This window comes from Schistocerca americana, chromosome 3 (genome assembly GCF_021461395.2).
Source record: "Schistocerca americana isolate TAMUIC-IGC-003095 chromosome 3, iqSchAmer2.1, whole genome shotgun sequence".
NCBI lineage: Eukaryota > Metazoa > Arthropoda > Insecta > Orthoptera > Acrididae > Schistocerca > Schistocerca americana.
Genome location: NC_060121.1, coordinates 497,664,070 through 497,736,158, shown reverse-complemented (window position 1 = coordinate 497,736,158; position 72,089 = coordinate 497,664,070). Strand labels below are relative to the sequence as shown.

The 72,089-nt window shown below is 42.6% G+C and overlaps 1 pseudogene; it reads left to right on the top strand.

Moving 5' to 3' along the window:
* Positions 1–40,410: 40,410 nt before the first annotated feature.
* On the top strand, positions 40,411–40,528 carry LOC124608417 (annotated as a pseudogene).
* The last annotated feature ends 31,561 nt before the right edge of the window (positions 40,529–72,089 follow it).

Here is a 72,089-nt window from a genome sequence, read left to right as displayed (position 1 = left end):
GGAAATTAGTACGAGGTCCATTCAACAAATAACAGGAAAAAATTGTTAGAAAAACACAAAATTCCAGCGAAGTTCCGTTTTTTTCAGTATTGTCCTAGAACTTGTAACGCCGGAAATGCATATCCTCCTATTTCCATCTATTGTACTATAACTTTTTTTCTTTATTTTGTTACCTGAAGATACGACATTTCTGTGTCTTTATATATTGTAATTGTTTTACTATTTGTATATATATATATATGTTGGTTTGTTTCGTAAATACTATTTGTATTTTTACGCTGGGTCTTGCCTAGGGAAAACTATGCTATCGAACGAATACATCCATAGGTCGTGTGGAGAACTAAAGTGTTTAGGATCTTTGGTAGTGTGAACTCGGCCGCGTGGAGCGCGGGCAGAGCAGAGTCTGGCTGGAGTAGTGCAGTGGAGCACGTGTGTTGTGCGACGCTCCTGCGAGCTGCCGCGCTTTCGGGGTTTGGCAGCATGTAATTGCACTCGAATTGCTACGATAGTTTCTGACACGATGTCGCGGACGGGAAGCATTAGCTGGCGCACATCAAGAGCCCGTTTCGCCTGGTGACCGTGTCGAGAAGAAGGCGCGCCAACATCCAGCTTCTGCAACAGCGACGGCCGACAACTAGTGACTGTCGCCACCTCCTCGATCGACGACTTCAAACCTTCAATCAACCAGCAAAGAAGACTGGTAGCACGTAAAGTTTTGGAACTATATGGCAGACCTCAACTTTTCAAACTGTTAAATTTTTCTCACTAAATTACAGCTACGTACCATGAACCTTTGTTGCTCATTGTCCCAATTGCATTACCAAGCGGGGTCCGTTCCTTTTCCGGAATGAACCCGAGTGTCGTTGAAATTCAAACGCCAGCATTAAAGTAATATCATTCGATTTCACTGCTTTAATTTCAAAGTTCAGTTAAGGTATTCATAGCTGGCTACAATATTTAGATTACACAAGCACAAATTAAGATTGCGAGTTTTGTTACCATATTTTAGCTTACCTGTGACTGCAGCTCAGCTTGGTACGTACTAAATTTTACTATTGTTAATTGTTCAGAATAATTTAATTCAAGTTCAAAGTTAAATCTCTTATTTCTAAATTGCGTAGATTGAAGTAGCTTTTGAAATGATTGTTGAGGTAGCCCAAGACTAACCGTATTTTACTGAATGTCGATGTGCTTCAGAAACAAAGCTCACTATTAATTTCAGTCACTAAATTAACTTTCAATTTTCCGGTTTTATTAGTTCTTTTGCTAAATTAAGTCAGAGTGTAGCGAAATTTATTACATCTGACAAACTTTCAGTTTTTGCACTACACGTGTCAACTTTCAGTTGCCACGCTTCTAGTGCTAATTATATGTGCAATAACCTTTCTTTTTCAGTTACTATAGTAATTGTCCATAGGACTGGCGACCATAATTTTCCCCAAATCTCCAATATCTAATTACCGCTAGTTAATTGTTAACGTAACGGCCGCAAATTTACTTTCTTTATTAACTTTACCCCTTTTCAAAATTTATTTCCATCAGTTTCATTTGCATTTTTCCTTTCATTTCGATGTAACCCTTTCCTCCCTCTTTACCGACAGATTAACTTCGGTGACGATTGCTTTTCCCAAATTTCCATTAGGTACACGCGGTTTAATTTTTCACTGTCATTAAGGTCGATAAGTGAGGGAGAGGTTACAAACTAACCTCCACGAAAAAAAGAGAGAAAACGGCGAACCACGAAGGAATTGTCTGAATGGAAACGAAAGCGGTAGATCTGATGCACATGTACAGACAAACGAATGATTACAATTTTAGAAGAAGTTGGATGATGTGTGCAAGAGGGATAACTTCAAAAATTGAGCAAGTCAAAGATGCGTTCGTCCACCTCTGGCCTCTATGCAAGCATTTATTCGGATTGTCATTGATTGTCAAAAATGTTAGATGTCCTCTTGAGCGACATTGTGCCAAATTCTGGCCAGTTGGCATCAATCGTCAAAAACACAAGCTGGATGGCGGGTCCTACCCATAATACTTAAAATGATCTCAATCTGGGAGAAATCCGACGACCTTGCTGTCCAAGGTAGGATCTGGCTTGCACGAGGACGAGCAGTAGAAACTCTCGCCGTATGCCGGCACTCATTATCTTGCTAAAATATATGCAGAGGATGGCTTGCTATGAAGGTCAACAAAACGGGGCGCAGAATATCGTCAACGTACCGCTGTGCCGGAAGAGTACTGCGGATAACAACAAAAACTGTCTAGGCATAAAAAGAAATGACACCTCAGACCATCATTCCTTGTTGCGATCCGTAGTGCGGGCGACAGTCAGGTTAGTATCCCACAGCTATACGGGGTGTTTACAGACATGTCTTTGTCCTGGAATCTTATTGATTGGAGTAGAATTATCATGAGTCCCGCGTCGAATTGATCCTCGATGACTAGCGAAGACGTTTCTGCAAGGGTCCTCAATGTCGCGTCGCTTTTTTTTTTATCTTGGAATCTACGAGTATTATCAGATGGGGATGGCTACGCCTGGCTTGCGAATGGTACGGGAATCAGTGAAACAAGATGGCAGCAATCACCAACATGAAGCAGCTGAGTGTCATTAGATTTCTGTTAGCTTAAGGGTCGGAACCAATCGAAATTCAGTGTCGGATGATAGTGCAATATGGTGAAAGTTGTTTGAGTCGAACGAAAATGTATGCGAGTGGTCAGAGAAGTTCAGACGGGATGTAACAAGTGTTAAAGACTCGCCACGCTCAGGATGTCTGTCTGTGCAATCACGGAGATCAACTTTGCGAGAGTTGACGAGTTAATACTTGTAAATAGTGGTATTGCGATGAGTAGTATTGCAGCAACGATGAACTTTAGTTTCGGATCAACCCGGCATGTTTTTCAGGACGTGTTGATGTTCAAAATAGTGTGTGTGAGGCAGGTTTCAAAATATTTGATATCATAAATGAAAGAAAGGAGCATGGATGTGTGCAGGGAGACCAGAAGTTCGTCTGCTTGCCCCAGTCCCGTATTAGCCGGATCTAGCACCGGATTATCACATTCATCCCGCCCCCCACCCTGAAAGACGCTCATAGTGACTCAAGATTCGCTGATGATAAGGAAATCTGGACAGTAGTGCAGCTACGTACACGCCCTGCAAGAATTCTTGCACGTGGAATTGAGAAGCTTGTCCAGCGATAGTATAAATACAAAGAACTTGATGGGATTATATGTACACTACCGGCATTGCTACACCAAGAAGAAATGCAGATGATAAACGGGTATTCATTCCTTCGGTTCACACACCATCAAATTATTTGACTTGTCGCTCTAATGAAGTAGGCGAGTGTCAGCAATATGTCTCGTGGTCTTATTGTGGCGTGTTTATCTTCTGCCGTTAGGTCAGACGATAGAAATGCCACTTGCCCGCTTAGAGTAGCAGATTGACGGTGACGAACTTTAAACAGAAATTGATTAATTTTCACAAACATTTATTAAAATAATAAAAAGCATAGATATTACTTAACTTGATTCTGGATGCTGTTTACAATTGACAATCTGAAGTTCCTTTGGTCTTGGTACGTTAATCTTATTCTCACATATCTCTGATACTTGACAAAGTGTCTATACATTTCTCTTCATGCTATGTACAGGAATATGATAATCATATTAGGCGCAGACTGAAACTTGATTACAGATTAATGCAGACTAATGCAGACTGATTAATCGGGGGTATGTACATTCTTTGTTATAATACCTCGAGCGTTCAGGTATCACTGCGCCAGTGTGATCCGCGAGGAGAAAAGGTTCTATATTAGCAGCAATCTCATTGGCTGCGTTACATATTAATACGCGGATCGGCGGTAGCAGAGTTTGGTCCGTCTCTAAGACAGGGCCATCTCGTAGTGGACGGACAAGCGCTGCGCCTGCGCTGTTGTGCTTAGCAGGGCGCGCTCTATTGGGAAAGTTGTGTACGCGCTGAATACGCGGAACTATGTACACAACAATTGGACAAATATATTATACTAGAACTGACATGTGATTACATTTTCGCGCAATTTGGGTGCGTAGATCCTGAGAAATCAGTACACAGAACAACCACCTCTGGCCGTAATAACGGTCTTGATGCGCCTCGGCATTGACTCAGAGCTTGGATGGCGTGTACAGGTACAGCTGCCCATGCAGCTTCAACACGATACCACAGTTCATCAAGAGTAGCGACTGGCGTATTGAGACGAGCCAGCTGCTCGGCCACCATTGACCAGGCGTTTTCAGTTGGTGAGAGATCTGGAGAATGTGCTGCCCAGGGCAGCAGTCGAACTTTTTCTGTATCCAAAAGGTCAGTACAGGACCTGTAACATGCGGCCGGCCTTAGTGGCCGAGCGGTTCTAGGCACTACAGTCTGGAACCGCGCGACCGCTGCGGTTGCAGGTTCGAATCCTGCCTCGGGCATGGATGTTTGTGATGTCCTTAGGTTAGTTAGGTTTAAGTAGTTCTAAGTTCTAGGGGACTGATGATCTCAGAAGTTATGTCCCATAGTGCTCAGAGCCATTTTTTTTTGTAACATATGATCGTGCATTATCCTGCTGAAATGTAGGGTTTCGCAGGGACCGAATGAAGGGTAGAGCCACGGGTCGTAACGCATCTGAAATGTAACGTCCACTGTTCAAAGTGCCGTCAAAGCGAACAAGAGGTGACCGAGACGTGTAACCAATGGCACCCCATACCATCACGCTGGGTGATACACCAGTATGGCGATGACGAACACACGCTTCCAATGTGCGTTCAGCGCGATGTCACCAAACACGGATGCGACCATTATGATGCTGTAAACAGAACCTGGATTCATCCGAAAAAATGACGTTTTGCCATTCGTGCACCCAGGTTCGTCGTTGAGTACACCTTCGCAGGCGCTCCTCACTGTGATGTAGCGTCAAGGGTAACCGCAGCCATTGTCTCCGAGCTGATAGTGCATGCTGCTGCAAACGTCGTCGAACTGTTCGTGCATATGGTTGTTGTCTTGTAGACGTCCCCATCTGTTGACTCAGGGATCGAAACGTGGCTGCACGATTGGTTACAGCCATGCGGATAAGATGCCTGCTAGTGATCCGAGGCCGTTGGGATCCAGCACGGCGTTCCGTATTACCCTCCTGAACCCATCGATTCCACATTCTGCTAACATTGGATCTCGACCAACGCGAGCAGCAATGTCGCGATACGACAAACCACAATCGCGATAGGCTACAATCCGGCGTTTATCAAAGTCGGAAATGTGATGGTACGCATTTCTCCTCCTTACACGAGGTATCACAACAACGTTTCACCAGGCAACGCCGGGAAGTGCTGTTTGTGTATGAGAAATCGGTTGGAAACTTTCCTCATGTCAGCACGTTATAGGTGTCGCCACCGGCGCCAACCTGGTATGAATCCTCTGAAAAGCTAATCATTTGCATATCACAGCATCTTCTTCCTGTCGGTTAAGCTTCACGTCTGTAGCACGTCATCTTCGTGGTGTAGCAATTTTAATGGCCAGTAGTGTAAATTGAAGGTGAAGAGGGGATGAAAGGAAAGGAAAGTGAAGGGATTACTGCCGTTAACTGTATCGGCGGCAACGAGTGGAAATGTGTTCTGCACAGGGATTCAAACCCGAGATTTCCTGCTTCCTTTGCAGGTGCGATAACCACTACCTCATCCGCAACTGCACTATCTCGACTCGCCTCAAGGCCGATCCACACTCCCATCGAGCGCCACCTATCCGCAGCCCCTGTCCATTCCCTCCATATTCACTCTTCCGAGATTCCCATAGGAGTTCGGACGTATTTGTGCATTCGCACTGAAGAAGGTGGATTCATTTGCCAGCTGGGCCTGTCGAGTTAATGTGCGGTGTCCGTTCTTTCTTCGGACATGTCCCAAAGAACAGACACCACATATTCTTAGAACTGTAGGGGAATTACGTTGAAAAATATGGAAGCATTGTATGCTTCGCGTACCATATTTTTTTAAATCTATTTTTTTTTTATTGAGTGACCCTTGTAGATAAAAGATGACACCACTTTAATGTCTTCTGCATTTAGTGCTGTTAACAACATATAGATATACTAAATTGTTGCTGAAAATATGCTTGGAAATTGTTCCAATTTTTATTGGAAGCTACTGTTTGTGAAAAGTGCAACACTCAGAAGGAAACATATCTGTAGAAAAGTGAAACCAGGATACGTCATTAAGATTGCAGAGAGATGGTGCGCATGCAGTCCCAGAAGCGCCATCTCTAGCATGATCTGACAGGTCGATGTTACGCCACTCTCAGTAGGTGCAGAGCCAGCAGACGAAGTGGAAACATGCAAGGAAGCGCCATTATGCCTCGTCGATGTGAAAGGGTGCATTATCAGCTTGTCAGTTAGCTCGCACAGGGCAGTTGGACTGGTGTCAGGGAAACTGTTTTGTCGTACCGTTACACTGCTGCTCATACATGGCACGCTGCTACGACAGTGGTGTGTATATGGGACCGACGGTTGGAATAGGATCGTATACAGCGACTAGCAGGTACTGGAAGTCGCGCTGTGGCCATAGTGAACACATCTTGTCCATACAGTCGTAACCCGGAGAACAGCTTCGTTTACTCTGTTGGCTTGACACTGGAGCTACCAAAACCTCAGATGGCAGTGTTCACGTGAACGCCGTCACTGGCACGCTGAATGGCAAAGTGCAGTATTTTCGAACGAGTCCCGCTTCTTTCTGTCCTACAACGTAGGCCCTGTCAGTGTTAGACACTCCCTTGATATGTGCAATCGAGCAGACTGCATTGTTGAGTGGCATAGCGGTCGAACTTCTAGTGTAATTTTTTGGGGTGCCACATGCTGTAACATGCCGTCTCGTGTCCTACTTGTTAAGGATAATGCAAACAACAACTACTACATCAGAGATGTTTTAGAGCCTGAGGCGCTGTCGCTTCTTCACACAGCTCCACATGTCACGTTTCAGCTGGACGCCCCATGCGGCGAGGAACGTGCAAGCCTTCTCTGAAGAACGGTGGCTACCGCTCCTTCGCTACAGATGATTTTAATATGAAAACTGGGGCAGTCACAGCTACAGTAATTATAAATATTTGAATGACCGTTCGTTCAGCATAACACAGGTGCTTACATACAGGTGTTAAAACGTAAAATAAACTGATGAAAAGTCCAACTGCGCGCAACAAGTTTATTTATTGAAGTTGATTAGAGACTGACACAACAGGTTTCGCAACTTTTAAGTTGCATCTTCTGGTGTATATCTGCACAGAAAATTTTATAAAGTAATACTTTGATAAAGGGGAAATGAAGTTACCTGAGACATTTTAAAAGTACTGAGTGAATCGATTTAAATAAGGAAGAAAATATTATATATCTGTTAGGAAACTAGGTACGAATCACATACGTCCCACAAAGGGAAGGCTTATTCGTATATAATAAATAAGATTTATTACTGGATACTTACAATGCTATGTCATATGGTATAGAGGAAAAAAAATGAAATGATCGCGTGGCACTGATGGCCGGGATGCCCCATCCGGGGAAGTTCGGCCGCAGAGTTGCCAGTCGTATTTCAGTTGGCGCCATACGGGGTGACTTGCATGCTGGTGATGTCGAGGACAACACAACACCCAGTCCACCAGCGAATAAAATCGCGGGCCCGTACCATGGTAGGCAAACACGTTACCACTCAGCGAAGCAGGCGGACATGGTACAAGGGAGCTATTATAGACGAACCTCTCAGCCTTCTTCAATTGGTAAAATCACCGTAAGTGATGAATGTCCGGTCTATAAACGCGAAGGGTCGTCAGTTTTTTTACTGGTCTGATGCTCCCTGCCACAAATTCCGCCCTGTGGCAAACTTATCATCTCACAGTAGCACTTGCAACTTACGTCCTCAGTAATTTGCTAGAAAAATTCCAATCTCTGTCTTCTTCTTCATTTTGTGCCCTCCACAGGTCCCTCGAGCACCACGAAAGTTATTCTGCGATGTCATAACGGAATTCCTACCAAACTGTCCCTTCTTCTTGTCAGTGTTTCCCATTTATGCCTTTCCTCGACATTTTGCAGAGAACCTCCTCATTCTTTATCTTAGCAGTTCACCTAATTTTCAGCACTCTTCTTTAGCACCAAATCTCAAAAGCTTCTGTTCTGGTTTTCCCACACTCCGTGTCTCGTTAGCATAAAATCTTGTGCTCTAAACTTATAACATCAGAAATGTGTTTCTCACATTAAGACCTATGTTTGATGCTAGTAGAGTTCTCCTGAACCTTTGTCTGCTTTTTATGTTCTCCTTAGTTCGTCTTTCATATGTTATTTTGCTGCCTGACTAGTAGAATTCCTTTACTTCATCTACTTTGTATTCAACATTTCTGATGTTACATTTCCCGCTGTTCTCATTTCTGCTACTTCTCGTTACTTTCGTCTTTCTTCATTTTACTCTCACAATATAATCTTTACTCATTAGACGCTTCCTTCCACTCAACACATCCTGTAATTCTTGGGCCTTCACTGAGGATTGCAATGTCATCAGCGAATCTTATTACTGATATCCTTTCACCTTGAATTTTAATCCGACTCCTGACCATATCTTTAATTTCCACCATTGATTCTTCGATGTACAGATTGAACAGCAGGGGAAAAGACTACATCTAACTCTGACAACCTTTTGAATTCGAGCAGTTCGTTCTTGGTTGTCCACTCTTATTGCCCCTTCTTGTTTCTTGTACATATTGTATACTACCGATCTTTCCCTGTAGCTTATCATATACTTCTTAGAACTTCGAACACCTTCACCATTTGATACTGCCGAATGCTTTTTCTAGGTCGACAAATTCTATGAACGTATCTTACTTTTTCTTCAGTCTCGCTTCCATTTTTGTTGTTGTTATGGCCTTCAGCCCGAAGACTGGTTTGATGCAGCTCTTCATGCTACTCAATCCTGTGCAAGCCTTTTAATCTCAGAATAACTACTGGAACCTACATCCTTTAGAATCTGCTTACTGTATTCATTCCTCTACAATTTCTACTCCCCAAACATCCCTCCAGTACTAAATTGGTGATCCAGTGATGTCTCAGAATGTGTCCTATCAACCGATCCCTTCCTCTAGTCACGTTGTGTCACACATTTCTTTTTTCCCTAGTTCTATTCAGTACCTCATCATTACTTATGTGATCTACCCATCTGACCTTCAGTATTCTTCTGCAGCTCCACACTTCAAAGACTTCTGTTTTCTTCTTGTGCAAACTGTTTATCGACCGTCTTTCACTTCCATACATTGGTACAATCCATACAAATTCTATCGTAAAAGACCTCCACAGGCTTAATTCTGTATTCGGTGCTAACAAACTTCTCTTCTTCAGAAAAACTTCCCTGGCCATTGCCAGTCTATAATTTATGTCCTCTCTACTCCCGCCATTATCAGTTACTTTGCTGACCAAATAGCCAAATTCATCTACTGCTTTTTCTCGTTTCCCAGTTTAATTCCCCTTGCGTCCCCTGATTTGTCTCGACCAGATTACACTACTCTTGTTTTGCTTTTACTGGTGTCACGTTCTCCTTTCACGACCCTGTCCATTTCCTTCAACTGCTCTTACAAGTCCTTTGCTGTCTCTGACAGCAGGCTGGCCGGGGTGGCCGAGCGGTTCTAGGCGCTTCAGTCTGGAACCGCGTGACCGCTACGGTCGCAGGTTCGAATCCTGGCTCGGGCATGGATGTGTGTGATGTCTTTAGGTTAGTTAGGTTTAAGTAGTTCTAAGTTCTAGGTCCCATAGTGCTCAGAGCCATTTGAGCCATCTCTGACAGAAATACATATCATCGACAAACCTCAAAGTTTTTGTTTCTTCTCCTTCGACTTTAATTCCTGCTCCAGATTTTTCTTTCGTTTCCTTTGCTGCTGGCTCAAAGTACGGACTGAATAACAAAATGGTTCAAATGGATCTGAGCACTATGGGACTTAACATCTGTGGTCATCAGTCCCCTAGAACTTAGAACTACTTAAACCTAACTAACCTAAGGACATCACACACATCCATGCCCGCGGCAGGATTCGAACTTGCGACCTTAGCGGTCACGCGGTTCCAGACTGAAGCGCCTAGAACCGCTCGGCCACACCGGCCGACGACTGAATAACATCGGGCACAGGGCACAGCCCTGTCTCATTCCCCTATCACTACTTCTCTTACACGCCCCTGGATTCTAAAAGTCGTAAATAATCTTTTACTCCTGTATTTTACCCCTGCTACCCTCACAATTTCAAGGAGAATATTCCAGTCAACATTGTCAAAAGGGTTCTGTGAGTCTACAAATGTTGTAAACGTAGTATTACTTCGCTTCCATTATCATTCCCATTATCAGCCCCATACCACTGAAAAATCCAGTGCTGCCAAGTTACTGAATGCCGTCAGAGGTTAGTTTAAACGCTCGATTCCTTCCGTGCCAGTAGCACGCGCGGTATTCGATCAGGTGAGACCCAGCTGCCGACCCTGAGTTCAGATAGCGGTGCCGTGAGCAGCGGCGTGGGCGCGGCCGACTCACACTCGTCGACGTGCCTCGGCGAGTCCAGGGAAAGTTCAGCGGCGGCGGCGGCGGCGGCGGCGACCGTGGCGACGGCAGACAGGTGGCGCTGATTTATGCGCCGCGGACGCGGACTGCGCCGCCGCCGCCGCCGTCGCCTCCAGGGTCAAGGAGGTGTCTTCTGCCGGCAGCGTTAACAATGCCAGTCCGCCCTGACAGATTAGCATTCTATGCAAATCCATTTACGGCCGCCTCGCCGCATCCACGTTTGGAGTCGATACGTTCCTGATTAAAGGGAGAGGGAGTGAGGCCACAGAGGGTTCAAGTACGGTCTCGAGTTGACGGCCGGGCAGTCAACGCAGAATGAGCTGATATGCGTAACGGGATGCGGGCGACCGGCATTAGCATAACTACTTCAGTTTCCCTCGGGCGCTGTGAATACCCGTAGAACCTCCCACTTGCTCAGCTATTCCATTTGTTTGTTTGCTGTATACCAAACGGTGCTGAACCTTGACCTCGCGTCGAAAGTTGTCACGCTGGCGATGCATTTATGGGATACTGACACAGTGTGAACATACGAGTGTCACTTTCCTAAGGTATTGAAAACGGACTGCGGTCTGTCATGACAATGAGATAGAAGGCAATTTAAAGCGAGGAATTTGTTCCCACTACTGAGATTGCTCGATTTCTTTCAGCTTTTTCATCGTGTTATGATCAGCGTCTCCGGAAATCATTGACTGACGGGCATCAATACTGCTGATTTGCTGCTGTTTAGGAACATAGGGATTATAAGTTCCGTTGTATGTTTACGTTGCTCATGTAGACGGTTTGCAGTACTCGGTGGCTCCACCAAACAATGTCACGTCTAAACTATAATGAAGTCCAAATCCTAGAGCGGAGTCTTCATGATAGTCCAACAGCTATAACTGAAAGCATTTTTATTACTGACACAAACGTAGAGCCAGAACAGAACTTATCTCCTGGACATAGAGGCAGGTATCCCAGAAGACATAAACATTACAAACATAATAAATTTCAAAAATCTTCCCTAATGATAACAAATAATTGCTGCTGGTCGGGCTTGAAACACTGATCCAGTGGCGTTAATCGATAGAAATGTGTCGTGTATACCGAACGAGATTCTCAATGTGACGTTCCATGCGAAAAAAAAAAGAAAAATTCTTAGCGCGAATTTTAGCGACTTGCTGAAACGAGAACACTCGCAAATAGAACAAGAGACTGGGGTAGACCTCGCACAGTTCATGAGCCGGACATCATGGTGTGAGTTTTACGAAGAATAGAAGACCATGCTGAAACATGTGCGTGCAACCATGCTCTCGAGTGTTCAGTTGTGTGAGAACAGTTGTCGGGCAACAATACCATCATGCTGGGTTACTGTTCTGCTAATGAATTCTGAAATAGAGGTTTGAACATCCGAATCTCAAGCTTAGTTTAATTTATGGATGAGGCGGGATTCACACAAAGGGAGACAGTTCAATATCACAGTAACGAAGTGTGGACAGACGCAAACCCTGGAATATAGAAGCCTGACATCAAGACAGCCTTAATATCAGACAATGGGTGGATAGGAGTTAGACTCATAGCTGCACACACTTTACTGGATATACGACCACATGCTATTTACCCGCGAGAAATAGCTTCGCAGCTCTGTGCGAAAGATTACTTTTGCTGTTAGAGAACATCACCATTTTGAAAGACAACGGATATGATTCATCCACGGTGTGGTATAACACCATTTTCTCTGTATCGTACGACAGTACCAAGCACAAAGTTTAATGGTAAGTGAATTGGTGTAGAAGGTTCAGTGGTATTCCCTACCCGTTCATCTGGCCTTAATCCCGTAGGTTTCTGGCTATGGGAAATTTGAAGGTATTGGCGTAGTCCACACCCCTTGGCTAAGCGTGCGCGTTACAAGAGAGTGTACCCCATGCATGTGACGAAAGCCGAGGATAGAAGTATGTTCGCACAAGTTTTCGACCTGTTCAGAAGGACTCAAGGGCATCTAAGAACGAGTGGTAACTACAATAAGCACCTTCTGCAATGTTAACAGGCAGATGGCTATCGTAACACAGAATTTCCGAAAAGTAAAGTATTAATTTCGGGACATTTGTCCACAGAGCGTTTTTCTAGGTGCGACTGATATTCTAATATTACCTGCTGTAATGAAGTGGGGCAAGCGAGGCGATATGTTAAAGAAAGGTAAACCTACGTTTGTTGCATTTGGGGCTTGGGGAAAGCATTAGACCGTGATGACTGGAGTGCAGCCTTAAAATTCTGATGGTAGGAGCAGTAAAATCTAGGGCGCAAAAGACTCCAATACAACCTTAAAATTCTGATGGTAGGAGCAGTAAAATGTAGGGCGCAAAGATTATTTACTACTTGTACAGAAACAAGACTGCAGTTATAAGAGTCGACGGATATGAAAGGGTATCAGTAACTAAAATGGCGGTGAGACAGAAGACATGTTATTCAATCTGTAAACTGAGAAGACAAGAAAGGAAACAAAGAAGGACTGTGGAAAACAATTGAAAGGTCTGTGAGAAAAAATATAATTTTAAGTTTCGCCGAGGACTTTTTAATACTGTCAGAGACGGCAGAAATCTTGGAAGAGCAGTTTAGCGGAACGTACAGTGTCTTGAAAAGAGATTTTATTATGAACATCGATAAAGGTAAAGAAGGGTAATGGAATGTAGTCGAATGAAGTCTGGAGATGCTGATGAATTTAGAATAGGAAACGAGTCACTTAAACTTGTAAATGAAGTTTGTTATTTGGGCAGCGTAGTAACTGATGAAGGACGAAATAGAGGGGATGAAAAATATAGAATAGAAATTACAAGAAAAGCGTATCTGAAGAAGAGAATTTTGTGAACATCGAATATAAATTTAAAAGTTAGTAAGTATTTTCTGATGGTACTTGTCTGGAGTGCAGGGAACTGAAACGTGGACAATAAAAAGTTCAAACAACAAGAGAATAGAAGTTTTTGAAATGTGGTGATACAGGAGAATATTAGATTAGAAGGGTATATAACACAAACAGTGAGGAGGTACTGAATCGAACAGGGAAGTAACGAAATTTGTGGCACAGTTTAACTAAAAAAGGGATCGATTAATAGGACATATTCTGAGACAGCAAGAAATCATCAGTTTAGTGTCAGAGGGAAGCGTTTGGAGTAAAAATTGTGGAGAGAGATCAAGAGATGAATACAGTAAGGAGGTCCTAATGGATGTGGGTTGCAATAGTTATTCGGAGATGAAGAAGCTTGCACAGGAGAGCTGTATCAAACAAGTCTTCGGAATGAAGACCGCAACGACAACAAAAACCAGGTGCGGTCATGAAACATGCTCATTGGTGTCAGTCCTTCTCTACAAATTCTCACTTTACTCATTTTTCACAAAGATGAATGACTCGACGAAACCCCTTAGTTGTAGAATTTGGCTGCTCAGAAAACGTTCTACCTCGAAAATCACCTAACAGTCTGTCTGAATTCTTGACACTCTAGCATTACTTATCCGCGTAAAGAGGAAGGAGTCAGTGGCCACTATGTAAAGAGAATAGGGGAGGAAGAAAAGTCAAGATTTGAACGCCCATAGAGACAGCATGAGAGATATGCCGGTGTTCGAGCATCATACCCTCCTCTGGCGATTCCCTGTTTTTTTCACAGACAGATGTTCCGTGACTTTCGTTCTTCATCGTTCAGATTTGTTTCAGCACCCGTTAACCGTCTGTTCAACCAGTCTGTTTTGTCATATAATAATGAGCGCCCGTAGAAATTTATCCAGGAGGCACCAGAACTGCAAAATTGCCGTTTTGATAGAGATGAATCGCTGAATTTTAGATCGTGTACATCAGAACTAAATTTGGCAGGAAGTACGAAAACGTATTACATGTCAAATACTGATAGTTCCAACTCATTGTTTTTTTTTTTTTTGATAGTTAGATCGTTAACATGCAGAATGATATAATTAAACTTTCGCTACTTGAGGCAGTGTAGACGGAAGACTATTTACCCTACGTGTACCCAACTTTGTAGGAATGATATTCAGACTATGCGCTGCGGGATTCACGTTAATAGTCGTGGTAGTGTCCTGATTCGCAGTTAGGTGCCGATACTGGTATAGCTAAAAGGAAGGAAGAAGCAAGGTTGGGTTCTACGTCCTGTTCGCATCGAGGTCATTAGAAACGGAGCATAAGCTCGGAGTGTATCAGGGATGGGGAAGGAAGTCTGGCATGTCCTTTCGAAGGAACCATCCAGGCATTTGTCGGAGCGATTTTAGGAAAATCGCGAAAAATCTAAATCTGGATGGTCGGACTTGGGATGGAACCGTGGTCCTCCCGAATGCGAGTCTGGTACGGCGACGTCGGTTTAAAACACAATAATAACTATGCATTACAGTACCAGGCAGTCAACATGGCTCTGAACAACTTGAGCAGAGCTTTACTCGTAAAGCTATTTTATCAAAACAACAGCAATAATGCAGGTGCTCTTCGCAACTATCCACGCATTAAAGGAATATGGAGAGGTGCGCTTTCAGCACCGGAGCTGGAGAACGTGATTCGAAGTAACTCATGGGAGAGCCCAACGGCCAACTGTGCCACAAATAGTTGAAGTTACTGTTGTCATGGCTGAGAATTGTGGACGCAATGCGCTCGAGCTGCGTCACGACAGCAGAACATTTCACGTCCACCATTCTAAAAGGGCTGCGAACATTTGCGGAACTGTATCTTTAGTGTGGATCCAGGCTGTCGTGGATGCAGATGGTCGTCACAGTGAGTAACTTCCGAGACCTTGAACGTGTACGCATATAACAAATGTTACCCTGTCATGTGGGAATTAAAATGTGTTTTATTTTTTCCCAATGATTTATTCGTTATTTCTCTTGCGCAAGTCCTTACAAAACGTTTCCATACATGCATTGTCCTGCAGTCACTCGTTTTTTACGGGGTCTTGTCAAGTATCGAAAATTATAACCACCCTTCACTTCTTTAATAGGTGCAAAGTATGTCTCTTTCCATTATCAACATAAATGTAGAGTCCACGTTTTCGACTTAACAGTACGAAATTACATCCCACATATGATCAAATCCTGCGTATTCAACACGTTAGAGAATAAAGCTAGAAATATTCATAAAAGATTTTTTACGGTACAATACGTATTGCAGTGCCTGTGTTATTCCGAATTGCGACGCAAGGTGACTACAGCCGGTAATGAAATGTATTCGCAGTTGCGAACATGGACGAGCATCAGCCGTGTGATAGAGTGACGACAATTAAAATCTGTGGCAAACGGGGGCTCGAACCAGGATTTACCGCTTATCGCAAGCAGTCGTCTTACCCTTTTTTTTTTTTTTTTTGCATTTTGCTCTTTGTATGTGGTCGTAGCCGGAGTCACATATATCCGTTGAAGTTCGTTGTTGATCCCTTCACTCAGTTTTTTTACTATAGAGACCAGTCACCTCTCTGACCCAACACGCTGAGCTACCGATCCGGCGCCACTTGGCTACCAGAGCACGACTCACGGTGACTTCCAAACTTTCATGCGTTGTCAACTATGTGTTTGGGTCTGGCGTGAAACGCACTCAGACAGCCTAATGGTAAGGCGACGGCTCGCGATAAGCGGGAAATCAGTGTTCGAGTCCCGATCCGACTCAAATTTTCACTTTTGTCATTCCATCATACTGCTGGTGGTTGTCCATGTTAGCAACCGCGAATACATTTCGTAATATTTTTCGCCACATACTAATGTTAGTTTGACCCTGAAAATCAAATATCTTAAATACAAAAACCTCTGAAAATTGAAAAAATCCTGCTGCTTATTAACAAAAACTACCAGCAGATATCTCATGAACTGATACTCTGCTAAGTAGAAAAAGAAAGAAACAAGCTTTATAAACGATTAATCATCTCTACTTTCAAAACTTCAGAACGCATCATCTTATTGGATTTATTGAGCTATTGTCCTGCTTTCTATTTTTCACAGTTTATTGACATAATTAAAGTTTAACGAAGTCTGCTTTCAAAAGCACTTTTTTTTAGTGAAACGTAGCTCGTGCCATCATTCGAAAAAATAAATGAAGGCCTTCACGACCGGATGACATATCTGCTGGTAAACCTTTCGGGATGTGAGGTCGTGGTCCAAGAAACTCATCTATAACGGATCAGATCGTTAAGATTTTACAGAAACATGACATCAGACCGGTCCTTAGACCAAAAAAGAAAATAAGTCAAGAACTCCGATCTGTGAAGGATAAACGCCCTTCTCTGTTGACATGTGGTGTATACAAAATTCCGTCTACGTATGGTAATTTTATATCCACGACTACGTAGAGAAGCCATTGAAATTTATAAACATCAGAATAATTTTAATAAGAAAGTGGAGGTAATGAAACTTAGCGACATATGGATAGAAGCTCTGCAGAATCGCTAACAATTTTATCGTTGACAAGACGTCAATCTATAGTTAAGTTTTATCTGTGACAAAGATTATTTCTGCTCATCACGTGTTACTTCGACCACTCCCGCTTTCCTGCAGTATATATGTCTCTCACGGACGTCCGACTGGTCAGTCGGCTAGACTCAGCGGAGGAGCGCCTCTGAGGATGACCAGCGCAATCCTAGACGAAACGTTAGGAACAGAAGAGTTTTTTGGACCACGATCTCACATCCCGAATGGTTTACCAGCAGCTATTCGAAGAAATGGCTCCGGGAAACCTCACAAAACAAACTCTAATTGTCTGGTGAAATCGATTCTAACCAGCGTACCACTGAACTCAGATAGTCCTCCATTTTTGACACATTACTCGGCAGCCGTGAACACTGGACTAATAAAATCGTAATTCCATAAATCTTGAGCTGCGTTGCACCCCGCTGGGTTTGAGAAGATCCATGCTCAAGGAGTAGAGATATTTTCTACCTTGCAGTTTCTCATATTTGTCTTCCCTTCTACTGCAGAATGTGGTATTTTGTTTAGACTGATGCAAATGGATCCGCAGATGAAGTATAGATGAACAGACTTTGTGTGTTTCAAAAGCATGCTTTCCAAAGTCCACCGCAATCGCTCTGCGATTGTATAACAGAAAGAGTATCAGCAAGCCGTGACAGGGCTTTCTCGAACATAGGGATACTTTAAAACACTGTTGTGGTTACATAGTGAAGCTGCAATAGGGGGCGTCGTTGTGCAAGTGGGGGCCGGATGTTTGGCAGCTATGTTTATCTTATGCTGGGAATAGGCGCCGGATTCCGCTCGTCAGCATGCTGGAGTGGTCCCCTTCAGCACCACTATAAGGACTGCAGGAGGAACTGTAGAGTATTCACTGAGGACCGTCTTGGCAATGTTCAGTCAGTCTTCACATCCGCGACGACTGCAGGTGTACTATTTTTGTCCCATTTGAACCGCCCGTTATTGTATTGTGAATCTGATTACTAATGTCACGCAATGCGCGAAGTGTGCCCAAAACATATTATTTGATTTATATGCACTGACTATGGCAGCGAGATCGCTAGGTGCTCTTTGGATTGCGTCGGTATTAAGCCATGAATTTGTGACTTCATCAAGAGGAAATGCATGAGTTCTCTCTCTTGTTCTAGGAGTCGATGAGAACGGTTGTGTGTACTTATATGTAATAACGAGCACTGTTGTAGTTGCGGTATTGTATTGTGAATTTGATTAGTAATGTTACGAAATGCCTGAAGTGCGCCCAAAACATATTATTTGATTTATATGCACTGACTATGGCAGCGAGAGCGCTAGGTGCTCTTTGGATTGCGTCGTTATTAATCCATGAATTTGTGACTTCATCAAGAGGAAATGCATGAGTTCTCTCTCTTGTTCTAGGAGTCGATGAGAACGGTTGTGTGTACTTATATGTAATAACGAGCACTGTTGTAGTTGCGGTATTGTATTGTGAATTTGATTAGTAATGTTACGAAATGCCTGAAGTGCGCCCAAAACATATTATTTGATTTATATGCACTGACTATGGCAGCGAGAGCGCTAGGTGCTCTTTGGATTGCGTCGTTATTAATCCATGAATTTGTGACTTCATCAAGAGGAAATGCATGAGTTCTCTCTCTTGTTCTAGGAGTCGATGAGAACGGTTGTGTGTACTTATATGTAATAACGAGCACTGTTGTAGTTGCGGTATTGTATTGTGAATTTGATTAGTAATGTTACGAAATGCCTGAAGTGCGCCCAAAACATATTATTTGATTTATATGCACTGACTATGGCAGCGAGAGCGCTAGGTGCTCTTTGGATTGCGTCGTTATTAATCCATGAATTTGTGACTTCATCAAGAGGAAATGCATGAGTTCTCTCTCTTGTTCTAGGAGTCGATGAGAACGGTTGTGTGTACTTTTATGTAATAACGAGCACTGTTGTAGTTGCGGTATTGTATTGTGAATTTGATTAGTAATGTTACGAAATGCCTGAAGTGCGCCCAAAATATATTATTTGATTTATATGCACTGACTATGGCAGCGAGAGCGCTAGGTGCTCTTTGGATTGCGTCGGTATTAATCCATGAATATTTGACTTCAGCAATAGGAAATGAATGAGTTCTTGGAGTCGATGAGAACGGTACGTGTACCTTTATGTAATAACGGGGACTGTTGTAGTCGCCATTAAGGAAACTAATTTAAGTTTAAAAGTTACGCTCGTAGTGTGGACGAGAATTAAATTTCTATTGACATAATGAGATAGGTAAAGGTATAATGATTATTGGAGAATATAAATATTTTGTCAAGGTAAGTTGTCACTCTTTTAATAGTTTTATTTCATTTATGCCATTGTGTGTTACTATCGGCAGTTTGAGGACCGAGGGGACAGGTGTAGGATGAATGTGTAGTACGAACGTTCGTCAAGGTCATTGCCCTGCTTAGGGAATTTATTATTTCATTGAATTTCAATTTCTATACAGTACGACAGCCACCTTTTACCCTCATTTTAAAGGGTTAAACTACCCCACTTGTAGACTCCCTGCTGCCCATAAATGTGAGCACGGTTCCTCGAACGAATTTTTTAGTTCTGCGTAGTAACGTCGTGAATCTTAATCCTTTCAGGCACTTAGTCGAAATAAAGATGGAGCTACGTAACACATATGCAAATAAGAGATATGAAATGTTACCCTCTTACGTAAAGATATACTCCTGGTAATTCGTTTTATGCAAATACTGTAAATTAGAATATCAGAACGCCTTAAATAAAATTAGAGTGCTATTCGACACAGGACTGCACGGAAACCATTTCCGCGCAAAGGAAAAGGCAAAATTTTTCTTGACTACCCTGACATCCAAAGAAATCCAAATGACGATGTTCAGTTATAATTCCACGTACACTGCTAAGTTTGATTGTTTTATTCTTGCAGCAGCCCTATTTCGGTTGAATTACCATCATCAGGTTTTCTGTAAGTAATGCTATATAATTTTCGTACATTATTTCTAATTTTATAGGTAATTATTAAATAGATTTCATTATTGCTAGTTTTTACATACGTCTGATGGTTCTGACATCAATGTGATATCGGCCGTTCTGTCTTTATCTGTTTTGCTTGTGAATTTCGTTCTTTTGGTGTTGTTGGTGTAATAATGGTTGGTTATCATCTTATCTGATTTATTACTTTATATACTTGTCAGATTGTATTGTTCATATCAGTATTTTCGTGACAGCTTACTTGGCACATAATCCAGCGATATTGTAACAGGCAGTTCTGTTTGTCATTGCTGTTATGTAGTTTTGAATATATTGGTGATTTGGTTTTACCTATTACAATTTGTGATCACTAATATATTCAAGCAAGAAAGAAATGTTTAATTCCTTCTGTAATTGAATACAAACGAAGATATGGGACAAAAGGCAGACTATACCGAAGTTCCTTTACGAAATGAGATCAGAATGACAATACCAAGCCGTATCATATGGACACGCAGATAGTAAGTAAAATAAGTAATAACTAAGATAATAGACTACCAAAAATTGTAAATAATACCAAAAGCTAAAAAGTACCTAGACTTTTAAAAGGAAAAATGTATAGATACAGATATAACGCAGAGGAAAAGAAAAGTAGAACAGTAGAAAAGATCAACACCTACGTAACTGCAATGATAAATAGAATTCCAGAAGGAGATTTTCACTCTGCAGCGGAGTATGCGCTGATATGAAACTTCCTGGCAGATTAAAACTGTGTTCGCGACCGAGACTCGAACTCGGGACCTTTGCCTTTCGCGGGCAAGTGCTCTACCATCTGAGCTACCGAAGCACGACTCACCGCCGGTCCTCACAGCTGTACTTCTGCCAGTATCTCGTCTCCGAAAATCTCGTTCTGGAAACATCCCCCAGGCTGTGGCTGAGCCATGTCTCCGCAGTATCCTTTCTTTCAAGAGTGCTAGTTCTGCCAGGTTCGCAGGAGAGCTTCTGTAAAGTTTGGAAGGTAGGAGACGAGATACTGGCAGAAGTAAAGCTGTGAGGACCGGGCATGAGTCGTGCTTCGGTAGCTCAGATTGTAGAGCACTTGCCCGCGAAGGGCAAAGGTCCCGAGTTCGAGTCTCGGTCGGGCACACAGTTTTAATCTGGCAGGAAGTTTCATAAATAGAATTGCCTGTAACCATATAATACCGCTGGAGTATCTGTCAAGTAAGCTGTCACGAAAATACTGATATGCATAATACGATCTGACAACTACAAAAATTAATGAGTCAGATAAGGCGACAAACGACCATTAATACTAGAGTAACACCAACGGAGCGTATTAAAAGGGAAATAGACAATGACAAAACCATTGATATCACGTGGATGTCAAATCATCAGTCGTCCGTGAAGACGAATAATAATGGGATCTGTTTAGGAACTAACCAAACAATTCTAATACTAAAATTATGTACGATTACTTACGGATAACCTGATGATGACAGTTCAGCCGGAATAGGCCTATTGCAAAAATAAAACAATGAGGTTTAGCAGAATACTTAGAATTATAACTATCCAATGTCCTTAAGAGACATATAGTACGCAGCGGGCTCAAAGGACTATAAAAATCCAAGTGACGTATTTCATTGCTGAAGCCGCAATATTTTTCCTCTCCTTGGGAAAAGCTAGTTCCACGGTACAATCGGAAATTACGTCTGTAAATGTAGAAGGATTCTGTTCCTTAGATTCCAGGAGGTGGGAAATGCGTCCGCAGCTCGTGGTCGTGCGGTAGCGTTCTCGCTTCCCACGCCCGGGTTCCCGGGTTCGATTCCCGGCGGGGTCAGGGATTTTTCCTGCCTCGTGATGTCTGGGTGTTGTGTGCTGTCCTTAGGTTAGTTAGGTTTAAGTAGTTCTAAGTTCTAGGGGGCTGATGACCATAGATGTTAAGTCCCATAGTGCTCAGAGCCATTTGAACCACTTTTGGTGGGAAATGCCCCCTCTAGCCTACAGGATTGTTGCAACGTTGTTCCTCTTCAAACATAGAAAACGATTTACCACTCGGTGCACTAGTTTATCAGTGGTTTGCGCCACCTTATTTTGGCTAGCGGTGTGCGCGATCAAAAAATTACCTACGTATCCCTTATTCCTTCGAAGTAAAAAGTTAAAACTTCATGACTGTGGCAGACACGAGCACCTCTGAGGGTTGCAATGGGCAGCATATCATTGTGGAGGGAGTCCACCTGTGGCCCATGGCGGGAGACCCAGTTGGGAGGCCCGGCTTGCGCCACGCGGAGGAAGCGGCTCCGTGTTATCGCGGGGGCGGCGCGGGGGGCGGGCGCCTCCGCCTTGCACAACGCCGCCTGCCAGCAGCCACCCACACTGGCCTTGACACGTTCTGCCCGCTCGGCCGGCGATGTTCTCACAAGATTGCACGAATACCCCACTTCCTGCAGCTCGGAGGGCCGGCGCGTGCACAACACAACTGCGACCGGTTTCGCAACGAGGCGCTCCCGTCCGGCACGGGCCCTCATAAGCGGCGCGCCGGCAGAGCAACACGTCTGTCTCCGGCGCGAAACCAGCTTCCTGAGGAAACCGACTCAGTGCTCGAAAGTTCCGCGAGGATGTACAAAAGAAGCTTCGCGGAGTCGTATCGTTACAAAATTTAAGCGAAATGCAGGAAAACCCCTCCCGCCGGAGGATCGAGTTGTCCGTCGGGCATGGCTGTCTCTGTTGTTCTTACCATATGTTTGTTTAAGTAGTGTGTAAGTCTAGGGAACGATGACCTCAGCAGTTTGGTACCTGAGGAATTCACACGCATTTGAACATTTTTTTGTAGCAAAAACCTACAGAATACGCCACCTGCCCTAAAAGCTTAGAGACTGATTCTGTTCCCCGTGAAACACCAGCGCGTTGATTACGGTGGTAACTTGCACTGACAACAGTAAACACAGTAAACAACGGATGTGAATTCAACCAGATGCTCAACAAGCTCCAGTGGTAGACGCTACACATCAGGCGTTGTGCATCGCGGAGAGGTTTATTGTTGAACTTTCGGGAGCACACTTTCCTGGAGGAAACGCACAACATATTATTGGACAGCATATTACTTCCCCCGTATACATCTCGCGAAATGAGCACGATCAGAAAATCTGAGAAATGAGAGCTAATACATAGGCTTACCGACAATCATTCTTCCCATTCGTTATTCGCGAGTGGAACAGGAAACGGGGGATCAGTTACTGTTACCAGAAGTACCATCCGCCACACTCCGTCAGGTGGCATGTGGAGTACAGACGTAGACGTAAACTATTCAGTTGTGTGCGGGCAACAGCGCTCGTGCCCGCTTGCAAGAGGCGGGGGAGAAGGACGACGGTTTCTTGCTCTCAGGAAAAGGAAAATATGTAATAAAATGGAGCACTAGAGCCGTCCGTGCTGTGTTATTTATTATGTAGCTACCAGTTTGGGTGCTTCAGTACACCATCTTCACACCTTAACTAACGCTGTGGGGGTTACTCCAGTCGTATACATGATACCTCAGTGGCCAACATCTATGAACTGGTTTTCCCAGACTACCTCTAATAATGATGTTTTGTCTCTAACCGTCAACTACCAACTGACCAGCAGTTGTTGGCCACTGGTGAACTGCGTATACTATTCCAGTTACCCCCTCAGCGTCAGTTAAGGCCTGAATGTGGAGTACTGAGGCACCGAAATTGATAGTCAAATAACATTTTAAGGAATGCCGTAGATGTTTATTTATCATTGTGCGAGACATATTTCAGGATATATGATGTCAAAATACTGAGACAGAAACTACGCCATCATGTATGACGTTTTAATCTATTACCTCTCTACAAATTCGCACAAATTTCACTGACAGTTTTTTGTTCAGAATCACTAATGCTATCACCTGCCAAAACACGTATCTTCCCTCCTGACTCACCCTGTATACACATGTATTCGTACATCCATTTTTATAATATATATATATATATATATATATATATATATATTATTATTGGTGTTTTGCCCTTAAAGAGCGCATTTGGACTAAACTACATGGCCAGTTCCTTTTGCTGCCTTCCTTGCTGCCCAAACTTCCCTCATTCGCTCGCTGTGTTTCTGTTCCCGGTCCTCTGTCCATGCTTCTTGTCGGCTTTGTGTCTTCGGCTTCATCTTGTTTGCCTTTTTGGTTGCCCATATTTCTTTCATCTTCTGGCTGTGATTTTGCTTGCGTTCTTCGGTCCATTTTATGCCTGTTCGTTTGTCGCATTGTATCTCATGTAGTTTACTTTTCTTAATGATGTTTCTGAACTTTATTCTGTCGTTTATTGTGTCTGCTGTTATGTTGAGCTGGTTCAGGTCGTTTTCTACCTCTGCCACCCATTTGTTGTTTCTAGTGGTTACCCAGTCAAAGATCTGTTTGGTCAGCCTGTGTGATGGCATTCTGTATAGGTGTCCATAGAATTGTAGTCTGCGTTTTCTAATCTTTTCTGTGATTGTCTCCGTATGTTTGTACAGTTCCTCTGTAGGTTTCTTGATCCATATTCCATTGTTGTTAGTTGCGCCAAATATTTTCCTAAGTATTTTCCGTTCTACTTTTTCTAATTGTCCGATACGTGTATGCCCTAGGATTAGTGTGGTCTCTGCTGCATATAGTGCCTCGGGGAGCACCACCGTGTCGTAATGGCGTAATTTGGCTTTTTGTGAGATAGACTTCTTGTTGTAATGATTCCACACTACTTTGTATGCCTTGTCCAGTTTAGTCTTTCTTTCTTCGTTTGAGTCTCTGTTATGTCCACTCATTTGTAGTGTTTCACCGAGGTATTTGAAGTTTGCCGTTTTGTAAATCGTGCCATACTTTGTGTTCAGAGATGAGAGTTTCTTTGTGCTCATAAACTGTGTCTTTTCGTAAGAGATCTGTAGTCCAGTTTTGGAAGCGATTTCGTGCAGTTTTTCAATAGCGTCTTTTGTTTCCTTTATACCTTTCGTGACAATCGCCAAATCGTCTGCAAAAGCCAGGCATTTAATCTGTAGGTTTCCTAAGGTTATCCCCTGTTGTGATGTTTCCCATTCTTTTATGACCTTATCTAACACCAGATTGAAAAGGAGAGGTGAGAGGCCATCGCCATGTCGGAGACCTGTGCGAATTTCAAAGGGCTCTGATAGTTCCCCACAGAACTTTACTTTGGAGGTCGTGTTGGTTAAAGTTTGCTCTATGATAGCCCGTGTTTTGTTGTCTACTTTGTATTCTGCTAGAATTTTGAAGAGAGTTTTCCGGTCGATAGAGTCGTACGCCCTTTTGAAGTCAACAAAGGTAATGATCAGGTTCTGTTTCTGTTGTAAAATCATTTTCAGGTTCCAAATTTGTTCCGCACAAGACCGCCCTTTACGGAAGCCTGCTTGGTATTCCCCAATCAAGTGGTCGGTTTGGCATTCTAGTCTGTTCAGTAAATCTTTAGAGAGGATCTTGTATGTGGCCGGTAGTAGGGATATTCCTCTGTAGTTGTTAGGGTCAGTCTTGTCACCTTTTTTGTGTAGTGGGTGTATCAGGGCAGTTTTCCAGTCGCCAGGAATTTTCATGGTCTTCCAGATGTCTTCCAAGATCCTGTGGATGTCTTTGGTGAGTTCTGGGTCTTGTAACTTCCAGATTTCCGCGATATATATATATGTATTCAGTGTAATATTTAATCATATAATGTGTTATGTTTATCGCTTCAGTCTGGAACCACGCGACCGCTACGGTCGCAGGTTCGGATCCTGCCTCGGACATGGATGTGTGTGATGTCCTTAGGTTAGTTAGGTTTAAGTAGTTCTTAGTTCTAGGGGGCTGATGACCCAAGATGCTAAGTCCCATTGTGCTCAGAGCCATTTGAACAATTTGTTATGATTATCAATGCAATAAGGGTTGCCTTGTGACTTGCGAAAATACTTTTGAGACAAATTCTGATAACGTCATTCATTTTATAGCTGAAATTAGTTATGTCATATTTGATACAGGAACACAAATCTGACAATTCTCAAGTAAGCAATGTTATAGGAAAGTACGTATTTATGTCACTCTGTAGCAGCTTTCGGTAATTACTTCTGTGGCCTCTGTTAATTTAATCGAAAAAGTAATGACAGAAGTAAAGCTCTTGTCGGTATTACGGAAGCAGGCTGTAGGTGTCACTCCGTAGAAAATCAGGAAGGTCACCTGCCATCATCTTTAGCCTTATTCGGTTGTAAACAACGTATGTGCCTTCTTCAGTATCGAGGGGTATGGCTGGTAGAGTTTGCAGCTCGTGGTCTGCGTGGTGTCTAGCGTTCCTGCCGCTGGATCGTATGGTCCAGTGTTCGAGTCCAACCGATTTGGGGATTTTGTCTGCCCCAGAACTGGGTGTTTGTATTGTCTTCATCATTTCGTCATCATCATCATTCGTGACAGTTAATAGATCGGATTCTGTAAAAAAAAATTGGACTATGTAAAACTTTGGACGTGCGCTGACGACCGCCCAGTTGGGCGCTTCATAAAACAATCATCATCATCGTCACTATGATGATGATGATGACGTTGATATATGGTTTATGGGACGCTCAACTCCGCGGTCATCAGCACCCGTACAAAGTCATCTTCATGGCTGATGTCTTCCCTGACTATACTGCCGATTTTCAGTAGTATAGCAGTCTGTGCCTCAGACCCAGAACTGTGCTACAGTGGTTTAAGGAATATTATAGTGAACTCACGTTGAAGTCTCGGCAACCAAGTTCGCTTGATGTAAATCCTATGGATCAAACTAGGTCGCTATCACCGCGTACGAAAATCAGCGGCCTGTTATTTACGCTAATTACGTGACCTGTGAGTAGACACCTCCACACCTCCGTAAACCTACCAACAAACTGTTGGATCCCTCAAATGTTGAATCAGTGATGTATTTTGTTCCAAAGACGGACAAACAAGCTATTAAGTAGGTGGTAACAATGTTTTGGCTTCTCAGTGTACATCCACATATTTTGCAAACCTCTGTGAAGTGCATGAGCGAGGGTGCGTAGTTGCTGCTAATACTGATTAAGGGCTTGAAGAAACAAAACATCTAACAGCATCAGTTTCTTATTCACCTAGCGAGGAAGAAATCTGTGTACCCCGTCTGTTTGCGCCTACAGTTAACCACAGGTGCAAATTTGTGAATGTATTTTAAATTGCGTAGCGCGTAACTGAGGCGGATTGTGGGTACTGGCATCGTATTCCGACTTGTGGACTGTGAGAAACCGCCCAAAAACCTCATACAAGATGGCCGACCCACCGGAAATCGACATTAATCCGAGAGGTGGATTCGAATAGGGTCAGGCTCGCCTTCCGGAGTCCTAGGAGAGGGTATTTAGTTTGCCCCCACACGTTATGGTCTGTTACCGTTCCGCCTGTCTACGTAGCGCGAGAAGAATGACTTATTAAATGCTGCAAGCTAAACTTGTCTTCTGGGTCCCAGCTTGAACGATAGGTAGGTGACTCAAAGTATATGGGGTGTTTATAAATTAGTTACACAAAAATAACCTTTAATTGTGAAATGAGTAAATAACTTACAGAAATATTTAACACTGCACAGAAAGCAGTATATCTTCAGTTTTACTCCCGCCCAACCAACACTGTTGGTTACCGACGTTTCCACTAGTTGGCACGTGGAATCGTATAACGGTGTAGAGGGTGCACAGTACTGTTTATGACTTCTTGAATCCAAATCCTCTAGTACGGTTCAGGACAACTCACATCTAAATATCGCAAGCAATCACCTCAGTAGGAAACTTTTATTAATATTGGTGCAATCTTTCAACAGAAAGTGGCAGTGTATCGCATAGGACGCTGGATTAGGTTCGGCCAGCAATCTCTGACGCAGCAATTGAACAAGTTCGGAAGTCTTATTATCCAGATATATCAAAGAGACGTGCCAAATAAGGACTAAATGTGCCTAGTGTTGCAGCGTGGAAGGCATTACGGAAACGCCTGTCATTCAAACCCTACAAATTGGTACTCTTGCAGACCATAAGAGAAAGCGACAAATAAAAACCAGCTGAGTTTTGTGTAGAAATGTTTAACTAAATGTAGGCAGTTCTTAATAAAGTTTTGTTCTGTTACGAAGGCACCTTCCATACCTGAGGCAAAGTGAATCGGAATAATGTTAGGATATGGGGTGAGCAGAAAGAACGTCACACAATGGAACAAATACGGAACCCGCCTAAGGTTGCTCTTTTTTTGCGTTGCAAAGAGTAAAAAATTCGCGATGATTTCTTTCTTGGTGAGTCAACTGCAACTAGCCTATCATACCTAGGCGAGCTTGAACATTATCTAATGCCTCAATTACAATAGGATATGGGCATGGAATTTGTTTTCCAGCAAGACGGCGCGCCACAACATTATCGTGGTGAAGTTGTCGCTTATCTCCGTAGCGATACGCCGGCTTGGATCGGACGTCGTGGAACAGTATCCTGGTCACCACGATCACCTGATTTAAAATCAATGGACTTTTGTAGATGGGGTCAAAAGAGAATATTCGCCGGCCGAAGAGGCAGAGCGGTTCTAGGCGCTTCAGTCTGGAACCGCGCGACCGCTAAGATCACAGGTTCGAATGCTGCCTCGGGCATGGATGTGTGTGATGTCCTTAGGTTAGTTAGGTTTAAGTAGTTCTAAGTTATAGGGGACTGATGACCTCAGATGTTAAGTCCCATAGTTCTCAGAGCCATTTGAACCATTTTTGAATGAATATTTGTTCCTCCGCTTCGGGGAAACGCCGAAGAGCTGCGACAACTGATATGAAAAGCAGTTGCCACTAAACATCAAGACTTGTTACATAGGATTTGGTTCTCAAACGTCAATAAACAGCAGAACAAAGCATAAAAAAGTAACTTTCGTATAAATTATCATTTCCAAGTAAGATATCTCGATGAAATTTGGAACATAAATACAAGGAACTTCTACTGCATAGTACAGACGGTAACTAAAATAAATACGCAATGAGGCAAATATAAACGACACTTTTATTCAAAGACAATAAAGTATCATTGCTAAGTAACATATGTCGATGAAACTTGGACCATAAATACAAGGAACTTTTACTGCACAGTACAGACGGTAACTAAAATAAATACGCAATGAGGCGAATATAACGACACTTTTATTCAAAGACAATAATTACTAGCAGAATGAAGTCCTGCGATTCATGGTGGTCCCCTGGACGTTACAACTTCGGGAACGGTTCTTAATAGAATGTGTGATCACTACGAACGCCAAGGCACGTACTGCCATATGCTCCCTTTCTGGCCAAGACTAGTGAGGAAATCTAGTTGTAGGGGTATGCATTCCTCAAGATATTTTGTGGCAGGGTGAGCCTACCCTCAACCAGTGCGGTTGACAACTGCTGGACAGTCATTGGAACAGGTGGACGTTGTGCAGTACGTCTCCAAAACGCATCACACACATGCTTGCTGGGATTAACGTAGGTAGTACGGGCAGAGTGGTCAGGGCCGAACACACCCCTGAAACGATGCACGTGGTGAAGGAGTATGTTGTCATAGTAAAGTTGACCAGTGAGTGTTCATAGTTTCGGAGACTAGTAAGCCAATGCACACTATAACCTTGAACACCAAAACTATCATGCTGGATGTACCCTCATGTGGCGACTGCTTGGAACACACAATGCACGCAGGAATATTGTCAACCATGATCCTTTTGGTGGGCCGGGTGCTGTGCTGTGGGGGGGGGGGGGGGGGGGGCATAGCTTTGCACGGGTGTACTAACCTCCGTGGAACACTTCACGGCCAATATTTTTATGAAACCGTACTCCTTCCCCATTTACGTCTTTTCAGGGGCGCATTTGGCCATGACTTCTTTCTTATGGATGGCAGTGCGCGACCACATCGAAGAACTTAGGTGAAGGAGCTCTGGGAACGAGAGGATATTTAGCGAATTGACTGGCCTGCCCGTTTCCACGACATAAATCCCATTGAGCATCTGCGGTATGCATTGGGGAGACGCCTTTTCGAATGTGCAGGGGATCATAATGAATCGCGGTGACTACGATGTAATTAATTTCTTTGAATAAAAGTATCTTTGCTATTCGTCTCATTGCGTACTGTGCTGCAGCTAGTTCTACGTATGATTAAAGTTTCATCGAGTTGCGTTACTTGGCATGACGTATCATTGAAAAACTACTTCCGACTGCACTCCAGTGTATATTATATGTGAATGTCCACCGGAAACGCTTTAATGCTCGCGGAAACCTGTAGTTTAATTTATCTATGTAGAAAATTAACCAAAATCGTCTTACCGAACTTCCGTGAGTCTTCGATCCTGTGCAAGCTGATTAAAGGACGGGTATGAAAAAATTCAAACACAAAACCCTGATACTCGATGCGAATTTAGTTACTTGCTACTCAAATTTACGTCTCAGAAAGATTCTATGTAAAGACCAAGTCGGTGAAAACGGAAGCACAGAACGTGGCGTACAAACCCATGCTCTCCACGCACTATCTGAGAAATGAAATGAAAGGTGAGAAGTATGACCATGTGCAGCCTATACGAGTTGAAACGCGCCGTAAGATGCCTTTCAGAGTACAAATTGTTGATGTAGATGTAAAAGTAGATTTAAGTCCCAAAGCCGCGAGGACAGAAAATATACAGAAATTTTATTCACGGAAATATGGTACTCGGTGTTGGATTACGTGACTCAGTAAATGAATTATCGAAACGGAACTGGAAAGAGGAGAAACGTATGTCTTGACGAGAAATACTAACAGATGTCAGCTCTCAGTCTTCTGCGCTCTCTGAATATTGCCGTATCATAAGTATGGCACAGTTGTGAAGTTAGATTTACCGATTTAAACAATCTCTAATACCCTGATGTTGAAGAGCCGTTGAGTCTTAACCATAATTCCTCAAATGGTCCAAATGGCTCTGAGCACTATGGGACTTAACTTCTGAGGTCATCAGTCTCCTAGAACTTAGAACTACTTAAACCTAACTAACCTAAGGACATCACACACATCCATGCGCGAGGCAGGATTCGAACCGGCGACCGCAGCGGTTGTGTGGTTTCAGACGGTAGTGCCTAGAACCGCTCGGCCACCACGGCTGGCCATAATTATTCCGAACAGTCACTGATTTATTGTTAAATGACGCAAAGACTGTCACATACCTGCCTGATAAAACAATCTTGTGAATATATCAGTGACCTATGTGACATTCGCAAGGTAATCTTTAAATGCTGCATGCTTGACACTAAGTTCTCGTATTGTAGGCAATCATTCAACCACAAGCTTGCAAAGAATAGAGCGTACAGAGTAAGAGTATTCCGTAGCAGAAACATTGTTGATTTCCCGTGAAACGAAGGAAGCGCACACGATAAATTACATTTTATAAAGTCATCCAAAGACTTGTTTGGATTTGTGGTGGCAAAGAAAACAATAGTCCAGAATGAGATTTTCACTCTGCAGCGGAGTGTGCGCTGATATGAAACTTCCTGGCAGATTAAAACTGTGTGCCCGACCGAGACTCGAACTCGGGACCTTTGCCTTTCGCGGTCAAGTGCTCTACCATCTGAGCTACCGAAGCACGACTCACGACCGGTCCTCACAGCTTTACTACTGCCAGTATCTCGTCTCCTACCTTCCAAACTTTACAGAAGCTCTCCTGCGAACCTTGCGGAACTAGCACTACTGAAAGAAAGGATACTGCGGAGACATGGCTTAGCCACAGCCTGGGGGATGTTTCCAGAATGAGATTTTCACTCTGCAGCGGAGTGTGCGCCGATATGAAACTTCCTGGCAGATTAAAACTGTGTGCCCGACTGAGACTCGAACTCGGGACCTTTGCCGTACGCGGGCCAGTGCTCTGCCATCTGAGCTACCGAAGCACGACTCACGCCCGGTCCCGAGTTCGAGTCTCAGTCGGGCACACAGTTTTAATCTGCCAGGAAGTTTCAAAACAATAGTACTAGCTAGATTGCAATAGGGAAAAGTTCAGAAATATGAATATTTCTGACATTGTACTCGGTGAAGTATAAGATTAGTTTTATTTGTGTTCCACTATACAGTAAGATGCAATTTCTAGAAACTGTACTCTCTGATTTCCCGTTTGCATGTGAATTTTGTACATGTATCGTATTTTACAACTGGGTTAATCGGAACACAAGCATGTCTTACGTCAGGCGGACAATTAGAACAGACGAGGAAAATTTTATAGAATATCAGGGACACACGCTACTAAAACAACCAAAAAGACATGCTTTCGCTAAACACCGTTTCCAAAACAGTCATACAATGAAGTATGACAAGAACAGTGTCATGCAAACATCTAGTCCCTGGACAGCGTAATTAAGGAGTCTACGGAAATAAAGATGTCGAATAGTCAATTTAGACAAGGCTTGGGATACAGCACTCAGTTTATTAAGACCTCGTCCGGCATTTCATCTACCGGAGTTGGACAAGGATGTAGTCATGAGCGTTTCACAAAGTAACACTGTGTACTCTGACAAAAAAACGAGCATCAAAGGGCATAGCGGTCGCCAGGAATCGAAATCAGCTATAAATAGCGGCTCAAGCCCAACAATATTTCAGAATGTCGTTGGATTCCAGTCAGCAAGGAGGCATAGCTACTCAGTTCGCAACACCTAAAGAAAACGATTGGATCGGCCGTCTAAATGATGTTTGTAAAATTGGGATCAACAGGTCGGCTGAACGTTCGAAGGAATATCACGCCGAGAAAACCTAAAAATTCAGTATTTTGTTTACATTCATTTTTCCTCCAGTATCCAAATCGAATATCAGTAGCTTCGATTAGGAAAGTCAACCCTATGTCCTAGTATGTTGAGAAACATGTTGGCACAGAGATGACGTTCAAAATATTGTGCCGCTTGCCTTCGATTGGCGTAGCAAAGGGCAAAATCTCCTCGACGCATTTTCCAATTGCTAAAGCCCCTTCAAAATGGTTCAAATGGCTCTGAGCACTATGCGACTTAACTTCTGAGGTCATCAGTCGCCTAGAACTTAGAACTAATTAAACCTAACTAACCTAAAGACATCACACACATCCATGCCCGAGGCAGGATTCGAACCTGCGACCGTAGCGGTCTTGCGGTTCCAGACTGCAGCGCCTTTAACCGCACGGCCACTTCGGCCGGCGCTAAAGCCCCTTTTTTACTGTATACTTTGTTATTTGAAGTAGGTGTACTGCAGCGTCTATGGCGTTTGATTCATGTTCTGAGTCTCGTCTGTTTCGAGTGGTGATTTTCGTTTAGACGTCAGCGCAAAAATTACACGTATTGTGAGACCTGTACTCTGCAGTTTGGCACATGAACACCGAAAGTGAGGTTATGAGAGCTTATCCTTTTCACGAAAAAAAAAACTTAATACCATACGTAACAAATGTAGAAGAAAGCATGATAATAGTGTTTATTAATGATTAAGCAAATTTCATAATGGATGTTCTTTTCGAAAGTCTCTCCTGATTACTAATAGAATAGGAAAAGTGACGTTTAAATATTTCAAAACATATACTTTTATTTGTTCGAGGAAACGTATACTTCTAAACACATCAAACAATGTGTAGAACGCAGATAAGAGCTCCTCTTTACTTTATCCTTTGTAGCTTGTTTTCTTGGTAAGTGATAAATAACACTGTAAATTATTTTTGCGGTAAAACGTAAACACCTTTCTGGTTACAGCTATTTCGTCTCTCTTGCAGGAGAACACGATTAGGAAAAATATCAGTCCGTCACGGAAACTAAACAAACGACATAATAAAGATCGAGAAGACACGAAGGCCCAAAACCCACTCGCATAATAGGAGTGAGCTCGACCAGACGAATATGTTATCTTGCCATGTTAGCAGGTGACGCCACAGGCTTTGTTTCTGCGCATTCGCAGTTTTCAGCGCACTCGGAAATTTAAAAGTACACATTTGGCACAATCTATATATCACTGACGTTATAGACACAGTCGCTGCGTGCGTATCTGCTGATTCACACGAAGGCACGAGACGCGCATGCACTTCGAGTAAATTTGGACCAGAAAGTAGCTCGTGTAAAACGGGCTTGAAAGAACGCTCGCCGAGCATCCACTCTGCAAGAACCTGCGGCCTGGCCGCTGCAGCAGGTGCGCAGGGCAATGAATCACGTGGCCGCGGCGCCTGCCATCACAAGCAGCGGAACCCAGAAGGCGCCGCGTCCCTGGCAAGTACAGTACGAGTATGTGCTTCCATTCAGCCCGTGCAGATCGTTTGCTGCCCTACAGTACGCCTGGTTCTCCACGTGTGGCCACACTACTGTACAGATTTCCTGGAACAGCAGAAATTGATTCATCGGCTTGTTCATGAAGTATCTTGATTTGTGTATGTACGCTTCATGACGCGACTGAGACAGCAGGCTTCATTGTTCCACTCGTAAAGAGACGCTTCCTTATTCTACAACTGACTGCCTCAACAGAAAAGTTTTGTGGTCTACGTTGCGTACTACATCTACAAATTATGTAACATTATTGTGGTACCACGTATCACTAGCACCACACGGGTGTCTTTAGGTTGATAAAGGAATGGCAAGTTTCTCTCTAGCGTTCATATACGTCTTGCGGTATGTGGTGGACCAAATGGGGCACACCCACTGAGCCATACATCCAGTGGCTCTCGAATACGAGCGCCCTCTGCCGTCGCGATAGAGGACGGCCGGCGGCTGCTCCTCACCCCACTTGCACTTGGAGTCACTATACGGCACCTTCGATCGTTGCTTTCTCCTGGTGATATTGTGATAGGTGGACTCTGTTTCTGGCTGCATTATTTGTAGTGAGTCTTCGTTCTCTTGGAGAAATACAAGTTAAGTAAACCTTCTGTTTGCTGTGTTAACTTGTTCGCTAATCATTCCTGATCCTGTACAGCTTTCCTATGATGACAGTTTCCAAAACACTCTGTTGCCCACCTCTCCTTACCATTCTGTATGACCAGTGAAAAATTGTACACACCACTCACACTGTGATAAATATCAATTTGACTAAGGTCACTGTAGCCATAAACTGTGTTACACTAAGGGCACTAGACTAAAATAATTAAATCAATCAAATCATGAAACTTTTTGCACTTTTCCATTTCCATTCTGAACGATAGTGTGCAATGTTTGAGAAATGGCTCATCGTAACGTCAATATTGTGAAGAGGAAAGCTAATGTGGAAAAGGAATTCCTCGTTAACGATACCTAGGAGGGAATCAGCGGTTCGAGATCTTAACTCGCCAGCAAAGGAAACCTCTGCAACACCTTAGTCAGAACCAGAGGATTGGAACTGTTGTTTTCCATGGAGTAGTATGTCCTAATCTTAGGGGATAAATTGAGGAAAGGTAAACCCTCGTTTATAACATTTATACATTTAAAGAAAGCCTATCACATAGTTGACTGATGTACGTCCTTCGAAATTCTAGAGACAGCAGGAATAAAATACAGTGAGTGAAAGGTTGTCTACAACTTATGCAGAAACGTACCTGCAGTCACAGGTGTTGATGGATACTAACAGGATGCAGTAGTTGAGAACATAGTGAGAAACGTTTTGTAACCTATCCCTGAGGTTATCCAATCTGTACAGTCAGCAAGCAGTATAGTAAGCAAAAGTGAAATTTTGAAAGGGAATTAAATTTCAAGGAGAAGAAATATATGCCGGTTACACTGTAATCCATCTGGATAAGACAGAGTGTTGAAAAAGATATTGTAAATCAATCTCAAGTAAAACAATTGTAATGAAATTTAGTAGAATTAAATTAGTCGATAGTGAGAGTATGAACGAATGAGCCAATAGTAGTCATAGACGAATTTTGCTATTTGGGAATCAAAATAAAAACTACTGATGCCCAAAATAAATAAAATATAAATACCGAAAAAAGAGGAATTTGATAATATAGAATAAAAATTTAAGTGTTACTCCGACACAGGAGAGACTAGAGTGGAGAGCTATCTCAAAGCAGTGATGGGGCTGAAGGGCACAGCAAGAGCCTACTCAGCGTGGTGCAGAATAAGCAGCCGGACCTGCCACCGTCACCTAGACAAAAGTCTTTTCAAACTGAACTCGAATAAAGTACCAGCAAACAGACAGACATATCGGTAAAGTATCGGTTTGATGAAATCCGCAACACGTAATGGACATTCAGCACCAGAAACTGTAATCAGACTTGTCTGACTTAACTGTTAACAGTATTTCATCACCCAATGCGAAACTAGCGTAAGATCCCACGACCTGCGCCTGCCTCCCTCAAAACTTAGATCCTGGGAACACTGTCTACAACTTTTGCACTGCCATTCTGATTTGATATTAATTGTACGATTCGTATACGACGGTGTGTTTTTCACTGCATTTCCGCTCCAACTTAGCTCCAAATGGTGCGATGACCATGAACACCTATGGAACGTCGTGGCCAGCCTTTAGTAGTTTTTCTCCTGCTGATCGCTCTACAAGTTTCCTGTTCTGCTTGACAGATGGACGATACATAAGTTGTGTGGGACTATGTTTCTCAAATCTGATGCGGCATGAGGAAGGGAAGTAACGGGTTTCCTGAACATAGTGGTGTTAGTGTGTGGCAGAATACTGAATAGAAAAAGGGCACCGATGTACACAGTTAACGCTAAAGAAGTTTTCTAAACACAGGTAAAGCGTTGGTAACATTTTTCTTCGAGTCAGGGCGCTACTGTGTCGCTTTCATGATACAGGACGAATCTATCGCGTTCTCTCTATGCTCTTTCATCAAAATCAATAGACTCACAAATTTGAATGAAGGGCATATTTCGTAGTTAAACAATGACCTACGCAATATGCCAGAAACTGAGGAGCAATCAGAAAATAAAAACTGCATGAATAATTTTCTGCCATTGAATTTAGCGAAGTTCTAGAGAACATGACTCAGTGTAAACATAATATGATAAGAAAGTTTATTACGTATACTTCATATTCGAATTTAGAACTTCATTTGGAAGTAAAAGCTACATTACTCCCCAAAAATTTCCAAAGTAACATCAATATGGAGTGCGATTGCTTGGAGGAAAAACGAAAACAAAATTGTGGGTGGCAGAGAGACCCAAGATTTCCTCCATGAAATGCCACAATTGGGAAGATGCCCCCCTCGTGAAGAATGTCTGACGGGTACTAAACGGACGTAGGGAGTGTTTAATGAAAGGTATTATGTTCCTATTCGACGGAGAACATATATTTAAGATGCTCCAGGACCTGTCACAGTGATGCATCACGTCAAAATACAGCAAAATATGACATTTATCAACGGAAACAATTCCTTTTTCATAACTGAAAAATAAATTGACGTCTTATCCTGGTAATTGCCGTAAGTATGTTTAAGTCCAGATTGGATGGATTCGCGCTCATTTGTAACGCTTGTAACACTTGTGGCTATTGTGTATCCTCGTTTACTCAAGGCATTTTTCTCCAAACATGAAATTCTGGAAATGAAGCTGTAACCAGCCGGAACCAATCAACTTCTGAACGAGAGGTAAAACCAACGTTACAGCCCTGCCTCACAAACCTCCTACCTGTCATAGAAATCCGTGGACGATGCCAACGCATGAGTGACCCCATACTTTAGCAGCTGAAGAAATGCGGTGATACACGCTGTTGGCACATTCTCTGATGATTCGGGTCTTAGGCCGTATCGATTCAGTAGTTCCGTTGATATGGACTGAGGATTAATACCAGAGTTGATCGACACTGACGTACTATCCAAAGCGCGTGCAGGCAATGCCTGTTATTGTTCCTGTTTCATTGTTCAGTGGAATTAGTTCAGCTGCTGCTGCTGCTTATGGCCACAAGTTCACAACCGTCAATACGGGGTAATGATTACTACCGGAGTCCAGTAGCACTAACGTCCTTTGCAGAGGACGTGCTGACGGCACATATCACTGCCACTCCTGCGCCGTTTCTTCCTCCGCTACAGTCTATGGCCCGAACCATGAATCAACTCTGATTACTGATGATTATAGATTATTCCTGTTCAAATTCACTGGCGTCATTGCTTTTGGGGCCTATCTTAATATAAATAAATTGTGTTTAATTCTGAAAGTAAATCGTAAGTGATTCCAACTCCCTTGCAGCGCCATCATTGATCTTTGGTGAGAGTGTTTTTGATTTTTCGATTATGCACACGAAGTGCTCAGTAGTGCTACATATGTGCTTGTGTCCGAGTGTGCCCTTCCTGTAGCCATACGGATTGATGACGCAAATAGCCGTTAAGTGGCACTGACTTTATTCGCAGAAAGTATTAGTGTATTATGTATTAGTTTATTTTACCGACGATCTCAGAATAACCTCGTTGTCGACGGGACGTTAAACACTGATCTCCTCCTTTATTTTACTAACTGGACGAGAGAAGTTGAACACGGTTTAGGATAACACGATCACAAGGGAAACGACCACGAATTTTTATTGACCTTGTTTAAATTTTTTCTTTATCGCTTTCACCGTTATATCTTCATCTACATCTATAATCCGCAAGCTACCTTTCGGTGTATGGCGAAGAATGCTTTGTGCTCGAGTGTCACTTCGCCCCTTCCCTGTTCCAGTCGCCAATAGTTCGCGGGAAGAGCAATTGGCGATAAGCCTCCGTGAGGACTCCAATGTTCCTAATATTACCTTCCTGATCTTTACGCGAAATAGACGTACGAGGGTGCAATTACAGGGTAGTGAGAACTAGTCTGACACGATTAGAACAGTGTTGATGGATAGGTTGTGCTGGGAAATTATTGTTGGGAAAAAAATCGATACGTTTCGCCCCTCCGGAGTTTATTAGCATTGGAGTCAGCCAATCAAGTCATTGTGCGAGGAAATACAAGCGGCCTGCAGATAAAATTAGTGTCAATTGTTCTCATGGCGTAGATGGTAATGCACGAGACAGCTCAGCCTTGGGCTCTGGTTCGATCCTTACTACCGTCCCATGTTCGATATTTGTATTGCTCTCCTGTTCGGTTTTAGGAAACCAAACAAAGGACGCGTTTGGCGACACTGTTTGGCCGCTTGAATTTGCGCATGCAACGGGTTGACTGACTAATTTGAATGCTAATTAACTTGGGAACGGCGCAACGTACCGAACTTCTTTCTGAAGAATTATTTCTCAACATAACCTATCCTGGAATACCCTTTCAAGATTTTCGCACTGTTTCTTTCCGTCCTAGATTGGTTGACTCTTCTAGGAACGTACGTTCACGGAACTTTAACAATAAACCATAACGTGATGCAGAACGCCTCTCATGGGAGCGGTCACCATTGGTGTTCGTTGATCATCCCTGTGACACTTTCGGCTTACAAAATTAATTTATAACGAAACTCGCTGCCCTTCTTTGCTTCGTTTCTATTTCCTCCATCAGTCTTATCACGAACCGTTCCGATACTGACGATAGATATTCAAGTGTTGGTCGATGGAGTGTTTTGTAAATTTTTATAACATTTTTGTAGCATAATTTTTCATTGGGGAGGGTTGTTGAACCTACATTTTAACACTAATTTTAACAAGTGCGGCCTCGTATCCATCACGGGTAAAATGAAACCAATTTATATTCGTTTCTCCTTGCGAGAAAAAAAACTCCTTATAAATCAGATTTGTGGTATTACATATCGATACCGCCCTACTAACGTCATAAAGTGGGGAATGGAAATGAAATTTTGCGTCAGATGCCGATAGCAGTCGCGCGGACTCTTAATGGGGCGCACAGGTTAAGCCATGCCTCCAGCAGCTCCTAGAGAGCCTATATAGAGGGAGAGAGTGGACAATGGTGATAGCGTCGCTGATTGGCTGAGAGACGAAGACGCCATGTTTTTACCAAACAGACGCTGATTTGGTACGAGTATAAATAGATACTATGTGGGATTCTGTACTATTGGTTCTGTTCAACGGTTCGAACGCCAATATCGTTGTACAATTGTGTACAGGTTGTAATACGGTAGGTATTGAAGGACTTTTGCATGTTCTCTGTCGGTTCTATTTACGTAAATTATCTTACAGTCACTCTGTTGGTCGTATCTATGACGATGCTTTTAGAACTTCACAGCAATTTTAGAGGCAAAATTTTTATTTAAAGTGATTTACTGAATGTCACTAATAATATGAATTACAAAATGATTAAGGACAGTCAAGAGGAATGCCTCGTTGCTCCGTTGTTGGGTGCAAAAACGAAGTGAAGATGGATTTATGATGCTCGTTGTAATCCGAAGGTCGTGAGTTGGAATCCTCCTCAATCCAGGTTTTCTTTAAAAGTTATTTTCTAGACTTTTAATGGCTCTTGAGTGACACGATTGTTTTAACGTGCACACGGAGCCCTAAGTCTACGTACCTCCGACTAGCGATTCGCACTTGGCGCTGTAGTCTTGGCTATTCACATTCCTGTAAATTATAATTATCGTTCGGATATTCAGTTACCTATTTTAACTACTTTCTGCTGTTTCAGTAGAGTACCCAAGTATTTATGAGGCAACGGCCTTGCCTCAGTGGCTGCACCGGTTCCCGTGAGATCACCGAAGTTAAGCGCTGTCGGTCGTGATCGGCACTTGGATGGGTGACCATCCAGGCCGCCATGGGCTGTTGCCATTTTTCGGGCTGCACTCAGCCTCATGATGCCAACTGAGGAGCTGCTCGACCGACTAGTAGCGGCTTCGGTCAAGAATACCATCCTAACGACCGGGAGAGCGGTGTGCTGACCCCACGCCCCTCCTATACGCATCCTCCACTGAGGATGACACGGCGGTCGGATGGTCCCGGTAGGCCACTCGTGGCCTGAAGACGGAGTACCTAAGTATTTATATTTTTCCGATTTCTGTGGTACAGAGTTCTTGAAAGCGTGTACAGAATGACGTGTTTTGCCAGCATAAGAAAATGTTATAAGATCGACACACACTTAAAATGCATTATGTTGGGACGGAAAGACACAGGAGTTCAGCAATTTCAGCGATGAATATCCGCAAGGAAAAATCTGAAATAGCATCATGTACTCTGAGATACATTAAATGTAACTTCTTTTTCTTATTAATCAGTTGTCAATGTTTATATAGCATCATAAAATACAGCTGTTGAAATTCGGCAGATATACGCATTGCTTCACGACACTTCCATTAGCTCACAAATTTTTTAGGCCTATATAAACATAGACGAATGGCATTTGTTTTAATCATGTACCGAGTATTAAGCTAGAGAATCGGCTTTGGTCTGATGCGTCAAACACATGCCTTAATTTACTCGTAAAGTGGCTAGCTTTCTGCTTGCGTTGCTGCCTAATTATACGTCCCGCGCGCAATCTGGTAAAAACATGGCGGCCACGGGCCGATTGGGCACTCTCTCCCTATATAGGCTCTCTAGCAGCTGCGTACCTCGAGCGTCCTCTTCCGCGGCAATACAAGACGGCCAGCGGCAGCCAAACATCCGCTCGCACTTGGAGCCTCTTCACCACGTGACGCTACACAGATGTCAACTATTCACGTCTGCGACGTCATCGTCAGTGCTTTAGTTCAGAGAACCTTATCCTTGTTGCTGTCACAAGAGTTGGACTATTTCTTGCTGCATTACTTGTAGTCAGTCATAATAAGCTTGTAGAATTACAAGTTAAGTAAATCTTCTGTATACTGAGTTAACTTGTTCGCTAGTAATTTCCGCTCCTGTCCAGCTTTTCTGCAACAACAGTTGCCGCACCACTATGTAGTCTGTTGCTGTTGTGTAGGAAGTGATGCACAACAAAATTATTACCCTCTTTCCTTGTTTCCAGTTTGGATCTCTTGCGTCTGAGTTCTGTGAACGGGTTTCTCGTCATTCGGACCATAATCATCCCACGAGCAGACAACGACGGCATGCAGTTGCTCCACAACTGTTTCGTCATGTGGCTTGCTGGCCGCCGCGTCACAACTTTACGACTTCACTGTCGTGCTAACACGCCGTTCGGATCCTTCTGCCCCAAACTCATTCAACAGGCAAGACCTGCAGAGAATACCTAACGGCTTGTATCTGGTCTCTGAGGCAAAGGCCACCCGGTGGCCGCTGCCGTGCCTCGCGGCATCGCAGCTCCTATCGGCTCCGCGTAGGCAGCCGGCTGGCAGTGCCATCCCACCAGGAGCGGAGCCCGGACCTCCGAGGGGCAGGCGTGCTGCCTCTGCTTCACTGTGGCTGCCGCCGCCGCCTCTCGCCCACGGAAGGCGCGTCCAGAGTCCGGGCTGCGGGTCACGTCGCAGCCTCAGGCTGTGCCACGCTTCTCTCACAAACGGAACCTCCTCCCCGCTCATAAACTCTTAGAAACACGGTCTCTAAATGTTATAGTTCCCTTCTTTAAATTTCAAATCATTCAGTTCAGCTTTCAAATCCGCTTAGAGCAACCATTCATACCAGCCGTTACTGCCAACAGCTAATAATGTTCAGACCCTTAAAAAGAGGGAGAGACATAACATTTAGAATCGAATGCTCGCCGGTAATTTTCGCCAAAATGTTGCATGTTCTGTTTCATCTCTGTCTGTTTTCAGTGATCCGTATTCTCCGAGCCAAAGAAATTTGGTGGAGTTTCTTATATACATATGTTCTGGCTGAGGCTGACACGGCGGCCGGTCGGTACCGTTGGGACTTCATAGCCTGTTCGGGAGGAGTTTAGTTTTTTTAATGTATATATGCTCTGATTTCTCTCACCTTATTTTTGTGGTCGTTACGCGAAATGTATGTTGGCGGTATCAGGATCGTTCTGCAGTCAGCTTCAGATGCCAGTTCTCTAAATTATCTCAATAGCGTTTTTAGGCAAGAATTTCGCCTTCCCTCCAAGGATTACCATTTGAGTTCCCGAAGTATCTCCGTAACCCTTGCTTGTCCTTCGATCCTGTAGGTAACAAATCCAGTAGCCCGCCTCTGAAATGCTTCGATGCCTTCCTTTAATCCAACCCGTTAGGGATCTTAAACAGTCGAGCAGTACTCAAGAACAGGTCTTCTTCACAGATGAACACAATATCCATAAAATTTCCCCAGTAAAAATAGGTCGACCATTCGCCTTCCCCTCCTTATCCTCACATGCTCGTTCCATTTCATGTCGCTTTGCAGAACAGGCCCAGAGATTTTTTAAGCACTTGGGCTGTGTCAAGTAGCAGGAACGTGGATGTCTGATCCCTGAGGAAAACAATGCATGTGAAGGTTTGGATGAGGCATTAAGCCACGAGTGGATGTCGAACATCTTTCAGTGATCTACATCTGGTATGCTTTTCGTACCCATGTGGTGAGCCCGTGTCTGGAAATGTTCCGTTTGGCTGTAAAATAAGTTTGTAGATGGAATCACTGTAGAATCTCCCACTTCGCACACAGCAGAGACAATGAGCTCTGACGTGTGTGTTCTAGAGGAGTCCATGGCATGGACTGTGTTTCGAATACTCGTCGAGCTCTCCTGATGACGGAGGACGTCCTACCTCAAAGTCGAGAGTGCGACGAGTCCGTGGAGCACTACATTCAACCGTCCTAGCTTCGAATGCACCCGTTGTTGTACTCGGACGAAAATGGTATGTCGTGTCATAATTACAACAAGAACTGACGATGGCGGTATATTCTCAGTTTGTGTGCAGACCGTAAAGCGGGAGGTTTGAAAGTGAACTGATCTTCAAACTTATTTTACATCCAAGCGGTACATCTCCGGATATGGATTCCAGATAAAAAAAAATGTATACACTAAATCCCTTCGACAATTCCTAGTAGCCTGTAACAGGGAATTTGTAATACCTCGTATAGTGATTTGAAAAGTAAATTTATAGTCAGTCGTCAGTCAGATGTGTGGATTAGCTTTCGATAAGAATAACATTCAAAATTAAGGGTAGTTTAGCGAGGTACGGAGAGACCTATGTTGCGAAACAGAAGTGGAGGCAGGAAAACGAATAAATTAGGGAACAAGTTGTAATGAATGTGGAACTGCGGGACGCCTACATGGGACAACAGATCGACGAAGGAATTTCTTTCTTGACTTCCAAGATGCAAAACATAAAGAAGTAAATAAGTAAATAAATAAATAAAAAAGACGGAGGCGACCACAAATTTCATAGATAACATTAGACGCAGCAGGAACGTGGGTGCTGGGTGCCTAATCCCTGAGGATGACGATGTAAACGTCTGGATGATGCTTCAAACCAACAGTGGATGTCGAACGACTCTTAGCTATCTAATTAGCGTCCAACAAAATAGTGTTTTTCATTAGGTATGCAACTTCTTCACTGACCTATAAATTAACCCGTTTTCTTTTTATCGCTCGGAAATTTTCATAGCATCTCTCAGCGGCTGAGTAGTCCTTGGTCGACAAGCACTTACAATATAGTGACACAGAAGAGTTAATCACACCTCTCGAAAACACACAAAAAAGATCACAAAAGAGAGTTGTCTAATAGTGAAAGTTTCCTTTAATTTTTTTTTAGTTTGATTTTGAACTCAACGGGCTTGGCTGGCTGGCTGTAACTTTGCTGTTATTTAGTTTGGGTGATTTTGTGGGTTTCCAACTGTTAGAGAAACCAAATATAGCTGGCTGCAAGAATACAACATGAATTTGGCCTTGTTTTACAATCTTTCTAAAGAGTGTGCAAACTGATTGAATCCTGAACTTTACTATTAACCCCTTTAATTAAACAAAGTGGTCCCTGTGTGTTAATGATATGGCTAATATTGTTGTTCATGAAATGGTCGCTGGGCGTTGACAACATTCGTTGGAAACTAGTCCTTAAATGAAATTTTTTTACCACGTAATGTAATTGCTTCGAAACGCGGTGCATGCTGCTCTGTGCGCCAGCTGCAGATTTGTAACTACAGTTGCTGAGAGCTTAGTGCGATGTTCCTGACAACAAGTAAACTATTTTACATGCATCACTGAGTGAGAAAATTTTTACATAAAAACGATATGATCGCCGATCTGGACAATGCTATCATGTGAAATATTTCTTTACAGACAGTTTTTAAATTTTGTGTAATATTATTACTTGCATGAGATACATGTTATACCACTCATTAACATGGACAAAGGGCAACATTGATATCAAAGTCTTACTCTCATCAATCCTAGACAAATAAATAATAAACTGAAAAGTACGTTATAGTGAAAATTACTGAGTCTTTAATGAAAAATCCAAAGTTTTCTGATGTAGGTGTCCCGTTCTACATCGGTTCCAAACTATGTGCGACTGCAATGCAACTAAATAAAAAAATGTTATCTTCATTCCTCTTCGTATGCTTTTCTAATCTTATTTCATTCTAAATCACTACTCGAATCTTTCTCCTCTGTTTCACAATATTCAAACACAAATCATTTTACTGAAACACAGGTGCACTTAACTTTACGTCTCCATTGCCACGAGCCCTGTGCTCGGCGTCTGTCTCATTACTCGTCGACCTATAGACCTCCTGCCCTCAACCAGCGATGTCAAAACAAATACATCTTCCGGCGACACAGCTACTCTGAACGAAGACTACGTCGGAATAATGACCAATTCAGAATTGCCCCTTAGTGTTTGAGACTTCCAAAGTACGTACGAATTCCATAAGTGCAAGTAACAACCTCCCCCACAGACCTGTCTCAATAGATACCGCACAAGTTCTCGACAGATCAGACACAATACTTTTTGTTGTACCATACCTTAAATTGTGTCGGTACTTCGGTAATGAGAAGCTATAATTTTCGTAAGTAAGTAAAATCTCAACTAGAACGTAAACTGTTTACTTCGTCATGTACTTCTCAGTTCAGTGAGTGAAAGTATTAAACAGTCTTTTGGAATATAAAGACCTCTATGTCCCGTGTAGCTGTTATTGCCTACCGTAGTAATTTTCTCGTACAAGTTCATTCAACTGAAGATGATAACACTAATCGAAACAAAATTGGCTTTAATACATGACACATCTCATGCAAGCAACGGCTCTGCAAATTTGAGACAGAAACACTTGTCCACTTCCGAACAACGCATAACTCACACGGATAAAGTATAAGTTAATATTAATTATATTCGAGAATGGATTCCGTGTTTTTGTGACATTATTCAGGAGAACTAGTCCCCGACGGTAGCCATCGGATGGTACAGACAACCTGCTACAGATCGAACCCCTTTCATTCAGATCTACGCTTGGTAAGGATGAACACGGACAATACAAATAAAATTTACTCGTAGTCGGACCACAAATATGCAGATTCTCTTGCATGACATTTCAGATTTTGAAACCCTAAGTTATTCATCTCGGAAAGAAGATCACTAAGTTTGGAAATATTACTTGGTATTATGTGGACTAAAACAGCGTAGCTTAATTAAAAGAAAAATTGTTCAAATGGCTCTGAGCACTATGGGACTTAACATCTCTGGTCATCAGTCCCCTAGAACTTAGAACTACTTAAACCTAACTAACCTAAGGACATCACACACATCCATGCCCGAGGCAGGATTCGAACCTGCGACCGTAGCAGACCCGCGGTTCCGGACTGAGCGCCTAGAAACGCTAGACCACCGCGGCCGGCAGCTCAATTAAAACACATATTTGTGTACAGGTAAGAAACTTAAACAGTTCGGCATTATGTACAATTTTGTTGAAAATGTACACTGAAGCACCAAAGAAACTGGTAGAGGCATGCGTATTCAAATACAGAGATATGCAAAAAAGCAGAACACGGCACCGCGGTCGGCAACGCCTATGTAAGATAAAAGTCTCAGGAATAGTTGTTAGATCGGTTACTGCTGCAACAATGGTAGTTTATCAAGTTTTGAGTGAGATTGAACGTGGTGTTATAATCGGTGCACGAGCGGTGGGACACAGCATCTCCGGGGTAGCGATGAAGCGGGAATTTTTCCGTACGACCATTTCACGAGTGTACCGTGAATATCAAGAGTCCGGTAAAACATCAAATCTCCGACATCGCTGCGTCCGGAAAAATATCCTACAAGAACGGAACTAACGACGATATGAAGAGAATCGTTCAACGTGACAGAAGTGCAACCCTTCTGCAAATTGCTGCAGATATCAGTGCTGTGCCATCAACAAGTGTCAGCGTGCGAACCATTCAACGAAACTCTATCGACATGGGCTTTCGAAGCCGAAGGCCCATTCGTGTACACTTGATGACTACACAACAGCCGGCCGTTGTGGCCGAGTGGCTCTAGGTGCTTCAGTCCGGAACCGCACTGTGCTACGGTCACAGGTTCGACTCCTGTCTCAGGCATTGCTGTGTGTGATGTCCTTAGGTTAGTTAGGTTTAAGTAGTTCTACGTCTAGGGAACTAGATGTTAAGTCCCATAGTAGTTCTTAGAGCCATTTGAACCATTTGAAATACACAATACAAAGCTGTACGCCTCGCCAGGGCCCGTCATCACCGACATTGGACTGTTGATGACTGGAAACTTGTTGCATGAAGTCTCGTTTCACGATGTATCGAGCGCATGGACGCGTACGGGTATAGTACCAACCTCACGAATGCATGGACCCTGCATGTCTGCAGAGGATTGTTCAAGTTGGTGGAGGCTCTGTAATGGTGTGGGATGCGTGCTGTTGGAGTGATATGGAATCCCTGATACGACTCTGGCAGATACACGTACGTAAACAACCTGTCTGATTACCTGCATCCATTCATGTCCATTATGCATTCCGACGCACTTGGGCAATTCCAGAAGGACAATGCGACACCCCACACGTCCAGAATTGCTGCAGAGTGGCTCCAGGAACACTCTTCTGGGTTTAAACGCTCCCCAGACATTACCATTACCGAATATTTCTGGTACGCCTTGTAACGTGCTATTCAGAAGACATCTCCACCCCCTGGTACTCTTATGACTTTATGGATGTGTGGACAGCCCTGACACCATGAACCCTGCATCGTGACAGTTCCCTCCAGCACTACTTCAGACGTTAGTCGAATGCACTCCACGTCGTGTTGCGGCGCTTCTGCGTGCTTGTGGGGGCCCTACACGAAATTTGGCACGTGTACCAGTTTCTTTGGCTCTTCACTGTATAATAAGTATTTTGTTTCCTGAACTTTGTAATGTAACGATTATTTTCCTTACGACTTTCGAATAATAACGCCGTATACAACAACAAGTAATAACTTTACACTTATTGAAACTCGTCTTGAAAACAGGTTTCATTAGGGTAAGGATCAAACTATCTAGTGTCTCAATTTTTTTGGTGTAATTATTCTGTAATTTCCAGGGTGTTGGAAATGAACTTTATATAACTGACGAATGGCGAAGTGACAGAAGTGACGTTCGCCTAAGCCTCAGAAGTCAGGAATGACAGATGACGTAATGGTAACTCCGATGGGACGTTACCACTATCCCCGACTTATTTAATGAGGTGTCTTGTGGTTGAGTCATACGAGTTATCTCTCATATTTTACCAAATTACTAGTTTGAACATTAGTTAATTCATTACGCGGTGACGCTAACACACTGCTTTCGTCTTCACTGTCATTTCTAAGTTTACTTTGGAGCCTAGTATTACGTTTTTCACACACCATTATTGTCACAATATTTCACACGATAACACAGAAAAGCACAATTTGAAGAGCAATGTAAGAACACACATTAACATAGCATTGAAAATAATATCTCGTTAATTGCAAGCGCAGCTGCGAAATACTTGGTGCAAATCTACATGCATGCCACAACTGTTTTACTGTACAACAATGAAAAACTACAGCTACAAAGGAAATTCTCTCTATAATTACGCGCTAGCAATAAACAATAGCTACACTAATTTTTTAACATCGAGTATAGATTTAAGTGTCAGGAAGTCGTTTCTGAATGTATTTGTGTGGAGTGTAGACATGTATGGAAGTGAAACATGGACAATAAATAGTTTGGACAAGAAGAGAATAGAAGCTTTCGAAATGTGGTGCTACAGAAGAATGTTGAAGATTAGGTGGGTACATCACGTAACAAATGAGGAGGTGTTGAATAGGATTGGGGAGAAGAGAAGTTTGTGGCACAACTTGACTAGAAGAAGGGACAGGTTGGTAGGACATGTCCTAAGGCATCAAGGGATCACAAATTTAGCATTGGAAGGCAGTGTGGAGGGTAAAAATCGTAGAGGGAGACCAAGAGATGAATACACTAAACAGATTCAGAAGGATGTAGGTTGCAGTAGGTACTGGGAGATGAAGGAGCTTGCACAGGATAGATTAGTATGGAGAGCTGCATCAAACCAGTCTCAGGACTAAAGACCACAACAACAACAACAACAACAACAAACACTAATTACACAAACTACAAGAAAAAATCAGAAGATTCCAGTGAGGTATCCTCGGATAAGGGTCGACATATGAAACCTCCCCTTAGAAAAATCTATGAATGATTGTGCTGATAAACCTCTTACATTATTTGATTTCCAAACAGCTGGGCACAACTGAACGTTCTCAGACATTTCGCTCTTTACCTACTCTGATCAACACTAAACTGACAGCCAATATTTTTAGCGCAACGCAATCTGACTTTCAATAATCCCTACAAGAGAATGGCCCTGACTAACATTAACCTATACGTTTCACAAATCACTTACCTCACAAAAATCTTCGTTACTCTAACTACTGCAATACAGCGAGCGCCACTACTGCCAGCAAAATAAAAGATTCAAACTACTGAAGGCACTAACTACTCATAGGCATAGTTAGCAAATGAAAGATTTTGATAGAGAACAAACAATGTATTTACCTTAATAGTGTTCAAAAGTCATAATATGTATATCAGTCCATGATATCCAATATTACAAATTTACTGCTTCTAATGGACACACGTCCAGATCGTCCTCTCTCAAAATTCCGCCATCTCTCTCCCCACATCCACCACTGCTGGCGGCTCACCTCTAACTGTGCAACGCTACGCGCTGTTAACAGCCAACTGCCCAACACTGCAATAGCATATACTCCAGCAATGCAAACCAACCACAGCCTTCACACAGCACAGTCAGTGATTTTCATATAGAGCGCTACGTGGCGTTACCAACATAAAAACCTGAACAGCCTACTTACACTACCCCCGACTTATTTAATGAGGTGTCTCGTAGTTGGCCATGCGGTTCTAGGCGCTACAGTCTGGAACCGCGCGACCGCTACGGTCGCAGGTTCGAATCCTGCCTCGGGCATGGATGTGTGTGATGTCCTTAGGTTAGTTAGGTTTAAGTAGTTCTAAGTTCTAGGGGACTGATGACCAAAGAAGTTAAGTCCCATAGTGCTCAGAACCATTTGAACCATTTTTGTCTCGTAATTGAGTCATACGAGTTATCTATCATATTTCGGTACTAATTCTACCAATATTTTAGAGTGGACCAACTGTTTCCCCAGGGGAAGACGATCGAAATTAACTTAGTTACAATTAAAAATATAGATGAAAATAAGCTATAACTCTTGTCATATCGTGCTAAATTACTACTAAGAAATGTCTTAAAGAATTACGTCGAATCTCTGGAATCTGTTAAGAGTCGAGAGAAAGAAACGGCATTAGAGCTTTATTAGAAAGACGAAATATTTATAGAAGACAGCTACAATAGATGTGTTACATGCTACGAGAAACATCTAACGATATCTACGGGCATCGTACGCCCACAGTAAAAAGAGATTGGTGAGAATGTAATCCTAGTCTTCCATTGGATGTATATTCCAGAAGTTAGTAGTAATCACTTTGACGAAAACTTATAAAATGTGAACTGACATAGAAAGTAATCTGTTTGTCTACTCGTTTGTTGTTAACTATCCGCAGTAGAAACCATGAACTTAGATTTACATTTACGCCATTGGCTGCCATTACAGTGACTGATTGTTAAGTTCGAGCGGACCTGACTATTACAGAAGGTCTTCTCGTTCTGCGTTTTCTGTGTGTAGCACTTCGTTTTACAAGAATCGACATTTTCAAAGCCCTTCGAAATAATTAAACTGTTCTACAAAAAAGGAGACTGAAAATAACCTCAAGAAATATAGCCCAGAAGAAATGATTGAAGCTTTGAACAAGTGATCTTCTTAAACTCAAATGATAGGTAGGAAACCCTACAGGGTTTCGGGCGTCCGATGTGACACATTTATTAAGATTTAAATGTGGTACCTATACCATGTAACTTCATGTTTTACTCTGATGACGACAAGGGCATATGGTGACACAGAGGCCTCACGGAAGTTGGACAGCCATCAAGGTCGACGGCCGCTTAATAACTGATCATTGCTCACGAAGTTTAGTCCAAAGCGCACACATTTCGTTGTATGTGTCCCGAATGTTCGCAATAGAATTGAGGTCTGATACACATTTGGGTCAAACAAGCCACATGTCTGTGAAATATTCCTCAAACTATTCTTACACAGTTCGGAAGCGATGAGATAGTACGTTGTACTGCTGAAAGTATGCTTCGTGTACAAATGATGTGGTGAACAGGCGGACGTCCACAATCAGACAACACACCTCTGTATTATTCTCCGGAGAAATACTGTACAACCCTTAGTACAGAATAACACCATCACCAACAACAAAAACAACAACAACACCAAAGGTAGCCCTAGTTGTACCAGATTTTCGTGATGTACGTCTCAAGTTGTTTTCTGCATATTCCTATACAGCTTTCGACGTGTACCAGTGTGCGGCTGATCGGTCCAGACGAATATTTCTCTACTTAAGAGCGTCCACTGTTGCTGTTTCTGCACCCATACTAAGCTCTGTGCCCTTCTATGTTATAAACTGCGAAACAGGAAAGAACCCAGACTAGTAGTGGCTAGTATTTAAGACTCTGAAGCAGACCCTCCCTAAAAGGGTGAAATACATTTCTGAAAAAACTGTTATAGATTTTAAATTATCGGGAAGTAGTTACAATATTTTCAGTTCAAAATGGAATGACATCTTTGAAATGGGTAATAAGTTGTCTTCAGGCTCTGCCTTCAAGTACCGGTTAGTTGCATGTAGCAGAAGTTTAGGAGGATATCTCTTACGAAATGCTGTAAGGCTGAACAAGCAGAACCTGAGATAATCTTACCTTTGGAAAATTTGTGGTAAGATCTTATGGGACCAAACTTCTGAGGTCATCGGTCCCTCAGATTACACACTGCTTAATCGAACTTAAATGAACTTATGCTAAGGACGACGCACACACCCATGCCCGAGGGAGGACCCGAACCTCCGATGGGGTAATCTTACCTAGCTCGACATTATTTTCTTGTACAGCTGCTTATAACGGAAATCAATAAACAGAGTGGCTGAACCTTCATTCTCAAATCCCTAGCTCGGTAACTCTATTATATTGTGATCCGTGAGTAATCGAGGTTTGATGTTAAAACACTTAAAAAGGTTCAAGATATCCCATTGTTAACGGCACTGGCAATTCTGTCCACTATAATAAGGCTCTGCTAAGTTTGTAAATGTCACACTAGAGTGCACTAGAACTGAGAAACCGAATTCTCACAACGCAGCGAGAGTTTAACGATTGATTTGATGAAAAAAGGCAGTAAATATGCTATGTTACTTGTTAACAAGTTCCTTGCTTGCCTACGGTGTTTGCTTCATAAAGTTCATTATTCGCAATTTTCTTTTAGTTTACTGATTATAATTCGATGCTTTTCGTAATGTATACAATAAATATAACTGCATAACACAGGCAGAAAGAAGGTAGCTGTGAAGAAACGATGGGTCACAGAAGAAATACTTTAGTTCATCGATGAAAGAAGAAACTACAAAAATGTTCAGACAAATCTAGGAATACAAAAATACAAGTCGCTGAGAAAAGAAATATGTAAAAGTGCAGGGAAGATAATACGAAAAGAAATTAAAAGCTTCCGTTGAAATTAAAGGCAAGTGTGATAACATTAAGAGTGCAACGGGAATTCCGGTGTTAAATGCAGAGGAGAGAGCGGATAGGTGGAAAGAGTACTTTGAAGGCCTCTATGAGAGGGAAGTTTGTCTAATGTGACAGAAGAAGAAACAGGACTCGATAAAGAGGACATAGGGGTTCCACTATTGCAATACTTCATAAGAGAGGGCTTTGAAGGATTTAAGATCAAATAAGACACAAGTCATAGCTAATATTCCATCAGAATTTCTAAAATCATAGGGGGAAGTGGCAACAAAACAACTATTCACTTTCGTGTGCAGAATGTATGAGTCTGGCGATATACAATGTGACGTTCGGCAAAATATCATCCACACAATTCCGAAGACTGCAAGAGCCGACAATCAGCTTAACAGCACATGCACCCAAGTTGCTTACAGGAATGATATACCAAAAATGAAAAATAAAATTGAGGATGTGTTAGATGATGATCAGTTTGGCTTTGGGAAGGGTAAAGGCACCAGAGGGGCAGTTCCAACGTTGTGGTTGATATTGGAAGCAAGACTAAAGAAAAATCAAGACTCGTTCATAGGATTTGTCGACATGGAAAAAGCGTTCTACAATGTAAAATCGTGCAAGATGTTCGAAATTCTGCGAAAAATCGGGGTAAGCTATAGGGAGAGGTGGGTAATATACAATATGTCGAAGAGTCAAGAGGGAATAATAAGAGTGGACGACCAAGAACGAAGTGCTCGGATTAAAAAGTGTGTAAGACAAGGGTATAGTCGTTTGCCCCTACTGTTCAGTCTGTACGTCGAAGAAGCAGTAATGGAAGTAAAAGAAAGGCTCAGAGTGGAATTAAAATTCAAGATTAAATAGTATCAATGAAACGATTTTCTGATGACTTTGCTATGATCTGCTGAATCGAACGAACAGTCTAATGAGAACAGTATATGGACTGAGGGTAAATTGAAGAACGACGAAAGTAATGAGAAGCAGTTGAAATGAGAACAGCGAGAAACTTAACATCGGGATTGATGGTCCAGAAGTAGATGAAGTTAAGGATTTCTACTACCTAGGCAGCAAAATAACAAATGACGGACGGAACAAGGAGGACATCAAAATCAGACTACCACAGGCACAAAAGCCGGCCGTAGTGGCCGAGCGGTTCTACGCGCTTCAGTCTGGAACAGCGCGACCGCTACGGTCGCAGGTTCGACTCCCGCCTCGGGCATGGATGTGTGTGATGTCCTTAGGTTAGTTAGGTTTACGTGGTTCTAAATTCTAGGGGACTGATGACCTCAGAAGTTAAGTCCCATAGTGCTCAGAACCATCTGAACCACAGGCACAAAAGGGTATTTCTGTCCAAGAGAAGTCTACTAGTATCGAACGTAGACCTTAATCTGAGAAAGAAATTTCTATGAATGTAAGGTTGGAGCACAGATTTGTATTGTAGTGAAACATGGACTGTGGGAAAACCGGAACAAAAGAGAATCGAAGCATTTGTGATGTGGTGTTACAGACGAATGTTGAAAATTAGGTAGAATGATAAGGTGAGAAATAAGGAGGTTCTGCGCAGAATAGGAGAGGAAAGGAATGTGTGGAACACTGACAAGGAGAAGGGACAAGATGACAAGACGTCTGTTGAGACATGAGGAAATGACTTCAATGGTACTATAGGGAGCTGTAGAAGGCAAAAATTGTAGAACACAGGATTGGAATCCATCCAGGAAATAATTTAGGACGTAGGTTACAGGTGTTACACTGGGATCAAGAGGTTGGCACAGGACAGGAATTCGTGGCGGGTCACACCAAACCAGTCACAAGACTGACGACTTAAAAAACAAAAAACAAAAAAACAAAAATAAAAACAACGGCCTAACAGAAGGGGACAAAAAACTTGCAGGAAATTCTGCTGCTTCAGAATTTAACCACACTGGTAAGAATTTCACAGCAGTCCCCACTATGGCAACCACGAGCCGCGACTGAGCCAGACTATAACTCACTGCGCTACCAGTTTGATGTTTCATTTTCAAGTTTATACATACACAACCGACAAATATGTGAAGCGGTTAGACTGCAATGTAAGTTCATACATGTACATGCAATCAACTTGTTTATAAATGATCAGATATGCAATTCTCTGTGACAGGTGGAAAGCCACCAGAGTGTATTATTGTTCCTCGTGTTTCTTATTATGAGGCCTGGTAGAACTTACAAGGGACGTGAAGAGTGTCATCAGTTGGGTGATCACTGTGAGTGAGGTGCTGCATACCCAGTGAGACACGTGTAGGTACCGTTAACACCACAACACAAACGGCTGCGTTTGTAGTATTGCCTTGACCAAGAATTGTATGGACTGCTGATGAATGATGTAGCATTGCGTTCACCGAAGAATCGCAGTTCTGTACTACACCAGATGCCCATCATTGACGGGTATGGTGACGACCTAAGCAGAGGTCCCGTTCGCGGAGTGCTTCATTGGGGCACAATAGTGTTACTCGTGGTGCCATCGTACAGGAGCCACCGGGTCTGTTGTGGAGATGTGGAGGGGCACAGCAGTGTTGCTCCTGGGGTCATGGTGTGGGGAGCCACTCGGTATGACTACAGGTCATGCCTCGGAGTCGCTGAAGGAACACTCACGGCACAACGGTACGTCACACATTTCCTACTGCCTCAAGTGTTAACTCTCACGTGACAGAATCGTAGTTCCACTTTTAACAGGACAATCGTCCACACATAGCACGTATCTCTACGAAGTGTCTGCGTCATCCTGGGGTTCTGCCATGGCTATAAGATCCCCAGACCTTTACCAGAAGTAACATACGTGGGACCAGGTCACAAGTCAGCTCCATACCAGTGCCAGGATATCAACAACCAGTTACAACAGATCTGTGCACATGTCTGAGGAGATGATTCAATGGCCATATGACACCCTCCCAAACCGAACCAGCCAGAGCGAGTGTAACGTCGTCCCGATAAATGGGCTCATACTACCAAGTTATTTGTAAATTTTACTCGATTTTGTTATCATCGAAATAACATCACATACCCTCTCAACCTACGAAGTTTCAGTTCAGTTCCTCCTTACCTTCTGGATGCTTCAATTTTTGGCAGGCAGTGTATTGAATATATTCATATAAAACGTTCCACTGGTATCCGAGCACAGGTAATCGGCAGAAATCCTGGGAAACAGGTAAGAATGAAAATAATAGGTTCGCAATCTTTTGGCCGATAAGCAGCGAGTTTGCTCGGTCGCGGCTGTGGTTGCGGAAGAGCGCGACAGCGTCGCCGGTATGCCGGCTGTAGTGCAGGGAGGAGCCGGGGAGCTGCAGCGCCCGCGGCCGTGGGCGGCGCCCGCTGCCCGCCGCGGCCGCTCTCAATTACGAGCGCGGGTCCCGCAAATCAGGCAGACGCCCTCGCCATCGCCCGGCACGCCAGATGGTCGTGCGCGAGGCTGGCCGAGTGGATACGGAGGGGAGGGGGACGGGGAGGAGGGGGAGGGAGCAGCCGCCCACGACCTGGAGAGCATCTCCTGAAGGTCGCGCGTCCTGCCGTTCTGAGAAGTGCGCCCCATTTCTGAATGTCTGCTCTCTGCACCAGCCGTTGTGGCCTTGGTCAATGAAACGCACTTGCTTGCTGTACTTTTTGCAGACGGCAAAACTCCTAACGCACTCTCCAGTCATGTTAATGTGACCACCGCCTATGTTCGACATCAAAGCACAATAACCATTCATAGAGGACAGCACTAGCAGTGGAGGAGATATAAAGTGTGGAGGGACGCGGAGAACAGTGCATTAGTTATCGTATTGTGAAAACAGATCAATTTATCTGGGGTCCAAATGGACTTGATCATTGGCTTTCGCGTCAATGGTGGAAGCATTTCCGATGCGCTATGTTCGTTAAGCTGTACCACGCAAGACTAAATGCTGCTATCTAAAACCGGTGCTGAGGCAACCATAGTGCATCACGGAGCATAGACAACAAGGGTGATAGACGGCTGCAGAGATGCAAACGGGCGAGTAAACGTGTAACTGTTGAGCATCTAGTCGCCCACATGAACCAAGGGGCTACCAACAGTGTCTCCTCAATGACCGTTCAGCGAACATTGCTAAATATGGGCCTCTGTAACAAGCACATGGTACATGCACCCCAGCGACGAAAGCTGTAATTTTCACGCCAGTACCGGAATTGGACGTCAAAAGAGTGGCCACAGCTCCCCGTTACATAGGAGTCACCTTTTATGCTCCATCGGACTGAAAGCAAACACCCTGCAACACTCGTCGAAAGGGTCTAGGCCGGAGGAGGGAGCGTCATGGTCTGGGGAGTGTGTTCGTGGCGCTCCCTGGATGATCTTGTTAGTCTGGAACGTATAACGATATGTTTACGTAATGTGTGTACATAAACATACAGTTATAAATGTTCCCGTTCGTAGTCGCTAATTATAACAACATGTTTACTTTTGTGCTGTAACATATAGCTATAATCAGCGGTGGAAATATATTTGCGAACGCCGACCGTGTGCGGGTGTTTCTTGTTGGATCGTCTGATCAGTCGGAAGATGCATTGCAGAGGAGAGTAATTGCCTATTCAAAATATGATTATTTTTGGATAGCTCAGCATGAATTTCCTAAGGGACCGTAGTTAATCATGCATTTACCAGTAGAATGAGGCGCGGAGAAAATATTTCGCCGCATGCAACTTCCGTCCGATTTCGACGAAAGAATTCGTGACTGTGAACTTTCTATTTGGCAGAAACATAAAGAAAATTAAGTAACTTCATGAAGGAGTGAGACATAGATTCTATACTAAATATATAGTCCATACACCAGTTCCATTTAACTCTGAATTTATGGCAATTAATAGATGAACTTGCATTGCAATGAAGGATTTAACATGGATGCCGTTTTGACTGGCACTTCTCTGCTCGTAGTGAAAATAGTTCCTTTGACGTTTCCACATACACGTCACACAATAAATCTACTGCTATGCAGTATTGCATTTTTAGTATTGCACTTTTACTTTACACTAAAATAATATTGTTTTTAACAATAACAATACGGCGGCAAGACATGCACGTCCGACACAAGTTACAAGAGACAAGAGAAAAAAATGAGTAGCTGAGTAACTGTTCATCGAGAATATCTCGTACATCAATAGAATGTGTAAAAGTGTTCTTCTTCCGTCCGTTTTTCGCACCGCGGTTTTCAAAGTGAGTAAGTCACTGCATCTCTGACGGCGCTTGAACAATAAACACGTTACGTCACAGGACGTTCACCTTTTACGTTCTCGCAACATTGTTTGCTATCTGTAGCTGTTGCCGAGCGACTGCTCGATTAGTGAATGATTTAAAATGATAAATTCATGCTGAGCTATCCAAAAACAATTATATTTTGAATAGGCATTTACTCTCCTCTGCAGTGCAACTTCCGACTAATCAACGATCCAACAAGATTATAGCTATATATTACAGCACAAAAGTAAACATATTGTTATAATTAGCGACTACGAACGGGGACATTTATAACTGTATGTTTATGTATACACATTACGTAAACATATCGTTATAATCGCACAGTGGATCGACACACATACGTATCTATCCTTGGGAGCCACGTCAACCCCTACATGTAATCTGTTTTTCCTTGGCACTGTTGCATCTACAGCAGGACAATGCAACGTGTCACACAGCTTGCAGTGTACATGCATGATTGGAAGAGCACCAGGACGAGTTTACCGTACTCAACTCGCCACCAAACTCCCCACGTTTAAACAGAATCGAAAGTCTGCAGGACCACTTCGATCGAGCTGTTCCCGCCATGGATCCTCAGCTGAGAAACACAGAGCGGCTGGACACAGCACTGGAGTAGGCTTGGCTCCACAACCCCGTCAGTAGCTTCCAGAACCTCGTTGACTCTGTTCCTGCACGTCTCCAAGCAGTCTGCGTTTTAAAAGGTGGTTATTCAGTACACTAACGCAACTTGACTGTGTGTTAGATCTCTGCATAAAGAATACTGAGCAAGACGACAGCTAGACAAAAGTGACTACCTGCTTCTATAGTAATTATTACTTTTAGTCACAAATTTTGACTCAAATAACAGTAGAAAAAAGTAAAATCTCATAGCTTTGTTGGCTGGGAGATCCCGAAGGGTAAGTTTAGCCGCCTAATTGGGAAGGTTTTTCTGTCCTTCGCGCATAATGGCAACTTCTCTTCGCGAAATATGAGTGTGACGAGTTTACGTGTGTACGTGACTGCAATGGGAGTGTCTAGTGTGGTGTCGAGTATGTGTTGGACGATGATGAGAGAAGGGTAGGGTGCAACCCTGTGGCCTACTATTCTAACATAACACCAGGGGAACCACTGAGCTTAAAGTCCCGACATGACGGAGGATGACAATCGTCATTGTGACATGCCTTCACGTCATAAGACAAAGCGGAAAGGTTTTCAGTTTAATTCAGGATACTGGGAAAAGTCTGGTGATCGGGAATTTTACAATTCCAGCCCTCCTCCCTTTCGCATTAAGGCAAAAGGACAGCAGCCAGAAGCACTTGGCATACACAGGCACTTACTCATCCTAGCACTGGCCCCGCCCGACGTTGATTATCTGCGGTGTCTGATAAGAGAGGCAACAAACAACAGTCATCGTCATTGCCAGTTCTCCGGTCTGGAGCCTCTATTTAGAACTGAATAACTGGAAAAGCTTCCACCTGATGTTCTCCTCTCTATTATATTATAATCACCACCTGACGTCTCTTTTTGTCGATCCCAGGTATTCATTTGATATGAACCATTTGCTTTCTTGGTGTATCCATATTTCATGGTCCTCTTGGTTTAAGAGTTTTAATATTAGGCGGTAGTCTTGTAACACATCGTTTCTGGACACTTCCATGGTCCCGTGCCATTGGCTTTTGCGGATGCCATAGCCGATTTATAGTCTTCAAAACAAAGGGCCTTGATCCAGCCTGGAGGTGAAGGTATTTCCGTAACCCTTTAGATGGGTTGCGGTCAAGCCCTACTGTGCTGGCTTAAAGGTTAGGTACCTTCTATAACGGCTGTGTTAAACTGATGGAAGTAAAGTGTGAGAAGCAGTGGCAGGAAGCCGTTGTTTGCAGAAGAGTATTATTAGCAACATTAGTCCAACAGAAATAACTGATTTTTTCTTGGGGCACATTGAGTGTAAGGACTAAATGTTGAAACACTTTCGCGTAAGTTTGGAACTCGTGAAATCGGGGAACTAGATCGGCAGCCCTTTTGGGTGTTGTAGTAGGTCGGCAGCCCTTCCAGTTGTGGGACCCAAATTGTGTACCTTCTGTTGTCTTTTGAAGTAGTCAGTAGTTTGGCAGTTTAGCGATAGTAATACATCGTGACCAACAACGTTAGTTCTGCAGTATATAAAATTTAAGATTGTTTGATAGCGCTTTCTTGCTGCTGACGTGTCATCCCAATGAGGGGTTTTCTGGTCATCTAGCAAAGTGTTTAGGTTCTGTGAGCGTTAGGCGCTCGGTAAACAGAAATCTTGTATCAGGTCCACCAACAAACTAGAAGTGGTGTTCAGTGAACGAGATGGACTTGGCTAGGTTTATGTGTCGGACATTTATGCAGAGTAATTGGATGAGCCGCTTTTCGCAGATGTGTATATGAGTATTCGTGCCTCGTTGTACATCACAAGTGCGTAGAAATTACACGACTGCAGACTATGTGTGTACTTACAGGGCGAATCACCTACAACTTGTACCGCAAATATCGCTGAAATGGAAAGTGCTATACATGTACGGTTTTCACAGAATGGATTGGTAGCCAGGGGCTCGTATTGTTAGTCAATAAACAGTTTTATAATATTTAGAAATTTTATTTTGTGCGAACATTCTCTCTTTAAATGAAACGATGCCTATTGACATTAACAAACTAAAAGAAGGGTAAATTATAATGTCAGTGGTGTTTGTTTTAGGGTTCTAGAGCGACGCTTTTACGAGATAGCGTATTTTGAAAAGTTTCCACACAGTTACTTGTCTGTACCATTCAACCTGCATAGCTTCTAGGTACGATGTTACAGTATGCTTGTGAATCACGGTTGCCAGTTAGTTAATTAATTATGTGTTCCATTGATCAACCTCACGGTAACCGTTCTTATGTCAACATGGCAAGTGCATAAGAAATGTACACGTGAAAGAAGATGTTTTAAAAATTTTTATTACCTACCCCATTCCCTTAAATGGCACAAAATGCACATATTATACCTACAGGTTTATTTATTCTTATTCAAGAATTCTTCTATAGTATAGAAGGAGCTACCAAGGAGACATGATGCAAATTTATTTTATAAACTGTTACTGCTGCTTGTCAGACATTTTATTTCATCTGGTAATTTAACGAAATTTTTTATAGAAGCATATTTTTCCCCTTTCTGTGCCTAAGACAGGTTAAGTAGAGGATAGTGTAAGCCTTTTTTTCTTCTGGTATTATAATCATAAATGTCACTGTTGTTTTTAAACTGATCCATGTTGTTGATAACAAATTTCATCCTGAGTAAATGCACTGTGAGGCTGTCGTAAAAATTCCTAACCTTTTACAGAGATGCCTGCAATATGTGTGATTATTAGTCCTACACATTATTCTAACCACTTTCTTTTGAGCAGTGAATACTTTTTACCTAAGTGTTGAGTTACACCAAAATATTATTCTGTATGACATCAGAGAATGAAAGTAAGCAAAGTATATTGGCTTGCTAATTTCCATATCCTCAAAATTAGCAATTATTCTCATTGAAAATGTTGCTGAACCTAGTCGCTTTAGGAGATCCAAAATACCAATTAATGACTTTTCTGAAGTCCTGATTTGTATCATTTTCAATTGGAATTTCTTTTACTGGATTAATAATGATGCTTGTATCATCATCAAACAGTGTCAGTTCGGCTTTGTGTTTCAGATAAAGTTGTTTACGTTTGTTAAGAACAGAAGGGGACCCATGATTGAACCCTGTCGAGCACCTAATGTAATTTCACCCAATTTAGATGAAGTGGCAAACTTATTTAAATCACTTGACCCAAATAAAGAAACTTTTGTTTACTGTTCAGTAAGTATGACTTAAACCACTCATATGCTATTCCATTTATACAATAGAATTGTAATTTCTGTAACATAATTCATGGTTCACACAATCAAATGCTTTGGACAAGTCACAGGAAATTCCTATTCGTGACATTTTACTGTTTAAAGACTCTGTCATGTGGACAGTGAAATTGTATATTGCTCTCTCAGTGGAACAGCATTTTTGAAATCCGAACTGTGATTTACTAAGTGTTCCATTACTGTTAAGATAGCTAAAAACTCTTGAGTACTATATATAAAGGTAGTATCTGATCCCAAAAGAACGGATACCATTGATGACCGTGCAGCTTCTCTAGAATGAAATGACAATTAAATCGACACTCTAGCTGCAAAAAGGTGTTGATATACCTCATTGAGGACGTGTTGAAAATGTGTGCCCCGACTAGTGCTCGAACCCAGGATCTCCTGGTTACATGACAGACGCTCTATCCATCTGAGCCACCAAGTCCGCAGATGGTAGTGCGCCTGCAGGGACTTATCCCTTGGACGCTCCCCATGGGACCCAAACTCCCAACATGTTTACACAACTACATTTGTAGTGCACCTAATAGGCGTTCGCCCATCTAGGGTGTCGATTATAATTTCATTCTAGAGGAGCTGCACAGTCATCAATGGTATCTGTTCTTTCGTGAACAGATACTACCTTCATATATAATTGAAATATGGCTACCCAGCCATTGACCTTCTTGTGCGAACGCCCACGCTATGCCGCAACTCGTACGGTAGATTAACCTGCCACTAGTAACGTGTATGATGGGCAAACTTATAGTAGGCGCACCAGGAATGTAGTGGTGTGGACGCGTTGAGAGTCTGGGTCTCACGGGGAACGTCCAAGGAATAGTCCCTGCAGGCGCACTATCCTCTGTACCCTCGGTGGTTCAGATGGATTAGCCAGCACGGTAGTTTAGGGTGTTTGGTCAGAGAGCTGGTTGGCCTCTGTAACAAAAAAACTGCGTGGAATGGATCAACAAACGAACTTCAACGGATGTCATGTTACGTCCGCAACCATCAAACACAACTATCAACAACGAACAAAATGCGATGATGGATAGAGCGTCTGCCATGTAAGCAGGAGATCCCAGGTTCGAGTCCCGGTCGGGGCACACATTGTCAACACGTCCAAATGACGTATATCAACGCCTGTTTGCAGTTGGGGCGTCGATTTAATTATCATTTCACTCTTGAGTACATTATTTTCTTGAAGATTTTTGAAAATGCTGTAAGCAAGGATACTGGCCAATAATTATTGACTTCTGTGGTGTCCCCCCTTTTGTAGAGAGGCCTGACTATGGTATATTTTAACCTGTCTGGGAAAATACCTTGAGTTAGTGATGCACTACAGATGTGACTCAGAACATCAGCTGTAATTGCTCCACATTGTTTTAATATCTTATTAGAGATGTCATCTATTCCAACAGAACATTTATTTTTCAAAGGTTTAATAATTTTACTTATTTCACGAGAGATTGTTAGGTGAAACTCAATCTGATTAAAATTTTTCAAAACTGACTCTTCCATGTACTGCCTGGCTTTTTCTTTTGAACTATTCTCACCATCTTTTTCTCCTACACTTAAGAGATGGTTGTTAAATACATTAGCTTCTTGTACTGTTGATTAGGTTGGTCTCATTCTCTGTAATAGTAATACTACCTATTCCAATGGTTACATTTCCTGTCTCCCTTCTAACATCATTTCGTATTGATTTGATTTTATTGCCGGAGTTGTTAATTTCTTCTCTAACATACACATTTATTGATTTCCTTACAACTTTTCTCAGTGTTTTACAATAATTTTTATAGGGTAAAACTACTTTTGGATCTTTACTAGTTCTTGCTGTCTCATGCAGTTTTCTTTTTCTTTCTGAAGACACTTTAAGACCAGTAGTAATCCAAGGTTTCTTTGAAAAGTGTGTGGTGTTACATTGAGTAACTTTCTTTGAGAAACAATCTTCAAAAAGCGATATAAATTTATCAAGAAATATGTTGCATTTATCATTAGCATTTGGCTCATTATATACATCTCCACAATAAATATCTCTTAAACTTTCTCTGAAGTGCTCTACAGATACTGGGTTGAGCAACCTCACACTTTTACTTAATGGTTCCTGAACTGTACACCCTGTTAGGTTTTGTAAGGTAATCAGTTGTGCATCATGGTCTGACAATCCATTTACCACAGCGAAAGCATGTGTTTGTTTTACATCCACTTTCTGTACAAATACATTATCTGTCTTGAGCCATACGTGTAGAAACTTTACATTGAAATCACCATAGATTAATATCTTCTTCTTTTTGTCTGACAGACAGCATAATAGGGAGTCAAATTTTTTAATGAAAAGTGCCCAGTCTCCTAATTGGGACCTGTACACTGTTGCTAATATCAATACTACATTATCTAGCTGAAGTTCACTTTGCCAAACCTCAATGTGCTGAGCAACACAAAATTTTCTTACTTCCACAGTTTTGTATTTATACCCTTGTTTTATGAATATGGCGACTTCTCCTTTATCCACCCTAGATCTACACGTTTAAAATGGTAAATTATACCCATTTACACTGACACTATCCATCCCCAAAGTTACATGGTGTCCAGACAGACAGAGTATATCAATCTCATTCTTATTTTTGAGATCATCTAAACACACTAATAGCTCATCTACTTTATTTTTTATTCCACTGATATTTTGATGAAGTAAGTTGATACTGCCCTTAGCTTTGCCCCTATTTACTGTACATGAAGTTTCTTTTATTCTATTTATCTTGATTGTTGACCGTCTGGAGTTTGCCTTTAACCTAAAAAACCATTTCTACCAGGACCCATTAACCACAGGGATCAGCCCTCGTGTGACTGTGACCCCCCCTCCCCCTTACTGTTTCTGCTAATAGAGAAGCTAACTTATTTTTCCCCTTCTTATTCAGGTGCAGGCCATGTGCCTTCTTTGCTTAGTATTTGCAACAAAAGCTTTAACAGTACACAGTCGTGTTTGAAAAGAAATGTTAATTTACTTAAATTTAAGAATAATCTGTGTACCTATCTGTCTGACTTGTTTCACACACAGAGTGAATGGCAGACAACCCTACCACTCATTTGTGTTCCTGAAATACAGACATGAAGTAGGCTGGGTATCAGAGAGTTCATTATGCTTTTTGTGCATAAATGTTGGAGTACGAAAGTCTTAAGTCAGAAAATACATATCGAGAAATTATCCATGCAGCATACTCATTAATTTCAACTTAGTACGCTTCAACATTTCCCAGACAAAGAAAGTTCTCCTACATATGTGTGTTACAACCACGTAATTAAGTATCATCTCCCAAACAAGACGTTTATTTGTCGCTATGGCTTAATAATTATAGACACTGATCACATCTGTATAAGTAACTGAAAAACGGCAATCAAATTCATAAACAGTACAAACACATGCAACATTTTATAACACACCTGATTTTAAATTTTACGCATTTCATTTATATCTTAATGCGAATTTTAGAGTGCAGAGTGTGTTCTATTAACCTGTCGAGTCTGGATAAAATCAAAGTCTAAAATGACCAAACTCCGAATCACACGTTCAGTTAGCACAAATAATGGTATTATCTGCACTTTAGAATTTGTGTAACACCAAAACACGTGAAACTAAAAATGTCGGTTACTGAAGGAAAACATGAATTTATAATATTGACGTAAATGACTCCAGAAACAAACAGGTCTACCATTGGAATATGCTAAAACCACGCCAACTGTGACGGTACTAGAGATCTCGTCGAGAATTCGTGGCAAGGCCGCAAGCTCATCCTCCCTTAATACTTCCTTCTAAGAGCGGTATCAATATGACAGCGACTTCTGGCATAAGTTTTCAGTTTCAAAGTGAATAACGTCTCCTGTAAACCTAAAACTGGCAAAAATGAACACAATCATTTAGTTTACTCGAAAAAGTTGTGTCTCTGTAATGCTTCCTGTGTTGACAAGTAGCTTCAATAAACCTTACTTCTACTGTCAAACAATTTCCATTACTAAACTTAGCTAAACTTTTCACAGTTCTGTATGAAACTCCACCATAAGCAGATGAGATTTATTTTAGAATGTTTATAATTGTATTAAATAAGAACAACAAGTCAATTGCCAGAACATTAAAGTGATTATTTTAATTGCAGTGAAGGGTGTTGGTGCTGCTTCTAGTAGCTTAGAGTTTTGTGGAATGGTGTTTTTGTTATATTCTCTTCCTTCTTCAACTGAACCATTTAGAAAGTGACTATTAAAAGTACCTGCAATTCGAGCATTATCAGTCACACCATTCTCACTTAGTTTAGTTGTTATGGTATCTTGTACACTAACTGGTTGCAGCGTCTTCCATTTGACAGTATCTCTTATAGTCTTAATCCTACTATTCACATTCTCAAATCTTTCAGGATGTACGTTCTTTGTGACATTCTAATGACTTTCCATAAAATATTACAGCATTTTCATAGTATGCAAGTAATGTCGAATATTCACTTATTCTGGCCTTTCCATATGATGAACATTAATAAAACGGACAAGCAGCAGGAACGAATTTCTGACTGGAAATGGAGGAAAAAGGGTCCCATGAAATGCGTCCAGAAATTCATCGATACCACGGCAGATGGGACTGATGAATGACTGTTCCCCTGACAATGGGCCGTGCGTTCCTTGCGTGCTACAGGCTGCGTGATTGATACAGCATACTGTAAGCAGCAGAATAGTCCGGTATTAATCTTGGGAACAGGCCAAGATGGTGTTTATGTACGGCCAAGGAGATGGAACGGTCGAGAGGAAACACGGGTATATCAAAACTAGTCCCCTCCCAAACACCAATCACGTCACACAATATTTCAAGCCCTTTTTGGGAGTTTGATAGACGAACGTGTAGGAAGGCGCAGGACTGCGCGTACATCAGATTCGGAGGACTAGGTTCTTCAGGATGTTGAGACGAACAGTAGCACAAGCTCCAGGCAAGTGGCCTGCCAACATGGTGTAAGCCAAAGTACGAATATGTGTTTTCTACATGACAACCGCTACTATACCCATCACCTGCAATCCCATGGAGGCCGCTTTGAACATCTTTTGTGACATAGATGTGTTGTAGCTCTGTACTGTGTTCTGTGACGATTTGTTGTCGTTGCACAAACACCTTCCATTACCGATCAAATGTCAAAAGGACCTTTTTTTCTCCATTTCCAGCCAGGAATTCCTCTCTGCAGTTCGCCCTGTATAAATTTCCCTCTTTCTCTTACATTATCTTTAACTCTGTTAGTTATTCAAGACATAGTTCGATTTTTAATGTATTTTCTGTCTAACTTTTGAGAGAAGCAACTTTTAAATATTAGCACAAATTTACAATTGAATAAATGTAAGAGATTAGCATTTCTTTCTATATGTACATCATCCCATACCACGTCTGTTAGCTTACTCTTAAGACTTTGTGTCCTGATCCTCATTGTTTTTTATGAACCTGCCACGAGGTTCTACGGTGTCATACTGCTTATTTCCATCAGTTGTGCAGCATGATCAGCTAGTCCATTTGTAGTTGGGTACACATTAATTCTTTCAGCCTGAGCACTGCCTACAGAAATAATATGAATCAGTTTCCTACTATCTTTCTGCATTCGAGCTGGAAAATTGACAGCTGAAATTAGATTGGCACCCCCAAATAAAGATTCTAATTAGTTTTTTCTGTCCGTATCTTTTAAGGAATTTGCATTGAAATCCCCGCGAACTACTAATTGTTTCTTCTTGTATGGTAGGTAGCTCAATAACGCACCTAGAAATTTTCGTAAATACGAACTGAAAGTGTTCTAGAGTGGTATGTAGACTGTTACAATTATCAGAAATGTATTTTGCAGCAACAACTCACAATCACATGCTTTTAGGTAGTGATCAACAAAATAAACTATTTGTTTCAATATTTTTTTTACTTTGTGTACAACTTTTGCTTATATTGGTTCAAATGGCTCTGAGCACTATGGGACTCAACTGCTGAGGTCATTAGTCCCCTAGAACTTAGAACTAGTTAAACCTAACTAACCTAAGGACAAGACAAACATCCATGCCCGAGGCAGGATTCGAACCTGCGACCGTAGCGGTCTTGCGGTTCCAGACTGCAGCGCCTTTAACCGCACGGCCACTTCGGCCGGCTTTGCTTATATTGCAACTCCTTCATTTTTCCATGCTAGCTCTACACGAAAATGTTGCTAGCCTGTGATTTGTAATTCATCTGTCTTGTTCCTCGCCTGTTATGTTGTGATGAAACAAATAAATTTTACTTTTCTGGAAAGTGTTACATGTGTTATGGTCCTGTTCTGCTGTATATTTTTTTTCCATTCGATCTGTCTACAATCAGACACTAACTTAAAGAGTGTAATCCAGAAATTTTATCCTGTGTGATTGCGCAACCCCGCCTCCCCCCGTCCCCTCCCCCCCCCCCCCCCCCCCCCCCCCGCCCGAAAAAAAATTCATTTTCTGAAAAATGCTCTCGAAGTGAATGTTACACATTATCTATGACAGTCAGTTTCAGATCCGACCGAAACTGCTGCTGTCAGTGAGTTCAGGTCCATCTCAACCAGTTTCCGAATGAAAAAGCGAAGAAAACTTCATTCAGTTGGAAAATGAAACGAGTATCTCGCAATTACCTTTGCTCACAGCAGTATAACAAGCTGCACGTATTCAATGGGAGAAACAACACAGAAATTGCAAACGACTCTGTGATCGGGACATCTGCAGCTGTCTTATAACATTTTATAGCAATAATCTGCCAGGAAGTTCCAAGTTTCAGTCTGTAAGTAACTGTATTTTGAACCAATTTTATTAATGCGCTAACAGTTTCGTGGCTTATCACCAAACCATCAGATCCATACCTAAACAACGCTAGCGATTGAGCCTGTATAAATCAAAGTATTAGTAGAACCATAAACAGCTAATTATGAGAAAAGATGAAAACATTAATGTGCTTACCAACTTTAAAATATGGAAAACAACATAGTGAAGAATATTGAAAGCCACAAGGCTCAATCTTCATAGTTAAAACCGTAATGTGCATACCGAAGAAATAAGAAATAAACAGTGATAGTGATTGAACCTCTACACACGAAAGCAATATCAAAGCGATAAGCACATAATTACGAGAATAGTTAAAAACAGAAGTATACTTACGATCATTAAGGAATGGTAAACAATATGGCGGAGAATATAGAAGACCCAACCCTCGTAGGACGGATACCCAATTAATAAAATGTTGTGTGACAGAAAACATCTGAGCCATGTAACAAGGACCCGTATACAACCAAAAAGCCGAACTGAGGTGCTGGACCAAAAGCAACATATCTTGAAGTCAAGAAGCAGAAGGCTTACCAGCAAATCATAACAGAGAGCCACCCAGGTCGGCACCAGCAACCACCGGCTGCAATGAACGCGCGAAGTGAGGCAGTTAAGCATGAGTTGCCAGCGCGAAGAGCGCCACCATGATGTGAGACAGGATAAATCAAAACCATGTTCCCTATACTCTATGCGTACTATGCAAGTTGGGGCTTAGTTACGCCAATTTTGACAAAATTTGGGAAACAAGGCAAGTAGATACCACGTATGGGGACTCTACAGAATGGACTCAGACGCAAGAGCAAATTAGATTGCATGTACAGTGCTGGTGTCACCGAATAAACCGCAAGGAAAAGATATCCCAAACCAAACAATTCCTAAGGGTAAACAAGGAATACAAACTAACTTTAATAAAAAGAAGTTAAAGGAACCAATAGGCTCTCACAATAGACTCGAAATTCAGTAAAATGTCCTTCTTGCCGTAGCTCTATCTTCTTTGTTCAAAGTGAGTTGTGATTACAATTTCATGCTACGAGTAACCTCCACCTCTTCTAAAATATTTTGTGTGTAACTCTTTTCATCCTTAAGTAAAATTCTTAACTTTTTAGGCGTACTGACCAGCGACTCACGATACTCTCGATTGTGTGTATTCTGGCAGACCTTGAACTTCTCAAATGTACGTTGCTCTTCGAACTCCATATCGAATCCATTGCCAGTCTGCCCCACGTAACGAATATGTCAATCGTCACACCGGCTATGGTAAACACCTCAGGCCTGATATTTTCACAAGGCGAGTGCTCACTGTGTCTCAATCTCTCACCCAGTTTTCCAGGGGCAGAGAAGGCAGGTATTATACTTTGGCCCCGAGACGCTTATGAAGTTTTTCGGAAATTTTGCTGTGATACGGAGTCCCACGGCAATCTAAGTATCCATGCTCATGTTAATCTTCCCTCCGTACCATACCCCACCCTCCTCAGCCCCTGTCCAGTACCAAACCTGGCTTTTTTGCGATGTATGCTCGTACTAATACTGGTCACAAAATTCCTAATATATCCATTGACATGGGAGGCGACATCGTAGGGCGAGGTAGGGTTTGGCAAGCATGAAGACAAGTAGTAGAAACTCTCGCCATGTGTGGGCAGGTTTCATATTACTGAAATGTAAGACCAGGACGGCCTGGCATGATGGGCAGCAAAACGGTATATAGAATATCGTAGACGTACGGCTGTGCTGTAATGATGCCACGGATGACAACGAAAGGAGTCCTGCTATGAAATGAAATATCACCCCAGGCTTCAGTGCGTCGGGCTGTATGACGAGGACAAGCAGGTTGAAGTGTCATTGCTGTCTGGGGAGTCTCCAGACACGTCTTCCACCAGGAGTTTCATTGACTGGAGTAGCCATCTTCAGAATAGTGTCCATCACTGGGGACCGCAAGTTCTTTTTCTTTTCTTTTCTCTCTTGCTATAATTTCATTCCCCTGCCCCACACGGGTAGGGGAGGGCTGGCAGTGGCACAGTTCACCGCTCTTCAGCCATAGGGCTTTACAACAAAAAAATACGGAAAGGCGAACTCTTACATAAAAGGGGGATAAAAAGTTCCTGGCGTCGGCTTTATAGCAAAAACTGGCGCGGAAACGCATGCGCATTGGCGGCCGTTACAGGAGCGTCCTCTATCGGAAGAAATTAGAGAGATCACCGGGTCCCAAGCCTTGTCCAGGTTGTTTAGTTTGTGGAGCTCTTTCTCTTGAATAAATCATCCAGTTTCTTTGAAACAGTAGTCATTTGTTTGTCTGCGCCTGGGTATCACATCTGTATTTTTTTCCCTTAGAGTGTATAGCCATTTGTGGGGTTCTTGCTGTAATACACAGAAACTATGCAGTAGCTCACAAAAAGTCCTACGAAACTCCTGGTGTGGGAGACCTACTTTCTGTCCAGCGTGCTTTGCTGCAGTTTTCAAATTCATGAGCTCACATAATTTCCATGTCTCATTCACGCTTGTCCACCTCACGAGATTTCGATTAGATGTGACTGATGGCTAGCAGCGCAGCAAAGTGGCCGAGAAATGACGCCTACTGCTTCTCGGCGGAGCGTGGGCAGCGGGCCGATTGAAAGCGCGCGGCTATTGTCATGGCGAGCCATCTCTCAGCAGCAGTGCGAGCACTCCTCCCCTCGCCGTAATGAGGTCACCGTTTCTTTATGCGCCATCTTCGGCTCTTTGTCAGCGGGGCAGTTACGCAGCCCGCGTGCCGTGTTCGGCTGACCCCACTGCGTCCGCCGTCAATTCAGATCAGAGCGCTATGAGGTTCACGCCCAGGTTACCCCCCACCGTATCCAAGCCAGGTTGGAGCACGAAACGTCAGGCATTTATTCTTTGAATCAGTGTATCGTCGAAACATTTGTGACTACAATCCAATTAAGTAACTTAAAGTATGGGACACCTCACAAAACCGCATTACCACAGTGCAGACACATTCCACGACTACAGTCTCTCGATGACCAGTTACAGAGCCATCGATATTGATAAAACTTTCATGTGATACTAGAAATAGAAACTGGGACTACGCACCTCAATATATGGTACGTTTCTATGCCACATAATTAATCTAGGAAGACAATTCTGGTATCGTTGAAAATTGAAGAAGAACAAGAGTGGTTGGGAGAAAGTCTACTACCATAGTCTTGGGCAATTTACTCGTACAGAATCAGCTTTCTGTGTTAGTGCCTCATTACATAAAACATCGAAGTATTGTTTCAGATTTGATTTGGAAAGGTGACATAAGTTCTTTTATTCAAATTTTTACACAATTAGTAGTTCTTTACGAGCAGGCACACTCCGGAGAAGAAAATCGTACTCTCTAGCGTAGTTTGAATACAAACCACCGTTTGCGAAAACGGCAGTATACGTAAAGAATTGCGCAAGTGATTCAGTTGGGAAGATACAGTGAGGTGACAAAAG